Below are 58,058 nucleotides of genomic sequence, written 5' to 3' on the forward strand. Positions count from 1 at the left end.
ATCTAGTTCATATACCCACCACCCCAGAATGTGTCAGAAATAGCATTGATTCACACATAGATTTCGAAGAAGGCGGCATAACAGACTCTCAAATATCACCGGCGTATGATGCTTACATGAAGCTTCCAGACGCTCAGCCTGCTGAACAGAGTCATATAGCTTCAATAGCTGATAAATTATGTTTGATTGAAGCTAGACTCAATCAATACCACCAAGAAGCACAGGTACAAAGGCAACAGTTTACCAAATTCATAAACAAAGTGTGTAGTACATTAGACAACATCTGCTATGTTCTATTTAAACCCAGATTCCTTTTATAGTTTGCAGTGAAATTTCTTAAACCATTGTTTAATGGGACAGAAGTACAAGTCACTCTTTACTAACACACTGTAGATAAGTTTATTGCTGAACGACACAGCTAGCAGTCCCACACACTCTTTAGATTTTTGAAGTTTTGTGTGTGATGGTTTTGCCTCTCACACCTTACCCCTTTCTCCCAGTATCACAACAGTATGACTCCCAAAGTACGACTCAGTAAACAAACAAGGACTCTAAACTCAGAACAGAAAGATACAGTTGAAAGATTAGTGATATCTTTTATGATGCGTAATAAACTACACCCTCTTCTTCTCTGTATTTATGTTGTTTGTGTGCGTGCGTGCGTGCGTGCGTGCGTGCGTGCGTGTGTGTGTGTGTGTGTGTGTGAATGCCTTAGAAGTCAAAGTATACATTAGCCATACTTACAAAAACATTTTTAATTTCATTTAGAACTGAGATTCTAAGTTGTAAGCAGAAATCGTATGCTCAACCAGGAGTATGTTTCCCCACTTTCACAATGCTGAGGCATCAAATCCATGATCCAACAGATGGTTTGTCACATGTGGGCGAGAAGGGCAAGCCAACCCTTACTTACACAACCTCACACACTATAGATTTTTAAAGCTCTTGTGTACAACGGTTTAGCTAAAGATATAACTTCTACTTTTGATAAAGATCACTCCCTCTGCATATTTCTTAAGAAATGAAGTGTCTTTACTGGGATATTTATTGTCAAACTATGCGATTTTCCAAATGTGTGTGGAGTAAAATGTTGTGACCAAGAATCATTCAGGATTAACAACACAAACTGTTTTGATAGCAGAAACAGTCTGTCTTATAGTTCCCATAATTTACCGCTAGTTTTACAAACACATTCTTCTTCATATCGGTTTAATTGGTTTTTTATGAAACTGATTTTTAATTAATAGTACAACCAAGGTCTAACTTTTCCTAGCTCCCCAGTATAAATGCAAGAATTTTGCAGACTTTATTGAAACTGTCACAATTTAACACTCAATGCCATAAACAGAGTTGATCCATGTTTCTATGGACAGTGTTTCATACATCAACAGCTCTGAAAATCACTTTTAAAGTAATGTAGAACATGATCTCTCTCACTCTCAGCGTCTCTAAAAAACCCAGCAAACTGACAATCACCTCTAAACAAGGGGTCAGTTTATAGGCTTTTTGTTTGTTTGTTTGTTTTGTTTTTTATCAGCCGCAACACCATGTAATGCATGGATGTTAGACTCTTTCACCAGACCATGTTGCTAGCCCAACCACCAGGCTCAGGGTCTCTGAACTCTAACCCTGGCTCTGGCTGCCAAATGTGCCTCTGACCCTCTTGTGCCTGTTCACCACCAGACTAAGTTTGTACTCTCACCTACTAACATTATTTTATTACAGGGCAATATTCAGCTAGGTTACTACTTTGACTTTCTTACTTTGAGCACATTTCCGAGCCCATACATTATCAAACTTTTACTTGAGTATTTCTGACACCAGCTATACTTTTACTTAAGTAAAAAAAAAAATGCCTGCACTATCGGTGTAAAGCTGTCTTTAATTCTTTAACAGTTCATGCAACAATTATAAATTAAACCTGCACCACAGCTAACTCTTTTTCATAACCAATAACAGGTGTATTTCTTAGATCTACAGAAACAGCCAAAACACTCTGCTTGTATAATGCCATATTCTCTCCCAGCGTACCCTTGTCTCACAACAGGGTGATTCCCAAAGTACGACTCAATAAACAGAGACTCTAAAACCAGAACAGAAAGATAAAATTGGAAGATCAAAGATTAAGGTTTGTGTTTTTATAGCACAAAGTAAACTGTCCCCTTGTCTTCTAGGCCTTGGCGTGCGTACCTTAGAAGTCAGATTATACGTTAGTCATACTTCCAAAAACATTTTGAATTCCATTTATAACTGTGATGTCAAGCTGATATCAGACATCTTGTGCTCACCAGGAGCATGTATCCCCAACTTCAAAACCTTAAGGTGTCAAATTCACAAACCCAACATGGGCTCATTCAACACAGGGGCCAGAAGTGCATGTCACCCTTTACTGACAAACTGTAAATAAGTTCAATACAGGGCAACGCGGCTAACAGCCTTGGAAACGCTTTACATGAAATAAAACTTTTTAGAAAACCCTTTACAAGAATAAATGTGATGATCTGTTTTACCTGAATCAAATGTATTAGTTTGTTTACTTGAAATAAAATTTATTTTTGAAACCCCGTACATGAAGTAAAAAGTATCATGTTGCAAGTTCTGGCTTTAATATTTCCAGCTGATAAGGAGACGTTTTGCATTTCAAACGCTACATATCCTACCCGCCCTTTAAGATCATCCCACTTCAGGATCACGCCCCACCTTCTGTTATTTTAAAACAAGACCGCCGTCTCATTCCTCCAAAACCTTTTTTTTTTAAATCTCAAAACAGCGAGAAGGATGGACTCTGCACCCCTGCGTCACACTGAGGAGGAGGACAGTTCCTCGGACGGGGGCTCATTAGTACCTGACACGCCCGGTTACTATAGCCCCTTGGAGAAGCAGCAGCAGCAAGCCGTCGAGCTTGACGGTCGGGCGTCTTCTTTATTTATCGATACCGTGAAAACAGCTGTGTATCACCTAGTCAACCTAGTAATCAACAAGTACCTCACTGACAAATGCAACGGCTGCAAGTTTGACCACCCCAGCCAGAGACAGCATGAGTGTCTGCAAGTGTTGGTGGATGACTTTTACGCTGAAAATTATTACAGCATCAGAAAAAGACTCCTCACCCCTCGCTTCATTCCTTCCATTCAACATCTGCTGATTGCCCGCAACATCAAAATGGACGACGTCAAAGTCCGCATGGTGGCGGAAACTCTCTTGCACGAACTGAAATCGGTAAGGAAAGTCTTTGACGCCATCGCCGAGGCATACCACAATCTGGTGGGGTTGGACGTGGTGAAAATCGGGCAGCTACGGTTGGTCACAGAGTGTTACAAAGGAGGCTGCTAATGTTTTCTCTGAAAGACTGATTCTTTCCAAAAAAACAAAAAACTTATTGTACCGTATCTTTCAAACAGCTACCCTGCTTATTTTTTCAAACATGCATCCAGATTTTTTCTTTCTTAAAACATGTAACCTGCATTTACCACATTTTTAAAAGCATGTATAATTTTTCAAACATGTATCCTACATTTAGTGCAATTTTAAAACATGTATCCTGATATGGCCACCCTTCCAAGGCCCTGACAAATTACCCGAATCACTATGGGATAAGGATGGCAGCCACTATATGACCAGCTTCTTAAGATAAGAAACATAAACTTTGTTAACGGTATACCCGAATCTCTTGCTGATGACACCTTTCTGCCTACAGAAAAGAACAATTTGTTAATTATAGACGATGTAATGAACGACGCAGCTGACAATTTAGAAGTACAAAATGTGTTTACAAAGTATGTGCATCATAGAGGAATTTGAGTTGTATATATCTAGTTCAGAATTTGTTTATTCAAGGAAAATCCAGTAGAACCATTTCCTTGAACACTAATTACCTAATATTGTTTAAAAATCCGAGAGATAAATATCAGGTTATGCTTTTAGGTAGGCAAATGTTTCCGGGTAATACTAAATATTTTATAGAAGCGTTTAATGATGCCACATCCACAACATACGGGTATCTTTTAATAGACTATAAAGCTAAGACCCCGGACTATTTAAGACTCAGAACAAATTTACTATCAGACTGTCCGGTTGTTTACATTCCAAAACAAAAATCAGCAAAGAGGTGAAAGGATGTCATCACGCATGCGGAGGAATCTGTCTCTGTTGGAGATGATATACAGGGCTCCTCCTACTCTACGCACTTCACTCTCGGGGTAGCATTTAACACAACCGTGGTGAAAACATCCTGCAAATTCATAAGCTGTATTACTTGTGGGGTCAAAACCGTCCACAAAATACGGTCCAACCCTCTGTTCGCCTCCTCTGAGAGCATGTTTTACCACTTTGTTGGTGGTGTGGGACACATATTGAAGCCATTCAATAGAGACGTTAGAAAACGTCTTGTTCTGCTCAACGTATGCCCCTTCATACGTGAGAGCGAGCGCATCTCTAGGCAGAAACAGCGTTTTATACACACCCATACTAAATGCAGCCAGGGTGGTATACATGAATGGATCAACTTGAGTACAACCCAGTAGCGTGTCACGATAAATGATGCATGCTTTACTCAGGACATCAACATCGTTAACACAGTAACGCCTGAGTTCAGCCTGAAAATCAAAGGGATTCTGTGAGGCAACCTGGTACCATTCCATGAATCGCACCTTATCGCTTTCAGACATGTGCTCATAGCCGTAGAAGGAGGGGTCTGGGTACGGGCCCACATAACGCTCATTATCCCTCGTATTAAACCTGTGTGGGAAATGGCCCTTCTGCAGGTCTTGAAAACCTAAAGCAGAGGGTATTTTGGCAAGGCCCATGGGCAAAAAGCTGAACGAATCAATCCACCGCTGGTCATAGTCCCTGTCATGCATTAAAATCACACGGCTGCCGCTCATTATGACACTAGGTGTTATGCTCTGTCTGACAAAGTACTCAAGGAGTATGTAGTTATCAAAGCCAAATGCATTATGTGCTATGAAAGTGTACCCACGAAACCTTGGGCGTCTGTAATGCTGCACAAACGCCTCCACACACTTTAATGTATTAAATGTGAACTTATTGCCCTTCAGATCAGACGCACACACAAAGTTAGCCTCGTGTTTACCGTTGTGGTACCGCGTCTCAAAATCATATAAAATGTATTTATCGTTAGGCTTCTGTTTTTCAACAGGCTGTATGAAACACTGATGGTCGGAGTCTCCTGCTAATTTAGGTTCGCGGCAGTGCTCGCATCTAGGCTGCGCACATTTGTGTGGCAATTTCTTGGATTCTCTATATGTGGTGCCACAGTGCATGCAATGTTTCATATTATCACAGGGGATCATGTTGTGTTTTAATTCAGGTAATTTGTGTTGTTGGTAACAGTGTTGTGATTTGCAGATGCGGTTACAGTCGCTGCATTTCACTGTGGGTCCCCTGTGATGTTGACAGAGTGTGTAACATGTGTTACATCTATGTTTACAGCTGTGCTGTAATGGTGTATTATATATACTGTAACAGAAATTACACACATAGGATCCCCCCAAAAAAGCGGTCGGGTTTAAAATCAGGTGGTAATGTTGATTATGGAGATACATCATCAACGTGTTAGGGTTTGGCTCTTCATGTGTGTAAAAACATTCCAGGCGTTTACGCCCTTCTGTGTGGTAATAGATTACAATCTTAATGTTGAAGTGCTTCTCAAATTTACCGACATCAGAGAATGATACTTGCTGTGTGTCGCATAGACCTACTTCAGCATGCATCTGTTTAGCTGTAGCAAGTTTTTCATGCTCAGAGGATGATGAGTTTAATGAATGTGCTATGCATAGGGAGAAGCACAAATTGTTGTTTGTGTTGTTTGGTGTGTATAAATGTCTGCCTTTCTTTGAGAGAATCTCATCATAAGGTATGTGCGCCAGTCTTAAGCGAGACCCGCCACTACTGTTCTGAGCTACCGTGACAATAAACTCTAATTCATCATCACCGATAGATTCATCATTACTCTGCATAACTTGTGCAATTTGATCGAGAAACAGCTCCGGATCATACCGATCATCAGTGTTTAAAACAGCCTGAACATCTGAAGCCAGCGAGGGGCCACGCAGGACCACGTTTAGAACACTGCCCTGTTGGGATCCCGCCACAGCTCTGTCTATCACATTGGCTAAGCACTCGCGCACTCGCGCCGGCACTTGTTCTGGATGATCGAGACTTATACCCCTAAAATCAAGGCGTTCACGCAATTCGCGAGCATTAAAATTAGGTATCTCTCTAATGTGTGACTGAGAGCGGCTGCCGGACCCAGACTGCACAACGGGCTCAATAACAACTGCAGTAGCTGCAGCAGAGGTGACCCGGCTAGATTGTGCATCAGACGCAAAATCACCAGCAGCACAAGCTATATGGTTAGCATCAGTAACAGCAACGGCCCGAGCAACACCTGCTGTACTATCACTATTATTAGCAACAATAGCCCCATCAGCAATAGCAGACGTAGGAACAGTCTGACAAGGATGTGTATCGGATGAGGCTGATGCAGGCACCCTATTAAGTCTAGCTATAATATCGTCTAATTTTTTATCTGTTTCTTCAGCCCACTGCATAAAAGTCTCTAAGTCAAAACATCTAACAGGAGTGGAGGTTCCGTTATTATGTTTAAATAATTTATTTGGAGGGTCCATGGTCTGGATTTTAAAAGTCAGGGACTTGAAATTTTGCTGCAGATGTTGTCTAATGTACTACACACTTTGTTTATGAGTCTGGTAAACTGTTGCCTTTGTACCTGTGCTTCTTGGTGGTATTGATTGAGTCTAGCTTCAATCAAACATAATTTATCAGCTATTGAGGCTATATGACTTTGTTCAGCAGGCTGAGCGTCTGGAAACTTCATGTAAGCATCATACGCCGGTGATATTTGAGAGTCTGTTATGCCGCCTTCTTCGAAATCTATGTGTGAATCAACGCTATTTCTGACACATTCTGGGGTGGTGGGTATATGAACTAGATCAAAATCTGACATGCTGTACTCAAAAACATCAGAGAAATCGCGAGGTAGCCACTCACTCGGAGGTGTTGCAGGTTCGCTGATGAAGATCTGTTCTGACTCTCCACTGCTGCACAAAGCTCCAGGTTTTTGTTGTTCTGGGAGGTCGATACTGCTTAAACATTCCAAAAACGTCTGGAATCGTACGGTGTCCTGATCATTATGAGGAGGGGTGCTGTTCTGCAGTCTGTGAAGATAGATAGACATGTGTTAAAACATTTTATACATGTACCCATTTCAAACTGAATAAGCGTGTCTCCCTCTCTATCTCTTTTTATCTAATTTATATATGCCTATGCTTACCTTGTAGTGTGCGTTATTCGGGATGGTCCTGCTCCTCCACACACCCGGTTCTCTGGCGTGGTTCTGTATGTGTAAAACGGTCAGTTTAGAACATTTGTAATTGTTTAAACCCCTTTAAAAAAAAAAAAAATACACAACTATACATCGCGTTGTATACACACCTGATGTAAGGTAGGGCTCTGTGGTCGCGGGGTCTGAATGTTTTCCTGCTCAGTTTGTTAACCCTGGAACAAACAAAAAAGTTATTACATAATTTAAAACAATCGCTAGTTTAAAACATACATACGTTTTAAAATCCAGTAATGCTGTACACACCTTGTGCCTGTTAGAGGACTAGTTCCAGCTGTAAAAGCGCCCGTTTCTAAAGAAAAGGGTCCTGGGCCATTCTCCCGAACTCCTAAAAATTAAGCTTTTGTTTTAGGAAAAAAAAATAGTTTGAATATCCTATAATATGTTAACATAACACTTTTTAAAAATCCAATAATAGGTTTTGTTTTACTTACCGTTTACGATGGCCATGTTATAAAGAACGATGTTAGTGTTGATGATCGCAAAGAAAATGGTGTGCTCTGCAGCGAATCTTGAGGCGTAAATGGCTCAGGGTTTCGGGGTCTGAGCCTGTTTTTTATATAGGGTGGGTGTTTCCAAAAAGAAAAGGTATGTCGCCAATCAATTTAAATGAGACCCTTCAGGGCTTTTGTCTTCTCAAGGAATTACAAAGGAGCCGATACTTCAGACAATAGGCGGGGTCGCCACCCGACTGGTACACCTGCCCCATTTACCTTGTCGAGGAATTACAAAAAGAGCCAATACCGGCCACTTTAAACAATAGGCTGGGCCCTTGTTCGCATGGTACTCTCAACAACTATGTGATACCCGCGGTGTGCTTTTACAATCCTGAACAAATTCAAACAATTAGCCAGCTGTTGAAAAGTTGGAGCGGGTCTGGGCGACTGGTTTTAGAAGTATCACTGTAGCGTTTATTTTCTAAAGGGCTGAATGTTATTTGTGACTATCTCTTGTGTTAAAAACTACTCTGAAACCATGAAACCCCTTACAGAAGAAATGGCCCGTTTGATCCGTTTTTAAATAAATAAAATGCTTGCATCGGTGCAAGGTGTGACACCGGAATCACAAAATGAGTGTATTTAAAAGACGATTAGTTTGAAAAGAGCGATACTGGTTGCTTATAGCATTTATTTTCTAAAGGACTGAATGCTATTTGTGACATTTACTGTGTTAAAAACTAGCTGGCTGGCTTTGTCTCACTCTTAGTTCAACATTCCGAAATCCCGATTTTTAAATAAAATGATCGCATCAACCCTGGAAAGAAACCCCAGTAGATGTGTAAAAACTAGTTAAATTAAAACAAGGGGTTTGATTAAATGAAACGCTTGTGAACATGCTGACATCACCCATTCAGAAGAAATTCCCATTTGTGCCATTTATAAAATAAAATGCATGCCTCACTGCAAGCTGAGACATTGTCAGATTTAGAAAATTAGTGTGATTAAAACACTATTACCAACACTTTTGACTAGAGCACACCCTCTTTGTTAAGGCGCACTGTGAACCAAAACAGCTTCCACTCCGCCAAGAATGAAACAAGAAACAAAGAATTGCTTTTAAGAACACATGCATAACTGAATGTTGCGATACACCTAAGTGATAAAAATAGTTTAATTAAAAACCCTATGGTTTGATTAAATTAAAACCCCGTTAAAAACACATAAACTCATATAACCCCTCTGATCCCCTGTGGTATTTCCACACCTGAACACGCATGCGCACACACACGAAACTGGTCAAACCGGTTTGGTTGGCCGCCATCTTGGACTAGTGCCATCGTATTACTGAACGCGCATGCGCACACGCACGAAACCGGTCAAACCGGTTGTCAAACCGGTTTGGTTGGCCGCCATCTTGGACAGGTGCCATCGTATTACTACTGTCTCTCTATAAATGTCTTTGGTTGTGTTGAGCTGAGGTTTGGAATTAGAACGCAGTAAAATAGCCCTTTAAGACTTAATAGAAAATATTAAGGGGCTACATGTGCACAGAAACCAGAGCGTCCCGGGTTTACTGGCATCATACTGATTATTAATGGGAAGAGGAAGGAAGTGTGATTAGTTTAACAGCTTGACTTCTGTCTTCTACTTACTGAACTGATCACTGAAAAACATTACCGTTAAAAGACAGCACCTTTCTCTATGGTAAGTCGAGGTTCATGTTTTAATGTAGTTATTTGATCTATTTTTTTACAGTAAAATGCAATAACTCAATTTTTTACTGATGTAATTTTCTTTGAAGTAGCAGAGAAAGATGAGAGGAGCAGCCATGAGTGTAACTGCAGCAGCAGTGAGTGGATTTGTTGGACTGCTTCTCACTGTGTCAGGTACTGAATACCTAAATTTTACAACAAAGGCTAAGCGAGTTACATTTACTTTAAAAGTTTACAAATATGATGTTTAAAATTATTGTGTTCATTAAAGAGGGATATTATTGTGCCAATGAACTGGTCTCCACAGATAAAGATTTTCACATATTCAGCATCTCTCATTAGCTTTATAAATACATAGACATGTAGACATAGGACTGTTTGATATAACTTTCTGTGGGTCTGATAGTAGTTTATCTGAAGGATTCAGTGATGAGTGTCTGTACTAAAAAAGGGAACCAAACCTCATAAATTAATTTTCATAACTTTCCATTCTGTATTTAGCTACTTGTAAATGAGCCGTTAGAGACCTACGAATACAGCAACAGGAGCATGAAGCACTTCTGTTTTATGTAAAACTCATCATCAGACTCATTAGAGAGAAGAGAAGTAAAAGATGAACATCTGGGACTCACAAAAACAGCGTTTAGGTTACAAAGTCCTATTTATCTCCTCCTGCAGGCTTGCAGTCTCTTTGTTCACTATAGCTTAATACATGAAGAAATCCCAACTCATGAACATAAAGTGTGACAGTGTGATGAAAAAGAGAGAGCTCTACTTTCATAGTAACACATCTTTTTTGGTTTCCATGTTTTCTTAGAATAAAGAAACCTTATACAAGTGTTTCCATTATTAATGTCACTGTGATTGTGTCTGTAGTGTCTGATGTGCTCTGTGTTACAGCGGTACTGGGTCAGACTGGTTGGTCAGTGACTTACACTTCCACTCACATCTGCGCATTAAAAGGATCAACAGTGGACATAGGCTGCAGCTACAGTTACCTAAACAATAGGAACCGTGGAATCATGGTTCAAGAAAGATTTTGGTTTATTAGAAATGAGTATTATGGGCCAGTGGATTTGAGAACAGACCCAGACTACACAGGGCGGGTTGAGCACCAGTTTCATGAGAAGGACTGCACTCTGAGGATCACAGACCTGAGAGAGAGTGACTCAGCTGAGTACAAGTTCAGATTCATAACAAATCAGCGTGATGGAAGTTATACTGGCTCACCTGGAGTCACTTTGACTGTCACAGGTAAGATTTTCATTGAAAATAAATATTGTGTTTGTCTTTCAGTCACTTGCTTTTAGCCACGTTGCTTACATTCAACCTGCTCTGAAGGTTTGTTTTTCCGTGTTCATTCACTTTGATGGTTTAGTTAAAATGAAGACGATTTGTTCTTTCCTTCCATATTCAGACCTGCAGGTGAAGAGAAGAAAATCATCAGCCCACACAGAGCTGCAGTGTCACAGCAGCTGTGATGTAATTGATCCTCCATCATATGTTTGGTACAAAAATGGACAGAAAATAGAGGAAGAAACATCTCTGCGAGTCTCTGTTGGAGGTGATGACAGCAGCTATTCCTGTGCTGTTAAAGGACATGAGGGTTACCGCTCTGCTGCAGTGTGTGAGTTTACTCCACAGTGTCACTATGAAATGTCATGTAACATGTGAAATAAAATCTTCAATATTAGGGGAAAAAAAATCACAATTTAAAGATTTTCATCTCCTCCAGATGATCCAAAGCTTCCCTCTGTGTCAGTGAGTCCCTCTGCTGAGATAGTGGAGGGCAGTTCAGTGACTCTGACCTGTAGCAGTGATGCTAACCCAGCAGCTAGTTACACCTGGTACAAGGAGGATGGTCAAACACCTCTGAGTAAGGAGTGGTGGCTCTCCTTCAGCTCCATCCAGCCCTCTGACTCTGGACAGTATTACTGTACTGCTGAGAATGACCTGGGGAAGAGGACATCTGAATCCATCTTTATTGATGTGAAATGTGAGTGAATCTGCTTCAGTAATAGGTTTTCTTAAATGCATTCACTACCTTTCAAATGTCCTTAGTCCTTTTGTTTCTTCTATATTTCTCATTCACTCACACTGTGCCTAATAATCTGGCACTGTTTAATCTGTAGGAGGGATCTTATCAACAAATGTCTGTGTTGTTCTAACTTTTCCTGACAGACAACAAAACATTCACCAAGAACACAAAAAAGAAACCATTATTTCTACTTACTACTTACTACTTGTTTTGAAATCTGTCATCAGTGATCTACACATAACACAGGAACAACAACTATAACTATATCACTGGGTGTGAATAACAGAAAAAATAGAATTTAACTGCAATAGATTCATTCTTTAAAAAAAAAAAACAAGACTCCATATTCTAAAATGGTGCTGCACTCAGGTATGCACCACAAGTCATAAAAAAATATATTTTCTTTTATAGAAACGGAAATATAGAGAGAGACTGTTAAAATGATATGGATTTTTGGCTGGAGAGTAGAATTTAAATTTGAAGGAGTCTTCACACAGTACTACATATCCCTACAACTCACATCGGTAAACACACACACACACACACTGATATTTGGTTATCTTGTTAATTTTAATAAATCTTGATATCTCCTCCAGATGCTCCAAAGCCTCCCTCTGTGTCAGTGCGTCCCTCTGGTGAAATCAAGGAGGGCACTTCAGTCACTCTGACCTGTAGCAGTGAAGCTAACCCAGCAGCTACGTATGTCTGGTACAAGATAAATGGAAGAACACCTCTCAGTAAAGAACGGCAGCTCTTCTTCAGCTCCATCCAGCCCTCTGACTCTGGACAGTATTACTGTATAGCTGCTAATACAGTGGGAAGTAGGACATCTGAATATGTTTCTATTAATGTGAAATGTGAGTGGGAATAATTTCATATATTTCACCCATCACACTTCTGTCTTTCATAGTGAGATGTTTTTTTTCTGTCCTTTTAAATATTTTTTAACATGAAGATTAATTTGAGATTGAAATACTAGACTTTCTGATGTTACATTATGTCAATATTTTATCATTTTCCCAAAATACTAAATGATTGTATAAATATATTTTCTTTTCCAGATGCTCCAAAGTTTGTGTCAGTGATGGTGAGCCCTTCTAATGAATTCAGGGAGGGCGGATCATTGACTCTGACCTGTAGCAGTGATGCTAATCCAGCAGCTCAATACTCCTGGTACAAGAAGAATGGACAAAAACCTCTCAGTAATGAACAGCAGCTCTCCTTCAGCTCCATCCAGCCCTCTGACTCTGGAGAGTATTACTGTAGAGCTCAGAACAAAGTGGGGAGGAAGAAATCTGAATATACCTCCATTGATGTCAAATGTAGGTGAACAAGTTTACCGTTTTACTCGATCACTTGCTTGTTTCCGATGCTATCCAATATAGATTTTGGGCCCCATCTCAAGATTTCCAGAATCTTTTGATGATATCATGTACTGCAGATGATCATGTATTGAAAGTCTTCACAATTTTACATTGAGGAACATTTTTCTGAAGTTGTTCCACAATTTACAGATACGATTTTTTGTACCCAACCAAGCCAATTGTTTTTTTACCATTATTCTTTTCTTAAAATGATACTTTTTCCTCAGACATTTGATCTTTTCTCTATGCTCTATTTTGAAACATAACATAAGATTATGAGATTATCAAATCAGTGTCCCCACTGACACTTTAGGTAATAGGGTTATGTAAATATAGTGTAAACATTAAATCGATTGGCTGATGAAGTCATGATGTGGCTGAGAACACATCTCTGCTAGCACCATCCAGATCTCCTCACTGAGAAGCTCCTGTAGCATTAGATTCATTGAGTTGTTTGATTTGATCAATAATTCAACCTTTGAAGGAACTAATAACATGCTTTTGTCTCCCTGTGTTTCCTGCAGATGCTCCAAAGCCTCCCTCTGTGTCAGTGAGTCCGTCTGGTGAAATCACAGAGGGCACTGCAGTGACTCTGACCTGTAGCAGTGATGCTAACCCAGCAGCTACGTATGTCTGGTACAAGAAGAACAGCCAACCACTCAGCAAAAACCCACAGCTCATCTTCAGCTCCATCCAGTCCTCTGACTCTGGACAGTATTACTGTAGAGCTGTGAACAAGCTGGGGTCAAAACTTAAATCCATCACTATTGATGTGAAATGTGAGTGAAACTATGTATAGGCTATAGTAAGTGAAAATATGTATAATATCATCTTTCTTCTCCTCTGTCTATTTCATGATTACAGTCTGCAGTGACATTTATCACAGGTCAGACAGAGGAGAGCACGGCAGTGATTCTGCTGGTGATTTAATAATAATAACTCTTAAAGGAAATTCAAGGCTGCATGAGGTTTTAAAAACATGCATATTGCTCAACTTCTCTTCATTACTGAGAAAGTTTACATTTTAAACTGATGATACTGTAAGAACGTTTTATGCCAAGCTTGAAAAGTGGTTAAAAATGTATGGATAGATGATCTAGCCCTGCGAGAGGTTTAAAAGCTGTTCAGGGTGTATTGACGAGTGTGAGAAAATAGATGATAGTGACAATGACTTAGATGAGAATAACAACATCCAAGCATTGGCAGAAAAACACAAAGTTCCAGAAAAATTCTCAATGAAATGAACCTTTTGAGACTGGACAGAGTGTCACACCTTCATATTCTGCTGGTGTGAATGTTAATAACAGCAAACATGCTCATTTTACTGAAAGAACAGACAGTTGTGGAGTTAACAATAATAAGCTGTCATTTGATCAGCTTATATTGTGTCTGAGGATGTTGAACTCCAGAACTCGACACTTACAGACTTGTTTGATGTGGTCAAAAATTCAAACATTGAGGTTTTTGATTTGGTCAAGTTTTCAGCCTTTGAAGGAAATAATACCATGTATTTATTTCCCTTTGTTTTCTCCTCCAGATGCTCCAAAGCCTCCCTCTGTGTCACTGAGTCCGTCTGGTGAAATCAAGGAGAACATTTCAGTGACTCTGACCTGTAGCAGTGATGCTAACCCAGCAGCTGGTTACACCTGGTACAAGGCAAACAATCGAACACCTCTCAGTACAGATTCACAGCTCTCCTTCAACTCCGTCCAGTCCGCCGACTCTGGAGAGTATTACTGTACAGCTGAGAACAGGCTGGGAGCATCAACACCTAAAAAACTTTCCGTTGATGTGAAATGTGAGTAAAACTGGTTGTTTCTTTAAGCTGATTACTCAGCGTTTGTTAACATTAACAGTCAGCTGCTACAGATCAATGAGCAGCTGCACTGGATGATGTAAAGGATGTATCATTTAGTAGCTCAGACTATGCTGTTAAACTGTGCTATATAAAAGTTCAAATACACAGTTACAAATGTTTTTTCCTCCAGATGCTCCAAAACTTCCCTCTGTGTCAGTGAGTCCCTCTGCTGATATAGTGGAGGGCAGTTCAGTCACTCTGACCTGTAGCAGTGATGCTAACCCAGCAGCTAAATACACCTGGTACAAGGAGGATGAAGACTCACCAAAAGCATCAGGACAGAACTTCACCATCACTGACATCACACCTGAACACAGTGGGAGTTATTCCTGTGTGGCCCAGAACAACAGAGGACATCATTACTCCACCTTACAGCTGACTGTTGCATCAAGTAAGTGAAACCAGAAATGTTGATTAAACACTGAAAGTTATAACTCACCATCTGGACCTGGTGTGCCTTCCATTCAAAGGGCACTGCTCTTGTTAAATTATTTCTGTTTGGGGGAAACTATACTGTTCTCTGTTTGTGTACGTGAGTCATAAGCGACACATGTAGTTGTCTCATGCAGCTTTCTATTTTTAATCAGACTGGGGATTTTTGGTTTGCTTAAGTTTAAGTAATTAAGTGAGATTAAGTTTTATAAAGCCATTGACTTACAGTGGTGATGTCTAAAATTGGGGTCACACCCTTAACTCTAAATGATTTGACCACTTTTCTTTGTTAGGAGCATGGAAACCAACAGTTATATCAGGAGTCTCTGCTATTCTCCTGGCTCTCCTACTCGTCTCTGTCATCCTATGGATCATGTGAGCAGATGCTAAGTGTCATTTATTGTGTAGTTGAGTTTGTAATATCAGTGCACTTAGCACTTTGAACTAACCATTAAAAATGAATTATCCTGACCAGAAAAAAGAGATCCCCCAAGCAACAACAGCCTGAGCCTGGAGAGAGACCGGACACTATTGAACAGGTGAGAGGAGAGAGGAGGTGAACTATGTTGGTACAAAAGAAACAAAAACACATTCTAGCATTAAAGTGCAGCACTCTGTAGGTTCCAACAAAAAAAAGACAAAAAAAAAAGTTCTCTCTACTCTTCTTTGTAGTCAAAGTTAAAGCACTGATTTTAATCTTTTATGAATTGTACATTTCTTATGTCTACAGCTGCAATCTGCAGATGGCGAAGTCGTCTATACTGCTCTCCGCTTTGTCAAACACAAGGCAAATACGGTCCAAGCCAACATCAGACCAGCCCAGGCCAAAAAACACAAGGAAGAAGACGAGAGGGTCGTCTACTCCGCTGTCACTTTCAGAAGTGCTAGTACTTCCCCTAGGTCAGTGGCTTCTCGTGTGTTTACAGAAATAAAACAACTTAATTCAGTCTGTTTTGAGCTTTTTGTGATATCTGTTCAGCAGAATCCAGACCACAACTCCAGAAGATGCAGAGGATCCAGCTGCTCTGTACAGCACAGTCAACAGACTTCCCAGACATGGAAAACCATCTCTCTAGCAGACTTTTTATCCACGGTAATGTTTTAAAATCTTTATGAAGTCCTAAGTATGCATCCAGCACTCCTGAATACAGTTACATCAAAGACAATTTTAAATTTGACTGACCTTTTTGAGTTCTCTCTCCAACTTCTTCACACAGATGTCATAACTAACCTGTATGAAATTGAGCAGCATTGTGTTTAAGGTCATTTCTATCATTTTATGGGCACTTTTCCATTGTCACAAGAATCGCTACTCTTCCTGAGTTATTGGTCAGATATTAATGAAACATATACATGTTACAGTAACTTATTAATAGTGATGACTCTTGATCCAGATGTGCTAATGACATAATTAATAATATTTTCTTGTTTCTTTTGTTTCCCTGTGCTCTGGATTATTTTGGTTTTTACTGTAATTATTCAACACCAAAAATGATTGTAATTTTTTTTCTTTTACCCGTATGTAAAATACTTTCTGTGATGTATTAATACATCACTAACTTCACAATTATTAGCAATAAGGAGCCACTTAATCAAAAATATACTTATAGGTCCCTCTAAATGTATTTCCTAACATTATTTTTGTTTTGTTTTTGGCAGCAAAGAATAAAGCCTCTGTCCCTGCCTCACCCCTCCTTATTTCATGATTTGGTTTGTAAGATTCTAAGATATATTGCAATTCTCTGTACATGGGCCTCCAATTCTGTCTCCTCCAGCGTTTGCAATTAGTTCAAAAATGCCTCAACACACCTCTTAACTGGCACCAGAAGGCATGATCACATCACCCCAGTTGTAGCCAATCTACACTGGCTCCCTGTTAAATACCGTATCGTTTTTAAAATCTTTCTGTATACTTTTAAATTTTTAAATAACCTGGTGCCCAGTTACCTAACAGACCTTCTTGGCGTGTATAACCCCAAGAGAGCACTCAGATCCTCTAACCAACTGCTCTTAGTGCAACAAAGGCCCTGACGAAAGACCAGCTTGGTCCCCAGCTTTTGCAATTGCAGCACCCAAACTCTGGAACAATCTTCCTATCGATGTTCGCATGTCAGATTCCATTCAATCGTTTAAATCACACTTAAAAACTCACCTTTTGAAGCAAATTAGACTTCCACCTGGGCCCTATTTCAGGAAGCCGGTTTAGTGCAAACTCTGAGTAAGTATACCCTGAGTTAACGAAAACTCTGGGTTTTCGGTTTCACAAAGCGAGTTTAGATTAATTCTGAGTGAGTTACTATGACGACACACTCCGTGAAGCTAACCTGCCCCCTAGCAGGTTTACTTCAACTAACCCTGACCTTCTCCGCCTCTTTGTCAGAAACCTGACTGTAGGAAGTGTCAGACATGGCGTGCCCCTTCCTTGAAGAGCCAGTAGATGTTGAAGCCCAAATTCTCCGCAGAGCTCTCCGCCGGGAGAGAGTGATTAGAGCGCGTTCGGACATTTTATCATTTCCTGATGATTTTCTGTGTGAACGTTACCGTTTTTCAGCACAATCTATAATTCATTTGAATAACATCCTCAGGCCTAATATTGCTCATGTGACACATCGCGGACATCCTCTCAGTTCTGTACATATTATTTGTATTACACTTCGGTTTTTTGCAAACGGGAGCTTTCTGTATAATATTGGTGACGCTGAGCACGTTTCCAAGGCTACCGTCTGTCGGGCAGTCAGGAATGTTACAGTTGCACTGAAACGTCTCCTGTACTCGTCTGTGGTGTTCCCCGGTCATAGACCCACAAGATTTATCAAAGAGGGATTCCAAAAAATTGCAGGTATCAGGATGAACAAAACTTAATTCATGATGTGGTGATACTTGAACTACTACTTAAATTTTACATTTATTCCCACGGTTCCCAGGCGTGATTGGCTGTATAGATGGCACTCACATTCCAATCATTGCTCCTTCAGTAAATGAAGGAGACTATGTGAACAGGAAGTCTTTCCACAGCATTAATGTACAGGTACATAGTTCCCTGTAGCATTTCAAACTAACAAATTATTTCATTATAGTAATGGATGCTAATTTGTGTTCTCTGCACTGTGAAGATCATATGTGATGCTGCCAACATTATCACAAATGTGGAAGCCAACTGCTCAGCCTCTGTGAGTGGTGGTGGTGGAGGACCCCCACCTGTTTTTCGGGCCTCCGCTTTTTTTCTGTTGGCTATAACGGGTCACATTTGAGCATACAGAGTAAGCAAATATGTACTTGTAATGTGCTCAGATAATTTCAATAAGTGCTTACAGAGGGGAAATTAATGTAGCCTCTAACTGCAATTGATTTACATCGGACAAACAGACCAAGCACTATGGCTCATAATACAATTACACCTTACCTGTTTGGACTATGTTCTTGTATTTCATTTTTACTTGCTGCCAGGAACGTTTGGGGCCTGTTGGGTTGCACCTGCGCTCACATCACATCACAAAATCAAATGTATAAAATAAAAAATAAAATAAAATAAAATAACGTGTTAAATGGGTGGAAATCCCTAGATCAATGTTTAAATTAACACTCACGCATTGACTCTGTCGGCTATGTTTTGCCATGCATGCTCCCTTTCTTTTGCAGCTGAGGCTGTGTTACTTTTTTTCCGCGGAATTTGCATGTTATCGGCATATGCTGCCATCAGAATTTCGGCCTCAAGCGCTGTAAAATGCATTGACCGCGCCTTCTTTCCCTCCGTCTCCATGGTGACTCGCTTAATCTGTGCTCCACTAATCAGGGCTTTATGTATCCTCGTGCGCGCGCTTAACTTGGGGTTAAAGCAACTCCGCGTTGACTGAACTAATTGTTATCAGCCTTTCTGAAACCGAATATTCCGAGTTGGACAGTTCGGGGTTACTCAACCGTGAGTGTCGTTTTTCACTCTGAGTTTTCTAAACCGGCTTCCTGAAATAGGGCCCTGGTCTGCAGTTGTGCTATGTAACTGTAACTATAACTGTTTTTAATTGTTTTTAACTGTTTTTGTTGCCTTTGTTGTAATCTGCTTTGCTACCTTGTGTGAAGCACTTTGTCCTTTTTAAATGTGCTATACAAATTAAATATTGATTGACTGATTATTGATTGATGTCTCTGTTAAAGGTGAAATCTGGGTTTAAAAAACTGACAGACAGTTGGAAATTAAACTCTGAAATCCATATAAAAGAAACTTCTTGAGTTTCCCAGTATTAGTTATATTACTTCATTTCAGACTGAAAAATAATGTGTTTGTGTTGCTTTAGCCAACATGCATCAGCTATATCCAAAAGTCTACAGAAAAGCCTGCCTCTCTCCGTTTACCTTTGAGCTGCTGTGTACAGATTTGAGCCTTTGTCAAACACTCTGAGTTTATTAATGAATTCTTAGAAAAACAGAGTCAGGTTAGAATTTAATACTGCTTCACCTCACCTTAAAATGCTTCACTGCAGCAGTTTGATCATGAAGGCAATTTTTGAGCTGTCAAAAGAATATATCTGGCTCTCATGCTGAAACACTAGAGAGCAGCAAAATTCAGTTTCTTGAAGTGGAATGGCAGAAAGGATCATAATTTGTTAGACTCCTCTCAGGAACCATGTTTGAAATCATGCTTCAGATTTTCTTTTTTTTATAAAGCTTACATCAGTATCAGGTTGAGTGGGGTCTTCGTCAGGTAATGCTGCTTTGTTAGTCGAGTAGTTATTTTCAACTACACCCATTTTCAGGTTTCATCACTCATTTAATTTAGTGGATTTTAATTATGGCTTTCCTGAAACACCCAAGGAATACGTGTGTTCTTCCAGACTAAAGAATTATTTACTTATTACCAAATCTCTAAACTACTATGGATCAACTCACTGAAATAAAAAAATATAAAAAACAATTTAAAAAACACCATAAAATCCTCAAAAAGCTCAGTCTGTCATAGAAAATGGAATCTGGCCTGAAAACTTTCACATCTTCTCTTGAAATATAATAATAAGATGTCTATGGCATTTCTGTATTATAAATATGTGAACAGTCTACAGTAGTAGTATAGTATACAGTCCACATTTATACCATTCCCCAACTCCCACAAAGGGAGTGGAGCAGTTGTTTTTTGGGGATCCCTTTAGTATAATGGGTTCTCTGTGGTGGAGCCCATATATGTTGCCCACAGGATTACCTTTTGTGGGCCCATAAAGACAAAATCGGTATGGATCCTACATGGGCCCCACTGTCAGTCTATGCAATATAAAGTACTTTGAAAATGCCTTTCCTTGTGATAAATAAAAGTTGTAAAACTGAGAATTTCTCTTTCTCTCTAAAAGTGGCCTTGGTGAGCTGTGGTTTGGCATTAGAACACCACAAATTATTCCCTCAAGACTTTATAGGAAATATTAAGAGTGCTGTATATGGATTGGAAAACCACAGCAGTCCCAGATGTACTGACTTCATTCCCAATAATAACTCGAAGAGGAAGGAAGTGTGCTTGGTCTAATAGCTACAGTTCTGCCTTCTGCTTACTGAACTGATCATATGAGAACATTGTCATTAGAAGACAACATCTTTCTCTATGGTAAGAAGACTTTGTTTACATTCTTATTTTATTGCACAGTGAAATGCACTAACTCAATTCTTTACTGATGTAATTTTCTTTGAAATCACACAGAGAGATGAGAGGAGCAGCCATGAGTGTAACTGCAGCAGCATTGAGTGGATTTATTGTCCTGCTTCTCACTGTGCCAGGTACTGAATACCTAACCTCTACAATGAAGGGCCTTTTCAGATGAAACTAAAAGAGATATATTTAAAAAATTACAAATGCATCACTTCCCATTACCATGCATTCTTTATTGAGTTATATTATTGTTTTGGTAATAAGATTTGGTAAAAATGTTGACATATTCAGCAACTTTCAGTCTTTTAAGAAGGATAGACATGGATAGGACTGTTTGAAATGTGCAGCACAACATCTGGGTCTGGGTCTAGTTTATCCGAAGGAAACTGACTCTGCACGAGAAAAAGAAAAAAAAAAGGAAAAGGAAAAAAAGGAAACAAACCTCATCACTGCATTTTCATAACTTTCTATTCTGTGTTGGTTACTAGCAAATCAGCCCTTAGAGACCAAAAAATACACTATAAAAAGTTTGTAAAAACAACAACAACAAAAAACAACAACCAATAACTGCCACTTGGATACCAAAAATAGTAAAATAAAATAAAGGAAATTTACCATCACATTAAAATCTTTTTCTGCATGAAAATACAGACAATGGTAAATTAAAATGCAGTTGTTTTGCAGGCAACTGCTGTTGAGATTTGGCTTTGCATAAATAAAATTGAAATTAAAATTGAATTCCATTTTAGCTTTGCATTTACATTAAATCTTGCAGATTCTTATAAAAAATTAAATATTAAATTAAAAAACTTGATTTACCTAATAGCATGGTCAAACTGTCTGATAAAATGAATGAGACTTATAATTGCAGAAAAGTACTGTTATTAGTGGGGGTTTTATAATGTAATTTGATGTGAAAAGTCTTTTTTTTTTTATTAATGTAATAAAATAGTGCAATACAATTGGTAATAGAGATTTAGTGACAAAGTGGCATAAAGCCACTGTGGTATAATCCATAAAACCCTGTAACCTGCAGTGGTCTCCCTGTGTAAAGTTAATTTTCATCCTATGTCTCTGCTCATAAAATGAAATACTGTTGAGGTTCGACCTACACCCCTTGTTCAGAACTAAAATACAAAATCTGATTGGTGCTGATTTAACCCTTTCACTTTTTAATATATAAAAAAGTAATTCCAAAAATATTTTGATACTGTTAGTGTTAGACACTTTATTTTAAGTACAAACAATAATTTAAGGAATCTAACATTTACATAACAATCAATAAATATGACGATCTCTTAAGAATAACAAAACAGAATTTACGTTTCTGTTTTTATTACTTTTTATTATTTTTATTATTATTACCAATTTTGGTAATATAAATGCACCACTTGTGAAATGACCATATACCTGTTGACAGTTTAATAAAAGTCGCAGATGTTATGTACTCACTTAAAAAACTGTGCACTCATTTGTAAAAAGTTTCCCCACCATTTTTAAAACTTTAATTACACAACATGTAAAGAAATGAATAAATCCATGTAAACTTACAAAATCTATATTTATTTTACTTTAATTTTTTAGTGTCACTTTAAATCTGTGCACCAAATTTTAAATATGGATTTACAGCAGTAAACTGCATTTAGCTGTTTTACGTTTTCAATAAACATGGAACGTATGCAAAGTTGTAAATTTAGTAATAAATAAATAAATACAAATAAAAATCATGTTTAATTGCAGCCACAGGTTTCTGAGTTTATTTACATTAGGCGTGTTAATGTATTTATATTTTTTACATCTGCATTGTTTACAGTGTACAGCAGCAGCCAGGCATGCAGAACTTCTGTTCTGCATTTTTATGAACTGCTCTGTCAGACTCACAGTCTCATTAGAGAGAAAACAGTATCAGATGAAATGTTTTTGACTAACTTAGGTTAAAAAATCCTATTTGTCAATTAACATTACGTTTACTCTTGTAATTCCTTTGTTCACTACAGCTTAACAATTTAATCATAAATAATAATGCTATTTAAAAAAGGAAGGAACGCTCTGCTTTTATAATAACATGCAAAGCTTTTTTATTATTTATGTTGCTTTTCATGTTAAAGAAAATGTAAACAAATGTTTTCATTATTAATGCAACTGTGATTGTGTCTGTAGTGTCTGATGTGCTCTGTGTTACAGCGGTACTGGGTCAGACTGGTTGGTCAGTGACTTACACTTCCACTCACATCTGCGCATTAAAAGGATCAACAGTGGACATAGGCTGCAGCTACAGTTACCCAAACAATAGGAACCGTGGAATTATGTTTCGGGAAAGATTATGGTTTATTAGAAATGAGTATTATGGGCCAGTGGATTTGAGAACAGACCCAGACTACACAGGGCGGGTTGAGCACCAGTTTCATGAGAAGGACTGCACTCTGAAGATCACAGACCTGAGAGAGAGTGACTCAGCTGAGTACAAGTTCAGATTCATGACAAACCAGTATGGTGGAAGTTATACTGGCTCACCTGGAGTCACTTTGACTGTCACAGGTAAGATTTTCATTGAAAATAAATATTGTGTTTGTCTTTCAGTCACTTGCTTTTAGCCATGTTGCTTACATTCAACCTGCTCTGAAGGTTTGTTTTTCCGTGTTCATTCACTTTGATGGTTTAGTTAAAATGAAGACGATTTGTTCTTTCCTTCCATATTCAGACCTGCAGGTGAAGAGAAGAAAATCATCAGCCCACACAGAGCTGCAGTGTCACAGCAGCTGTGATGTAATTGATCCTCCATCATATGTTTGGTACAAAAATGGACAGAAAATAGAGGAAGAAACATCTCTGCGAGTCTCTGTTGGAGGTGATGACAGCAGCTATTCCTGTGCTGTTAAAGGACATGAGGGTTACCGCTCTGCTGCAGTGTGTGAGTTTACTCCACAGTGTCACTATGAAATGTCATGTAACATGTGAAATAAAACCTTCAATATTAGGGGGAAAAAAATCACAATTTAAAGATTTTCATCTCCTCCAGATGTTCCAAAGCTTCCCTCTGTGTCAGTGAGTCCCTCTGCTGAGATAGTGGAGGGCAGTTCAGTGACTCTGACCTGTAGCAGTGATGCTAACCCAGCAGCTAATTACACCTGGTACAAGGAGGATGGTCAAACACCTCTGAGTAAGGAGTGGTGGCTCTCCTTCAGCTCCATCCAGCCCTCTGACTCTGGACAGTATTACTGTACAGCTGAGAATGACCTGGGGAAGAGGACATCTGAATCTGTTTTAATCGACGTGAAATGTCAGTAAATCAACTTTAATAACATTAATTTCTCTTGAACAGTTTCACTTCCTTCCTTATGTCATTACTTGTTGCATATTTAACATTTCCCTAGTTAAAGTGCAGTGATGTCTAAACTAACTGTAAAATATGTCAATAATTCTTCTGAAGCATTAGGTAACTGTATTTTATGCAAATGTCTATATTGTTTAAACTTTTTTTGACAGCAACAAAAAAGCACCAAGAACACAAAAAACTTTTTACTGTTTATTGACATCACTGTGATGTTCCTGTGTTGTATAATCTGTCATCAGTGATCTACACCTCACATACAGGAATGACGACTACATAACAACATCATTTTACATAATTTTGTAAGGACTCACAATAACCATGATGGGGTCTGCTCATGTATCCCGACAACATACAGACAGCCACAATACTTATATTCAGTGTTCTTATTAACATTAATTGATTTTGATAATATCGCCTGCAGATGCTCCAAAGCCTCCCTCTGTGTCAGTGCGTCCTTCTGGTGAAATCAAAGAGGGCGGATCAGTGACTCTGACCTGTAGCAGTGAAGCTAACCCAGCAGCTACGTTTGTCTGGTACAAGATAAGTGGAAGAACACCTCTTAGTGAAGAACGACAGCTTGTCTTCAGATCCATCCAGCCCTCTGACTCTGGACAGTATTACTGTATAGCTGTTAATAAATTAGGGAGGAGGGCATCTGAATATATTTCTATTGATGGGAAATGTGAGTGGAACAATTTTTATACATTTTTCTCAAATCCACCAAAAACTTCTCTCTATGATAGTGAGATTTTTCTCTTCTTTTCAAGATTGTATTTACTTATTATTTTCTCTTTTTAAAAATGTTATTTTTCTTTTTCATGTACTGCATCAGATGTCATAAGTCTTTGAGTGATGACTAGTAAATCTGCAATCTTATACTGTACCTCTGATGTAAAATTTGATAATAAAACACTAGAGTTCCAGTTGTTAAAATCTTTTTAATTCCACATCATTTGCCCAATGGTGGTTTGTCTCGCAGATGCTCCAAAGTTTGTGTCAGTGATGGTGAGCCCTTCTAATGAATTCAGGGAGGGCGGATCAGTGACTCTGACCTGTAGCAGTGATGCTAATCCAGCAGCTCAATACTCCTGGTACAAGAAGAATGGACAAAAGCCTCTCAGTAGTGAACAGCAGCTCTCCTTCAACTCCATCCAGCCCTCTGACTCTGGAGAGTATTACTGTACAGCTCAGAACAAAGTGGGGAGGAAGAAATCTGAATATACCTCCATTGATGTCAAATGTGGGTGAACAAGTTTCCAAAAATGTATTCATGTATTTTGAAAAAATATTTGTCCTCAAACATCTGCTTTGTTCTTCTCTCTCCACTTCATAATTCATTTCAGCTGCTGTCGATCCCTGAACTGCTCCATTTCTTCTATGTTTATATGCAACATCTTTGTGAAATCGTTTTATGTCTTAATTTTAAAGGATATATTTGCATATATCCTTTAAAATTAAGACATAAAACGATTTCACATGTCAGCCGATCATGATCATTGACTTCCATTTAGTTGTGAAAATGATAAATACTTTCTGTGTTGTTTGATCTGTTTAATAATTCAACCTTTGAAGGAACTAATAAACATGCTGTTGTCTGCCTGTGTTTCCTCCAGATGATCCAAAGCTTCCCTCTGTGTCAGTGAGTCCTTCTGGTGAAATCAAGGAGGGCACTGGAGTGACTCTGACCTGTAGCAGTGATGCTAACCCAGCAGCTCAATACTCCTGGTACAAGAAGAATGGACAAAAACCTCTCAGTAATGAACGGCAGCTCTCCTTCAGCTCCATCCAGTCCTCTGACTCTGGACAGTATTACTGTAGAGCTGTGAACAAGCTGGGGTCAAAACTTAAATCCATCGCTATTGATGTGAAATGTAAGTCAAATAATTTTCACAAAAATGTCTGTAAATATTTCTACATGCTTGTCTATAATATCATTTTTCTTCTGGTCTGTCTGCTTCATGTTTACAGTCAGCTGCTGTTACATTTAGCACAGGTCAGATAGAGCAGAGCGCGGCTGTGACTGGTGATTCAACAGCTGCTAAAAATGAAGGGAAAGTCTAGGATCTATCAAGTTTAAAAACATATATGATCATCTGTTCTCCATCTGTAGATGATCTGTACTGAATGCCAGAAAACTGCATCTGTCAAAGATGAAACATGGTGTCCCCTGGCGGCTGGAACAGTTTCATACCACAGTGCTCTCTCTCTGTTTTACTCACAACACATACTTGAAGACCTGAACTTTACTACATAAAACTGATTTCAGTGTTTTTAACTACAGTAGCTGGTCCAGAAGATCTCCAGTATAAAGCAGTCTTTATTTAGTTTGTGTATTTTTGTTCTTCTCATTTGTTGTTTACATAATCAAACCAAACCCTGATGTATGCCTAGAAATGCAAACTAAAAGAGAAATATGTCACAAAGCCACACATGCTGTTAAGCATATTGTTTTTTCCAAGTAGAAGTAAAATTATCGAAGCTTCTGTAAAACACATCTGTCTGTGGTTTCTAGACAATCTGCAAATCTTTCCTTTACTGACACAGTGATGGTGGAAAGTTTGAACTGGCCTTCATGTTCCCAGAAATGAACTGTAATTTGATCCACTCATTCAGTCACAGTATGTCTGAGGATGACGACATTGCTGCTAACAACATCCAGAACCCTTCACTCCTGTTATTGTACACTTACACAGTTAGTTGATTTGGTCAGAAATTCAAACTACAGTTATTTTCCTGAGTTTTCTCTTCCAGATGCTCCAAAGCCTCCCTCTGTGTCAGTGAGTCCTTCTGGTGAAATCAAGGAGAACGTTTCAGTGACTCTGACCTGTAGCAGTGATGCTAACCCAGCAGCTGCATATGTCTGGTACAAGATGAACAATCAAACACCTGTCAGTACAGATTCACAGCTCTCCTTCAAGTCCATCCAGCCTGCTGACTCTGGAGAGTATTACTGTACAGCTGAGAACAGGCTGGGAACATCAACACCTACAAACATTTCTGTTGATGTGAAATGTGAGTAAAACAGCTTTTTTAGCCTTGTTTTGTTTAGAACATTTTGCCATTTATTCAGATCATAAAGTTACAATGGGACTGAGAACATCTCTCTGATAACACCATCCAAATCTCATTACTGAGAAGCTCCAGTAGCATCAGGTTCATTGAGTTGTTTGATCTGTTTAATAATTCAACCTTTGAAGGAACTAATAACATGCTTTTGTCTCCCTGTGTTTCCTCCAGACAACCCAAAGTCTCCCTCTGTGTCAGTGAGTCCATCTGGTGAAATCACAGAGGGCACTGCAGTGACTCTGACCTGTAGCAGTGATGCTAACCCAGCTGCTACGTATGTCTGGTACAAGAGGAACAGCCAACCACTCAGCAAAAACCCACAGCTCATCTTCAGCTCCATCCAGTCCTCTGACTCTGAAGAGTATTACTGTAGAGCTGTGAACAAGCTGGGGTCAAAACTTAAATCCATCACTATTGATGTGAAATGTAAGTCACACGATTTTCACAAAGACTTTCAACATTCGTCACAGGTCACTTAGTTCAGAGCCTGACTTTGAGCCAGTGATTCAATAACTGTTGATAAATAAAGGGTAATCTAGGCTCCCTGAAGTTTATAATCATGTATATTTCTTATTGTGTGGGGGAACATTCATTTACAGGCTTGTTACACTTAAACTTCTTATCTTTTAAATTGTTCAGGGACTCTAATTCTGAAAGAATCTTAATATTGAACATTTCAATTGAATACTCATATATAGATATTTGCTTGCAGCAAATAGAGGCTGTGTACACTGTTACGTCACCACTAAGAGGTCTAGGGATGTGAGTGTGGGGATCGGTAACAAGTGGGTCCAGAATGGAATGAAAAGGAAACCAGACAGTCAATATATAATATAGCTTTATTACAAATAATCTTGACCAAAAGAGCCAGCAACACCGTTTTATCAATAATGCAAAGAAACAAAGGAAGCAGTTGCAGCAACAAAGGAAAAAACCACCTAACAAATAAAGGAGACACTTCTGGGGCCCACAAGCCCGTCTACTCACTCAACTTAACTCCTCAACACAGGCATGACAGACACACAAAGGACCCTTTCCAACACCTAGAGAACTGGTGTAGAGCCACAGGGGAAAAACCACCACACATACAGTTCATCTCCAGCTTATATAACCTCAGAGAAGTGATTGCTGACTGAGCCCAGGTGGTAAACGAGACCAATGCACAAGAGCTGTGTCCTGGGGAGAGAGAAGAGTGAGAGAGAGACAGAGGGGTGGAGCAAGAGAGGAGGAGGCGGAGAGAGAACACCACCACACCCACACAAGGACAGTTTCAGGAGGATGATCTGATATCCTCGTGTTGGTGTTGTTCCCAGACCATCATGAAAATGTTGTTCCAGGTTCAACATTGCAAGTGACCAATCACATTGTTGTGACGTTATTCTTTTGCGCACCAAGCCATTCGTGCATTTATGAAATTCCAATGTTGCAAGGACAATATCAATTCTGCTTACTGTTTATTAAAGGGTTACGGTTAGGGTTAGGTTTAGGGTCAGGGTCCGTTGATCGGCAGACAGAGGCGGTTTCTCGCAGCTTAAGTACAGTTTTTTGTTTTACGCCGGTTTTACCCGAAGTCGCAAAAGTATGACGTCACAACATTCTGATTGGTCACTTGCAATGTTGATCCTGGAACAACATTTAGTATGATGATCTGGGAACAACACCAACACGAGGATATCAGATCAACCTTGTCAGGAGGCCCTGCTAGGGCCATAACATACACCAAGAAAAGCAAGGTAGAAGACAGAAAGTGATACTTGCACTCGATGGTTATTGCTGACTTAAGTTTCTAAACATGAAAGTATTAAATTGCTGGATCCTGGAATATCCGCAGAATATGCGCAGACAGAAACACTCTGATTGCTCAACAACATCCATGTGCGTGTGTATTCTGGTCTAAAGAAATATGCCAGAAATATGTCTGGCTCTGTTCTAAACACTTTGAGTGATTAACAAGGTCAGTGAAATGCTGCTGTGGGAGAGGGACCCAAAGCACTGGCACTAATAGACTTTAATTTCCACCACGGTTGCAAGGTCATAACACAGCTTTAAAAAAAAATTCCCCTTCAGATACTAGGACCGGACTGAAGATGATTAAAAAAAACAACCAATGTCCAAAGAACAACATTGAAACACCTTCATAAAACCTGGAGAGCACTTTAGAAACATGCAGTAGGTGAAAGTCTGTCCTCTCTTATGCAAAATTCAGATAAGTGATGGGCGGCTCAAAACCTTCGGACAAATATCAGAGTTTAAAGAAATATGAAGCATAAATCTAACAGTTGTAGCCTAACAGAAAAATATAAGACATGTTCATAGTATAAACAAAAGTCTGAACAAGTAACAACCCAGCAAACAAAACTGAAGAATGTTGTTGTAATAGTGGCAGACATAACCTCCACATCTGGTTTTGGATCTTTGAGGAAGACTGAAATTTCTTTAAGTTATTTAATTTAATTTTTAATTTGATCTCTTTATTTGATAAGATTGAAATGCATGAATGAAGAACTATTTGCTGGAAATACTTTTGGCGATTGCAGTCAGTTTGACCATTAAGGCATTTTACACTGCAAAAGTTAAAGACCCTACAAAAGCACTAAGAAAATCACAATAATCCAAGACTATCTTTGAGCAAGCATTTAGGTACTTTTATAGGTGATTATCTAAGTCAAACATTTGTGAAGGAAGTGCCATCTTTCAATGACACTCTGCAATTGAGTGTTCATAGTGGAAAATAGATATGCCCCAAGAGAAGAAGGGGAGAGTCCTAGCAGCTGGCAGCTAGCTGACCTGGCTAAGAGCAGGAAATGCGAAGAGGCTGTATCTGCAGAAGGTTCTGGGTTGAAACTTCCTGGTCAGTCAAAGCCTTTCTGTGAAATCTACATAGATTTGTCAGAGTTCAAAAACCTGCTTGTTAGTTGAACTGTTGATAAAGATGCAGATGTTTGAGTGTAAATTTGTGCTGTGATAGGCTCTGTCTGTATTGCCTGTATCCTGCTTCTTACCCAGTTACATCTGGTCAATAAAACCTCCATTATAAGGCAATCATTATTGTTTTCAGAATTGGATATTTGTTCCAACAGTTTGTTGTTTATCATTAGTAAGGCAAACTCTGATAATATATGTTATGGGAATATCTTCATGTGTTCCTGCTAACACCATCCAGAACTCTTCACTCCTCTCATTGTAAACTTACACAGTTAGTTGATTTGGTCAGAAATTCAAACTGCAGTTACCTCTCTGTGTTTTCTCCTGCAGATGCTCCAAAGCCTCCCTCTGTGTCAGTGAGTCCTTCTGGTGAAATCACAGAGGGCACTTCAGTGACTCTGACCTGTAGCAGTGATGCTAACCCAGCAGCTACGTATGTCTGGTACAAGATGAACAATCAAACACCTGTCAGTACAGATTCACAGCTCTCCTTCAAGTCCATCCAGCCTGCTGACTCTGGAGAGTATTACTGTACAGCTGAGAACAGGCTGGGAACATCAACACCTACAAACATTTCTGTTGATGTGAAATGTGAGTAAAACAGGGCGTCATGGTTGTCAGTGTTTGAGATTTTCAAATCATGATATTCATTTTGATTCACATTGTCTATAGTATTCTATTTAAGATGCTGGGGTAAATAATGTTGTTTGCTAATCAACTAAATGATGTGGCTGAAATTTCATCATTATCTGATCAATAATTCAAACTTTGAAGGAAATTATACGATATTGAATCCCTTTGTTTTCTCCTGCAGATGCTCCAAAGCCTCCCTCTGTCTCAGTGCGTCCCTCTGGTGAAATCAAAGAGGGCACTTCAGTCACTCTGACCTGTAGCAGTGAAGCTAACCCAGCAGCTACGTTTGTCTGGTACAAGACAAATGGAAGGACACCTCTCAGTAAAGAACCACAGCTTGTCTTCAGATCCATCGAGCCCTCTGACTCTGGACAGTATTACTGTATAGCTGCTAATACAGTGGGGACGACATCTGAATATATTTCTATTAATGTGAACTGTGAGTGGAAATAATTTCATATATTTCTCTCAGATCCATCAATAACTTCTCTCTATGACAGTGAGATTTAATCTCCCTTCAGAGGATTAATTTTTTTTTAAAGTTTTTTATATACTGCATAGGTTGTCATAAAACTTCGGCTCATTTCTGTAGTAATTCTACAACTTTATATCTTTGCTAAGAAGAAAATAAATAGATTCAACTACTGCACAAGACTTCGAGCTGTTACAGTGTTTAAATTCCTCATCATTTTAACAAATTACTGATCATTTGCACAACTGTTTTTCACACAGATGCTCCAAAGTTTCTGTCAGTGATGGTGAACCCTTCTAATGAATTCAGGGAGGGCGGATCAGTGACTCTGATCTGTAGCAGTGATGCTAATCCAGCAGCTCAATACTCCTGGTACAAGAAGAATGGTCAAAAACCTCTCAGTAATGAACAGCAGCTCTCCTTCAGCTCCATCCAGCCCTCTGACTCTGGAGAGTATTACTGTACAGCTCAGAACAAAGTGGGGAGGAAGAAATCTGAATATACCTCCATTGATGTCAAATGTGGGTGAACAAGTTTATTTGTTTTAAGAAAAACTTTCTAAAATCCCTTCGTGTATAATTAAAATTGATTAACCTCAAACATTTGCTTTGTTAATCTCTGTCTGTTTCATAATTCATTTCAGCTACTGTCGATCACTGAACTGCTCCATTTATTGCATTTTTATATGCCACATATTCCCTTTGAAATCAATGCACAAAACTATTTCACATATCAGGTAATCATGATCATTGACTTCCATCAAGTAGTGAAATGATAAAAACGTTGTGATTTTTCAAAATGTACCTTTCAGTATATTAACCTTTTACACCTTTTACAGATGTAACTTCTTTAAAAAGGATAAATTCAATTTTCTTCATTAGTTTTTTTCTTGCATGCCAACTTATAAACATTTCAGTGCACATCCACATCTGCTGAATCATGTAAATAGTCCAATTTCATCAAATCTTAAAGTCATAGTGTAGATGGGAACATCTCTCTGATAACACCATCCAAATCTCCTCACTGAGAACTTCTGTAGCATCAGGTTCATTGAGTTGTTTGATCTGTTTAATAATTCAACCTTTGAAGGAACTAATAACATGCTTTTGTCTCCCTGTGTTTCCTCCAGATGATCCAAAGCCTCCCTCTGTGTCAGTGAGTCCATCTGGTGAAATCACAGAGGGCACTGCAGTGACTCTGACCTGTAGCAGTGATGCTAACCCAGCAGCTACGTATGTCTGGTACAAGAGGAACAGCCAACCACTCGGCAAAAACCCACAGCTCATCTTCAGCTCCATCCAGTCCTCTGACTCTGGAGAGTATTACTGTAGAGCTGTGAACAAGCTGGGGTCAACACTTAAATCCATCACTATTGATGTGAAATGTAGGTCAAACAATTTTCATAACAGCATTTTTTTTGTTCTCATAATTTCTTGTTTACAATTAGTGAAGTAAACTGTGATATAAGTTATGGAAATGCCATAAGTCTGCTGTCAGACTCGACAACAAAGACTTCGCAACTTACCAGTCTGAGGACGTTAACATTCGTGCTAACACCATCCAGAACTCTTCTGTCCTGTCTATGTACACTTACACAGTTAGTTGATTTGATCAGAAATTCAAACTGCAGTTACCTCCCTGTGTTTTCTCCTGCAGATGCTCCAAAGCCTCCCTCTGTGTCAGTGAGTCCTTCTGGTGAAATCACAGAGGGCACTTCAGTGACTCTGACCTGTAGCAGTGATGCTAACCCAGCAGCTACGTATGTCTGGTACAAGATGAACAATCAAACACCTGTCAGTACAGATTCACAGCTCTCCTTCAAGTCCATCCAGCCTGCTGACTCTGGAGAGTATTACTGTACAGCTGAGAACAGGCTGGGAACATCAACACCTACAAACATTTCTGTTGATGTGAAATGTGAGTAAAACAGGGCGTCATGGTTGTCAGTGTTTGAGATGTCAGTGTTTTGATTCACATTGTGTATAGTATCCCATTTCAGATATTGTGGTAAATAATGCCATTTATTCATATCATCAATTCAATGAGTCGGCTTAGATTTTGTCTTTGATCTAATCAATAATTTGAGCTTTGATCAAAACAATACCTTGCTATTATTTCCCTTTGCTTTCTTCTGCAGATGCTCCAAAGCCTCCCTCTGTGTCAGTGCGTCCGTCTGGTGAAATCAAAGAGGGCACTTCAGTCACTCTGACCTGTAGCAGTGATGCTAACCCAGCAGCTACGTTTGTCTGGTACAAGACAAATGGAAGGACACCTCTCAGTAAAGAACCACAGCTTGTCTTCAGATCCATCGAGCCCTCTGACTCTGGACAGTATTACTGTATAGCTGCTAATACAGTGGGGACAACATCTGAATATATTTCTATTAAAGTGAACTGTGAGTGGAAAAAATGTCATATATTTCTTTGAAATCCATCAATAACTTCTCTCTGTGATAGTGAGATTTAATCTCCCTTCAGATATTTTTATTTTATTTTATTTTTTATATACTGCATGAGTTGTCATAAAACTTCATTCCTTTAGCAATTCTACAGCCTTAAACTCCTTCTCTGCAGAAAAAAATATGTTTAAATGTTACACTTTTGGCTGTTACATTATGTCAATTTCACAACATTTCAACAATGATGTTTTTTCTCGCAGATGCTCCAAAGTTTGTGTCAGTGATGGTGAGCCCTTCTAATGAATTCAGGGAGGGCGGATCAGTGACTCTGACCTGTAGCAGTGATGCTAATCCAGCAGCTCAATACTCCTGGTACAAGAAGAATGGACAAAAGCCTCTCAGTAGTGAACAGCAGCTCTCCTTCAACTCCATCCAGCCCTCTGACTCTGGAGAGTATTACTGTACAGTTCAGAACAAAGTGGGGAGGAAGAAATCTGAATATACCTCCATTGATGTCAAATGTGAGTACATTTTTTAAGAAAAATGTTTGAAAATTCCCTTCATGTCTCCTCACTGAGAAGCTCCTGTAGCATTAGATTCGTTGAGTTGTTTGATCTGTTTAATAATTCAACTTTTGAAGGAACTAATAAACATGCTGTTGTCTGCCTGTGTTTCCTCCAGATGATCCAAAGCCTCCCTCTGTGTCAGTGAGTCCGTCTGGTGAAATCACAGAGGGCACTGGAGTGACTCTGACCTGTAGCAGTGATGCTAACCCAGCAGCTACGTTTGTCTGGTACAAGAGGAACAGCCAAGCACTCGGCAAAAACCCACAGCTCATCTTCAACTCCATCCAGTCCTCTGACTCTGGAGAGTATTACTGCAGAGCTGTGAACAAGCTGGGGTCAACATTTAAATCCATCACTATTGTTGTGAAATGTAAGTCAAACAATTTTCACAAAAGCAGGTTTCAACATGTCTGTCAGTATTTCTACATATGTTGGTCTATAATATCATCTTTCTTTGGGTCTGCCTGCTTCATGATTGCAGACAACTGCTGTCTCTCCCTGAGCAGAGCAAATTAAGATAAAACGTTATTTTTCTTTTTTGTGTTACATTTTTAGCACACAGTGTTACTGTGCTGTTCTGGTCAGTCAATCAGAAATATGAAAGGTACTTTTCATCTTCATCTTGTCTTCTATTTATGGTTATAAACTTATCACAGGTCACTTAGAGGAGAGCCCGACTTTGACTCTGTGCTGGTGATTCAGTGACTATTGATAAGTAAAACCTCATCTTGGCTCCATGACGTTTAAAAACATAATATGACCTATATTATCTTCCTCACTAAGAAAACAAATTGACATTTAGGACTCTGATAGTAAGATTTCCTCTAAGGTACATTTTTCAATCAAAATTTGTAAAATATATTTTTTAACATTTTCATCCTTTGAGGACTGCAGTTTTCCAGAAAGTTTTCTGTGATTCCTCTTTCTCGAGAAGAAATAAATGTCAGTACTTATGGTGGAATCAGGTTGATACAGTGGTCATCATTGTCGACTTATTATAAGAAGGTTCTGGGCTGAAACTTCCTGGTCAGTCAAAGCCTTTCTGTGAAGTCTGTCCAAAAACCTGCTTGTTAGTTTAACTGGTGATTCAGATGTCAATGTTTCAGTCTGTATTTGTGCCGTGATAGACTTTGCCTGTATCCTGCTTGTCACTCAGTTATGTCTGGTCAATAAAAACTCCAGTATAAGGCAATCATCATTATTTTCAGTATCTGTATTTTTGATCTTGTAATTTCTTGTTTACCATTAGTATGGAAATATCATAATGAGGATGTTGACGTTCCTGCTAACACCATCCAGAACTCTTTACTTGTGTCATTGTACACTTACACAGTTAGTTGATTTGGTCAGAAATTCAAACTACAGTTACCTCCCTGTGTTTTCTCCTCCAGATGCTCCAAAGCCTCCCTCTGTGTCAGTGAGTCCGTCTGGTGAAATCAAAGAGGGCACTTCAGTGACTCTGACCTGTGTCAGTGAAGCTAACCCAGCAGCTACATATGTCTGGTACAAGATGAACAATCAAACATCTGTGAGTACAGATTCACAGCTCTCCTTCAAGTCCATCCAGCCTGCTGACTCTGGAGAGTATTACTGTACAGCTGAGAACAGGCTGGGAACATCAACACCTACAAACATTTCTGTTGATGTGAAATGTGAGTAAAACAGGGCGTTTAGGAAACCTTCAGCTCATGAGTGTCAGTGTTTGAGATTTGCAAATCATTACATTCATTTTGATTCACATTGTCCATAGACCCTTTTTTAGATATTGTGGTAATTTGTTTCATTTTTTCATCAAATCATAATGTGGCTAAGCTTTTGTCTTTAATCTGATCAATAATTCAACCATCACACCCTCCGGTCCCCTTTCTTGAAGATGGGAACCACCACCCCAGTCTGTCAATCCAACCTCCATGCAACATTGTAGAGACGTGTCAACCTGGACAGCCCTGGACAGCATCCAGAGCCTTTAGGAACTCAGGGAAGACTTCATTTACTGCAGGGGCTCTGCCACCGAGGAGTTGTTTAACTGCCTCAGTTATCTTGCCCATAGAGATTGGCGAGTCATCCCCCTCATTCCCAGACTCTGCTTCCTCAACAAAAGACGTGCCAGTGGGATTAAGGAGGTCCTCGAAGTATTCCTTCCACCACCCAACAATTTTCTCAGTTCAAGTCAGCAGCGCTTCACTCAATGCAAGTAGAGCTCTGTGTGTTGAAGATCTCGTGGACTGGGGCCGATGTCCAGCATTCCCAGTGGATCGGTCTGCCAGGACCTCTGCTCCTGGCTGCTGCTGGCACAAAATGCACCCGACCCCTACGGCGTCTCCTGCAGGTGGTGGGCCTGCAGGAGGATGGGCCCATGTCTCTCTTTTGGGCTGTGCCCGGCTCAGCCCTTTGGACTAAGGCCCGGCCACCATACACTCGCCTTTGGGCAGCTTCCCCAGGCCTGGCTCCAGGACGGGGCCCCGGTAACCCTATACTGGGCAGGGTGAACTTCTAAATCGCTCTTTGTCTAGTCCTTCACCAAGGACCATTTTGCCATGGGAGACCCTACCAGGGGGCAGAAGCCCCTGGACAACATAGCCCCTGGGTTCCCTGGGACACATAAACCCCTCTACCACCATAAGGTAGTGATATGCGGAGGGGATCTTTAAAAAAAAGATACAATGCTGTCATTTTTCTTTGCTTTCTCCTGCAGATGGTCCAAAGCCTCCCTCTGTGTCAGTGCGTCCCTCTGGTGAAATCAAAGAGGGCACTTCAGTCACTCTGACCTGTAGCAGTGATGCTAACCCAGCAGCTACGTTTGTCTGGTACAAGACAAATGGAAGGACACCTCTCAGTAAAGAACCACAGCTTGTCTTCAGATCCATCGAGCCCTCTGACTCTGGACAGTATTACTGTATAGCTGCTAATACAGTGGGGACGACATCTGAATATGTTTCTATTAATGTGAACTGTGAGTGGAAATAATTTCATATATTTCTCTCAGATCCATCAATAACTTCTCTCTATGACAGTGAGATTTAATCTCTCTTCAGAAGATTTATTTTTATTTAATTTTTTATATACTGCATCAACTTTCATAAAACTTTGTCACATTTCTATAGTAATTCTACAGCCTTATACCTTTGTTTAGAAGAAAAAAAATAGGGTCAACTACTGTACAAAACTTCAAGCTGTTACACTTTATAAATTCCTCATCATTTTAACAAATTAGTGATAATTTGCACAATTGTTTTTTCTCACAGATGCTCCAAAGTTTGTGTCAGTGATGGTGAGCCCTTCTAATGAATTCAGGGAGGGCGGATCAGTGACTCTGATCTGTAGCAGTGATGCTAATCCAGCAGCTCAATACTCCTGGTACAAGAAGAATGGTCAAAAACCTCTCAGTAATGAACAGCAGCTCTCCTTCAGCTCCATCCAGTCCTCTGACTCTGGAGAGTATTACTGTAGAGCTCAGAACAAAGTGGGGAGGAAGAAATCTGAATATACCTCCATTGATGTCAAATGTGGGTGAACATGTTAGTTTTTTTAAGAACAACTTTTGAAAATTCCCTTCATGTCTAATCAAAATTAATTAACCTCAAACATCTGCTTTGTTAATCTCTGTCTGCTTCATAATTCATTTCAGCTGCTGTCATTATCTTTATATGCTATGCATTCCATCTAAAATTAAGACATAAAACAGTTTCACATGTCAGCTAATCATGATCATTGACTTCCATTTGGTTGCCATGATAAATGATAAATCTAAACAATAAATGTTTTCTCTCATGACACTATGTAAACATTTCAGTGCACATCCACATTTGCTGTATCATGTTCATGGTTTAGACGATCTGACGTTTTTTCCTGGTGCACCACTACCATGAAGTTCAGCCCCAGATCTAAAAACGCTGGGAGTAAAATGTACATAATAACATAATGCATAATTTGAAAGTCTCACAAAGCCATATTTCATTTACAATAGAACATATAAAGAAATCTAAATCTAACTAAAATGAGAAAAACACTCCCTCATTTTAAATTTGATGGCAGGATGTCTCCAAACCTTGGATCATGGCCCTGATTTTTTTTTTGTGTAACGTTTCTTCTTCTTTTAATAATCATAATCATCTGGGAATTGAGGAGACAAGTTGCTGGACTTTTGGAAAGAGACTGTTGTCTCATTCTCTTCTGATGTAGGATTCTAGCTGCTCATTGGTCCTGATGTTATCTTTATTGTATTGCTTTTGTATAATGATGTCTTACAGTTCAATTCAGCACCTGGACTCTTTCACTATCAACTAATAAATTAAGTATGTGGTTTAGCATTACCCTCTAATTGGAACGCCTTTCAACACCCACTGGTAAAAGGCCTTACATCAGTAACTGTGTAGGAGAATGATGTCAAAGCTGTATACACCTGTATATACCTGTATATACCTGTATATGCCTGTATACACCCGTATATACCTGTATATGCCTGTATATACTTGTATACACCCATATATACCTGTATATACCTGTATACACCTGTATATACCTGTATATGCCTGTATACACCCGTATATACCTGTATATACCTGTATACACCCAAATATACCTGTATATGCCTGTATACACCCGTATATACCTGTATATGCCTGTATATACTTGTATACACCCATATATACCTGTATATACCTGTATACACCTGTATATACCTGTATATGCCTGTATACACCCGTATATACCTGTATATACCTGTATACACCCAAATATACCTGTATACACCCGTATATACCTGTATATACCTGTATACACCCAAATATACCTGTATACACCCGTATATACCTGTATATACCTGTATACACCCAAATATACCTGTATATACCCGTATATACCTGTATATACCTGTATACACCCGTATATACCTGTATATACCTGTATATACTCCCTCGAATCTTTCTGCTACTGAAATCCCCATAACTGACCACTTCCTCCTTTCATTTAATCTCACTCTCTGCTGCTCTTCTACCAAGCCAACCCGTCTCATCTCGTTCCGCAACATCAAGAACATTGATATGGACATTCTCACTACCAGTTTGGACAATGTTCAGATTCCGGACTTCTATTCTAATCCTGATGATTTGTTGTTATATTATAATAATTGTCTACGCACGGTCCTTGATTCTCTGGCTCCTGTAAAAACCCACTCTGTTTCCTTCGCTCGCTCTGCTCCCTGGTTTACCTCTGACCTCCGAGCTCTGAAGGCCAGAGCTCGGCAGCTAGAGCGTAAATATAAGAAATCTGGTTTAACTGTTGATTCAGAAATCTATAAATACCATGTACTTCAGTATAAAGACTCCATCAACAAGGCCAAACAAAGCTTCTACTCTGGTATTATCAGTTCTTATGAGGGTAATGCAAGGACTCTGTTTTCAGTTCTCAACAAACTAATTCAACCCCCCAACGCTTTACCACCGCACTTCTATTCCTCTGAAACCTGCAACTCCTTGATGCTGTTCTGGACTACGAAAATCAATAACATCCACCAACAACTCAGATCAAATGTTGTGTCTACGCCCTCTCCAGAACCTTTTCTCCTTTTTGAGCCGTTTTCCCACTTTTCATCTTCCTGATTTATCTGATATTTCTGAGTTCATATGTAAATCAAAGCCTGCCACATGTCATCTTGACCCCATGCCCACGGGGCTTGTGAAATCCTGCCTCTCTTCTTTACTCCCACTCATTTCTGCTATCATTCACTCTTCTCTCACCACCGGTATCATTCCCCCCTTATTGAAGACTGCTCTAGTCACTCCTATACTGAAAAAACCTTCCTTAGATCCTAACAACTTTAACAACCTCCGTTCGATTTCCAATCTACTCTTCATTTCTAAGATACTCGAAAAAGTGGTTGCAGCTCAACTTCATTTACACCTGGTTAATAATAACATCTACGAGAGATTTCAATCTGGTTTTCGCTCATGTCACAGTACCGAAACTGCTCTACTTAAAGTCACTAACGATCTTCTAATCAGAGCTGACTCTGGTCTTCTCACCATTCTCGTCCTTTTAGATCTGAGCTCAGCCTTTGACACCATTTCTCACTCTGTCCTTCTAAGCAGACTTTCCTCTCTCGGCATCTCTGACACACCCCTCGCCTGGTTTCAATCATATCTCCTCAACCATTCCCAGTTTATTCAACTAAGATCATTCGTCTATTCCCCGTCACCTCTGGTGTACCCCAAGGCTCAGTTTTAGGCCCTCTTCTCTTTAGGTACCATCTTCCGCAAATTTGATCTTCAGTTTCACTGTTTTGCTGATGACACCCAGATATATATCTCTTGCAAACCTGATTCCTCCCTCCCACCTTCTTCCCTTACAGAATGTCTATCCAAGTTAAAATCCTGGTTTACCTCTAATTTTCTAAAGCTCAATTAGGATAAAACTAAGATCCTCCTTATTGGCACCAAATCGAACCTTTTGAAGGCAAACCATTTCTCACTCACCATCGATAACTCCACAGTTTTCCCTTCTCCTCAGGTTAAGAGCCTTGGTGTCATCCTAGACAGTTCACTTTCCTATAAATCTCACATCAATAATCTCACCCATTCTGCCTACTTCCATCTACGTAACATTAACAGATTGCTTCCTTCTCTTTCCACCCAGTCTACGTCCATTCTTGTCTTGTTACCTCCCGTACTGACTACTGCAATTCTCTTTTGCATGGTCTCCCCCTGTCAGAGATTTACAGTTAACAAACAGTCAGGTGAATAATCAACACTGAGACACTCGAGATAATTAACGTGCTGCACGGGTGAACTACTCAGAGAGCAATCACACCGAACTGCAGTATTCGTTTATTTTTATAGGTTACATCGTCAATATGCAAATATAATCACATTTCCTGTTACGCAGGTCCTGATGCTGTCTGTGTGTAAGCTGTGTGTGTATGTGTGTGTGTGTGTGTCACAAAGTATGTGTGTTGCAAGTCAATTTCTAAGAATAATATAATGCAAGTCAACTTCTGCGGATATGTATTTCTGTACTGGTCTCGGTAAATGTCAGTGTCACAGGGTCAGCTTCCTGTTTCTACAGAAAACTGTGTCTGGTGAAATATGTATAACATAACTTTTGAAGCATAAGCAAATAAAACAATAAAAACTCCCTAACACCCCCAAAAATCCCTCCATAAGCTTCAACTAGTTCAGAACTCTGCTGCTCGCATTATCACCAGAACCCCCTCCTACCAGCACATCACCCCTGTTCTTCAGGAACTTCACTGGCTCCCTGTGAAATTCCGGATAATTTTCAAACTTCTTCTGCTCACCTTCAAGGCCATTCATAACCTCGCTCCTTCTTACCTTTCTGACCTGTTAACCACCACTTGTTCTGCCCGTTCACTTCGTTCTTCTTCTTCTATCCAGCTTGCTGTACCTTCCTTCCGCCTCACCACCATGGGAAGCAGAGCTTTCAGCTGCTCTGCTCCCAGGCTGTGGAACTCTCTGCCCCCAGAAATAAGAAACATTGGTTCTCTCCCCCAGTTTAAATCCCAACTCAAAACTCATCTGTTCAAATCTGCATATTCACTGTGAATCCACTGTTTGTTAATTTTATCTTGTGCTTTTATTTTATTGTTCTTATTCTGCCATTGTTTTACTAAGTGTTTTATCCTATTGTAAAGTGTCCTTGGGTGACTTGAAAAGCGCTCATAAATAAAATTTATCATTATTATTATTATTATTATTATTATTATTATTATTATTATTATTATTATTATTATTATTATATGCCTGTATACACCTGTATATATATGGCTTCTTCATTACATCATTGAGCTTTAATCTGCACTTGCAAATGGTGCAGTGAACTGTGTTCCTGAGCCCGTGCAGTGATCTAAATGGCAGAATGTTACCTGAATGTCTGGGGGACCAAAGCTCACAGGCATCTAATATGGATTTTTGGCCTCATCCCTTAAGCGGAGGATTTCTCAAAATTCTCAGAATCTTTTGATGATTTGATGTACTGTACACGATGATGTCTTCAAAGTCTTGACAATTTTATATGAAAAAATATTTTTCTGAAATGTTTTCACAGTTTTTAGACACTTTGCAGACATTAGAGGTTAGACGTTTTGCAGATTGGTAAACATCTGGCCAGTTTCTTTTAGGAAATGGGGTTGTTTAAATAGTGTCGTTTGTCTAGATCTGATCATAAAGTGATAATGTGGCTGAGAACATCTCTCTACTAAAGCCATCTACTCACTGAGAAGCCCCTGCATTAGATTCATTGAGGTTTTTGATTTGGTCAATTTTTCAGCCTTTGAAGGAAATAATTCCATGTATTTATTTCCCTTTGTTTCCTCCTCCAGATGCTCCAAAGCCTCCCTCTGTGTCAGTGCGTCCCTCTGGTGAAATCAAGGAGGGCGGATCAGTGACTCTGACCTGCAGCAGTGATGCTAACCCAGCAGCTACGTATGTCTGGTACAAGACAAATGGAAGAACACCTCTTAGTAAAGAACCCGAGCTTGCCTTCAGATCCATCGAGCCCTCTGACTCTGGACAGTATTACTGTATAGCTGGAAATACATTGGGAAGGAAGACATCTGAATATACTTCTATCGATGTGAAATGTGAGTGGAAATAATTTCATTTTTCTCAGATTCAACAATTTTTCTTCTCACTGATCGATTTTATCTCTCTTTAGAGACTTTCATTTGATTTTTGATCATCTGTATCAATTGTCAATAAGGTTTTGCTCACAGTAGTTCAACAAACGTATACCTCTAGTTGATACATTTTGTCAATTCCCCATCATTTGCAAAGACTTCTGACTAATTGTGTTTAAAATGTGAGTCTGCATTTGTCCTGTGAGCGACTAGTGAGGAATTCTTTGGGATTCTGGCATGATCGCGCCACCATGGAGCGATCGTGGCTCAAGAGTTGGCAGTTTGTCTTGTAATCGGAAGATTGGCAGTTTGAGCCCCGGCCCGGACAGTCTCGGTCGTTTTGTCCTTGGGCAAGACACTTCACCCACCTAAAAGTGCTATATAAATGCAATCCATTATTGTTATTCTTTGACATGTCATCATAGCTGGGGTAGGCTCAAACCACCCAAAAATGCAGTAAAGCTTACTGTTTTTTCCAATAAGAAATTATTGAACCAACTCTCCAACATATCTGTCCATGGTTTCAAGATGATGTGCAAACTTTTCTTTTACTGCTACAGAAAAGAGGCAAGTAAAGTGGAAAGTTTGAACTGGCATTCATGTTCACTAAGAAACTATAATTTGATCAGACTGGTCAGTCATAATGTCTCTGTGGACATCAGTATTCCTGCTAAATCCTGCTGGAGTGGCTGTAGCTCAGGTTGGTGATTCAATCCCTTGCTGCTCCAGTCTGCATGGCAAATATCCTTGGGCAAGATACCAATGCCAATTTGCTCCCTGATGCATCCATCAGGGTGTGAATATGTGCATAGAAAAAAGTGTTTGTGTGAATGCGTGAAAGAGTCATGCTGTGTAAAGTACTTTGAGTCCTAGAGTAGACTAACAACATCCATCCTGTCATTTACACTTACAAAGATGTTTGATTTTGTTCAAAAACTACAATTACCTTCCTGTGTTTCCCCCCAGATGCTCCAAAGTCTCCCTCAGTGTGAGTAAATCTGTCTGGTAAACCCAGGAGAACATTTCAGTGACTCTGACCTGTGGCAGTGATGCTAACCCGGTCTGCTGATTCTGGAGAGCATGACTGTGTAGCTGAGAACAAATTTGTGCCGTCAACACCTAAACACGTTTCTATTGATGTGAAACATGAGAGAATCAGGTTGAGAGAAAAATGCTTCATGTTTACTTAATTAACACGTGAGGTGTCAAAATATATACAGAAACTTATTACATACACTCGAATCTCACCACATTCTTATTATATATACAATTATCATTGTATCTGTTATTTTTATTTGTGCTAACACATTATCTGAACTGCTTTTCTGCTCAATTGCACATTAAAAATATATTGTTATATATTTCATTCTTATTAGTTCATCTTGTCCATTCGTCTGTCCACAATTGATAAGAATCACTACTTCTCCTGGAATATTGATCAGATATAACCTATTGATTTTTGCTTTTTCATTCCATTTCTCTGGATTATTGCAATTATCTAATAATTGGAAAACAAATTATTGTTTTAGGTGTTTTTGTATTTACATTTCCTTTAACCCATAGGTTGTGTTTAAAGCTCTCTTTGTGCTCTGCAAATACATTACTGACATCATAATTCAAATTAATACAAAGAAACCAATTAATCAAACATAAAACTGAATCGAGTCACCCTTCTTTATGTTTTGTATTCTGAACTGCAGATATTCATATAAGGAAGACCTTTACGGAGTTCCTTCTGTGATTACATTGAAGCAAAATGTTGTTAGTTTAGAATTAGCGAATATCACCTTTTTTTTCTTTGTCATGTAAAACCACAGTAAAGGGATTCATCTGTCATTTTGCTGAACTTTAGTGTAAATGTACATGTAAAACCTAACCAGCTTCCTCTGACTGCCACTGTCATGTTTTACTGTCATTAAAGGAAAACAAATAAACACAAATTTAGAGGACTTATATCCGAGTAATACTTGATTATCCAATCATCTCTGTGTTATCATATTGTCAGTGTGTGACTGTGGGTAAAAGCATATAAGTGAGCAGAATACAGTGACCTCCTCATGTCTTGGATGGGAGGGACAAAAGGACTGAGGTCAAGAAATAAAATGGGAAATATAAACAGATAAACAGAACTGAAATAAATGTTATAAATTACGCATTAAATAATAGCCTTATTCCAGTGAGTTAATGGTAATGTTGTTATGTTATTGAAAATGTTCTCACATGCAGGTCTTCCAAATGCTGTGCAATCCAGCTGAAACACAACAAATATCTCATTCATGTGAGTCATTGTTGGAGTAGTTTGACTATTCAGTGCATGTGCCACTTTCTTGAAAAAATAACTTAATATCAGTGACAAAGTCAATGTTCCACATGTCCCACCACAGCTTGGGAGGATGGAAAGTATTTTAATAATGATCATTTGTGGGTTAGATGAGTCTGCCACGCTGCAGTTCACCAGGTGTGCACAGACTTTAAAATACAGTCACTGCAGCTCAAGGTTAGTCATGAGTGTGTATACTCAGATTATGTTATGCCCTTTTGCATCAAGTCTGCATCAGCTGTGTTCCCTTTGTTTGGTTATTTGTTGTTCAGTTTTGGTGACCTGTGTGTTTAGTTTTCAGTTTACTCTCCATGTCTGTTTTTATAGTATTAGGTTCAGCTTTGTTCCCCTCATGTTTACTCTTAAGTTTACATTAAGCTGATCCAAAACATTTCAAACTAGAGTACTACAGTTACTAGACCACCTATATTAGCATCTCATCTTTGGCTTCCTGTATTTCTTTCTTTCTTGGATTCAAAATTGTGATTCTATAAATTCTATATCCTGAATGATCAGACCCCATATCTTTTTAAAAGACCTCATAGCACCACATTATTCCAATATTGTATGTAAACATGGGCTCCTCTAGCAAACCAGTTCAAATTTAATAGTTAAGTCAAGAGAAAGGCTGATAAGTAAGTCATAATTTAGTTATAGTTCATCCTTAATTGTACCAAATGTGACTGGAGGGCCCAGTCAGACCAGCTGATTTTCAAAATAAAGGACCCGGTGCAGATTATACACCTTGACTATGAAACACTTCTGGTCTTCTTTAACTGAAAAAATAGTGCGGGGGTTGCAATATCTCGGACATGAGAATACACCACAGACCTGGTGCATTTCAGGGGTCATGCTGTTGTTGCTCTAATCTGACACAGTGACCATCCCTCATTCATCCTCACTTTCCCTTCTCATGCATTTCTGTGGCTCTTTGCTTGCCTTTGTGTTTACTGTTATTTTGTTGTTTCTCTGTCTTCTTCTTTCCTCTCTTTAGAGTGTTTGCACACCTCTAATAATTGAATAATTTATATCAAAATTTAAAAAAAGTAAAATTTGAACAAATCCTAGGTGACTGCAAACTTTTATTAAAATAATAGCATCAGAAATTTTAAAAAGCCAGGTACCAGCAACTCCATCGATGAACTGCTGCTGTGACCATATTTTTATCTTGCCATTTCCCCCAATTAATAACAAAAACACCTTTGGTTAGTAGTGCCATTGTGGCCCTTTGTTCATCATTTTTATGAGCAGAGTTTACAGGTGTAGAAAGTGGTGGAACCTCAGAATCTCATCTCTGCTTTGTGTAGATATGTGTTACTGCTGGCTTCATCAGGTGGTGGCCTCCGGCTGATAAGCTGGAGGAGGTGTCTGGGGAGAAGGAGGCCTGGGTTTTTCTGCTGAGGCTGCTGACCCCACATGCCGACCTCAGATAACTAGAGGAAAATGGATGGATTTATCAGCTTTAGCACCTACACCTTTAGTGCTCCTCCACAGTTATCTTTCTTCTTCATAAACAGTATGATGCGAATCAAAAAATTAAAAATGGTGCTGACACTGTTGGAAAAAGGTGGGGGAACAGAGGGACCGGAGGCGTGTCTCAATGATTACATTCGACCTATGACACAAGGGGGTGGAGCACATGTGATTAAGCTAGCCATTAGATGCATGAGCACACCCCCATACTTCTTGTGCTACTTTTGGTATTAAAACACCACAAAATTAGTTCCTCAGGCTTTAATATAACACATTTAGAGGGCTGTATGTGGTTTTGAAAACAACAGCATTCAGTCCCAGATGTAATGGCTTCATCCTTATTCATGCTTCATGCTGAAAAAATCACATGAAAAAGAAGGAAGTGTGACAGTTTTACTTTTCGGTCTTGTGCTTCCCAACAGGGACATGATTTTTAAAGACTACATCTTTTTCTATGGTAAGTAGAAGTTACTATTTTATATCTTTATTTTTATTGTGTTTTTGCAGACTGGAAAATACAATATTTAAACTCTTTGCTGATACAATTTTCTGTCACGCAGACAGAAGAGAGGAGCAGCCATGAGTGCAACTGTAGCAGCAAGGATTGAATTTGTATTTGTACTGCTTCTCACTGCATCGGGTACTGAATAACTAACTTTTACAATGAAGGAAGCTAAAAGAGTGACATTTGTTTTAAAGTTATAATATGATATTAAAAGTTATAGTGTGTTTATCATGACATTTCCACAGATTATTAAAATGTTCCCACCATCAGCATCTCAGGATGTTTTTATCTCAACATGTCTCTGTTGTGTATGACTGCATAAAAACTGCATTGCTGTTTGAAATAACTCTAAGTGGGTCTGATAGTAGTATATTTGAAGTATTTAGTTACGGTGTCTCTATACTAAAACAAAACAGGAACCAAACATCTTCACTTCAATTTCTTCAATTTCTATTCTCCTTTTGGTTTCTAGTAAAGCAGCTCTCAGAGATCTGCAAACGCAGCAGCACTTCTGTTCTGCATTTTATAAAGTTTACTATGAAACTTATCATCAGTCTCATTGCACAGTAAACTGTTTGAAACACGAGCATTTTAACACACTAACAATAATTAAGATGCACATTAAATCTGAATTTAGGTTAAAATTACAGATGCCTTTCTTAGTCAACACCTTTTCTTTGTTAGAATAGAACAGAATAAAATAGAATAGTCCTTTATTGTCATGGCAACTGTGCATGAATAAAATATAAATAGTAAGACAGCAGGGAGAAATAACAAACAATTATAAATATATACAAAACTACAGAAAAGCACACAGTTGTGTGTACATCAATATAAAACTTAATTATTAAAGTGTTGAACATAAATAATAACATGGCAGTCAAAGTGCATAATAAAATATTAAATTTCATATAGAGAAAGCTTTGTCTCAATGACTTGCATTTCATTTTAAAGACACTTCGTACAAACGTTTCCATTATTAATGTCACTGTGATTGTGTCTGTAGTGTCTGATGTGCTCTGTGTTACAGCGGTACTGGGTCAGAATGGTTGGTCAGTGACTTACACTTCCACTCACATCTGCGCCTTGAAAAAATCAACAGTGGACATAGGCTGCAGCTACAGTTACCCTTCTACAAGACACAATATGAATACTGCAGTTCAAAAAAGACTTTGGTTTATAAAAAACAAGGATGAACCGTTGGATCTGAAAACATACGCGCCGTACTCGCGCCGAGCGGAGTACCGCTTTCATGAGAACGACTGCACTCTGAGGATCACAGACCTGAGAGAGAGAGACTCTGATGAGTACAAGTTCAGATTCGTAACAAATCAGCCTGATGGAAGTTATACTGGTTCACCTGGAGTCACTTTGACTGTCACAGGTAAGATTTTCATTGAAAATTCTACTGTTTTGTTTGGTGGTTTAGTTTAAAATGAGGATTATTTGTTTCTTCCTTACAAATCCAGATTTACAGGTGAAGGTGAGAAGATTGTTAAGCCACACAGAGCTGCAGTGTCACAGCAGCTGTGATGTAATTGATCCTCCATCATATGTTTGGTACAAAAATGGACAGAAAATAGAGGAAGAAACATCTCTGCGAGTCTCTGTTGGAGGTGATGACAGCAGCTATTCCTGTGCTGTTAAAGGACATGAGGGTTACCGCTCTGCTGCAGTGTGTGAGTTTACTCCACAGTGTCACTATAAAAATCCTAAAATCATACAAAACATGTCAAGATTTAAAATAAAAAAAGACCACCTTATGTTTAAAGCCCTCTTTTTAAACTTTCTCTTATCCTCCAGTTTCTCCAAAGCTTTACTATGTGTTAGTGAATCCTTCTGCTGAAGCAGAGGAAGGAACTTCAGTGTCTCTAAACTGTGGCTTTAATGCTAACCCAGCAGCTAATTACAGCTGGTACAAGGGAAACATCCAAACACGTATCAGTGAAGGAACGGTCCTCGACTTTTCGTCTATCCAGCCCTCTGACTCTGGAGAATATTACTGCACAGCTGAGAATGAGCTGGGGAGGAGTGCATCTCAGTCCATCTTTATTAACGTGAAATGTGAGTAAATCAACTTTAATAACAGTTTGCTTGAACCCGTTTACTTTATTCCATCTCTCCTGAGTTGTTTTTCTATCATCAAATATTAAACATTCAATTCATTGAAAGGCGATTGCTGTGTAAACCTACTGTACAACCCATTAATATTTCATCTGAATGATTCAGTTACTGAAGGGTTTCTGGTCAAATGTCTCTATGCTTTATGAAAGCAACAAAACATTTACCATAAGAATTAAAAAAAAAGGAACCAGCTCATTTTGCTTTTTGCTCACATCGGTTTTCTTGTTTCTGTTTCTGGCATGATCTGTCATTAGTGATCTACGCAAAACACATAGAGGCAGCAATGTTTTCACTGCCAAACTGAGCATACACAAAACAAACTACAGAGCTTTTAGTCATAGTTATGCAACATACTGCATTCAATACAACACAAATGTATCTTTGCGTGTTATAAGATTTCCCTTTAATTGCCATCATATTTGAAATCCACAGTGGAATATATCTGCATCACAGAAATCACATTTGTTGACCTGAAAGTTTTTGCATGAGGAACAGATTTAGATTCAAACACCGTGAAGTTGATTCATCCTCATATCTTCTCCTTCAGATGCTCCAAAACCTGTTAATGTGTCAGTGACTCCCTCTGGTGAGATAGTGGAGGGCAATTCAGTAACTCTGACTTGTAGCAGTGATGCTAACCCAGCAGCTAAATACACCTGGTATAAGGGGAATAACAATAAACCTCAAAGTGTAGACACACAGCTTGTCTTCACCTCAATCCAGCGATCAGAGTCTGGACAGTATCGCTGCAGAGCTTACAACAGCGTGGGGGCGACATCTGACACCATCTCTATTCATGTGAAATGTGAGTGAAACTAATTTATACATCAGATGGTCCAGAAATCTCTCTCACTGAGAGCATTACTTCCTCATTATTTCCCTGAAATACTAACAAACTGAATCATTTTCTTTCTCTCAGATCCCCCAAAGTTTGTCTCAGTATCAGTGAGTCCTTCTAATGAAATCAGTGAGGGGAGCTCAGTAACTCTCACTTGTAGCAGTGATGCTAAACCAACAGCTAACCACTTCTGGTACAAGGATGGTGATCAGACACCTCTCATTAATGAACGGCAGCTCTCCATCACCTCCATCCAGTCCTTTGACTCTGGAGAGTATGTCTGTGCAGCTGAGAACCACCTGGGGAGGACGACATCTGAATCCATCTTTATTGTTGTGATATGTAAGTTCTTCACTCACCTTTATGCATAACCATCAAAATCTCCTCACTGAGCAGCTTGTTGAGCAGTCATGGAGTTGATTTAGTGAATAACTCAGTCTTTGCAGGAACTAATACTAACCTCTCTTTTTTTCTCCCTCAGATGCTCCAAAGTCTCTCTCTGTGTTGTTCAGTCCCTCTGGTGAAATCCAGGAGGGCAATTCAGTGAATCTGACCTGTAGCAGTGATGCTAACCCAGCAGCTAACTACACCTGGTACAAGGAGAATAGCCAAACACCTCTCGTTGTAGAACCACAGCTCTCCTTTATCTCCATACAGCCCACTGATTCTGGAGAATATTACTGCCAAGCTGTAAACAAAGTGAATACTTCCACGCCTAAATACATCTCTATCCATGTGGCATGTAAGTCAGACAGTGTTTAAAAGCAACATTCAGCTAGTTATTGTCAATATTTTATCTCATTATGAATTTGCCAATATTATCAGTTTGCAGCTCAAACTGCTTTATAATTACAGTTCAGCAGCTGACCTAAATAAAGTAAATTTATTTTAATATAACATTTTAATAACATTATCATCACTGACTTCAATTTATGATCATACATTTGTCTGGGATGATTCTGTGTTGTGGCGAGGTAGCAGTTCAGTGACTAAGATAGTTTATGTTCTGTTCTGTTAGACACTGCAGGGAGGTTCTGGGTTCGCACCTTTGCCCAGCTTGGACCTTCCTGCAGAGTTTACATGTTTTCCCAGAGTACAATGACACACTTGTTGCATTAACAGGCAATTCTAAATTGAAGGTATGGGTGCATGTGAGGGCTGTACAGCTGTACTCCCTCTCTGATGATGATGTTCTCTTACCCAGTTTGAATTGGGACCATCTCCAGTGGTTAGATAAGCGCTTAAGAATGGCAGATGATAGATGACATTACCCAATCAATGGTTTGCTTGATAGCTGTGTACAAGTCTCATACAGAGATTTGTATTATTGTATTATATCAAGGCAGACCCCATTCATTTTTTTTATAGACACAAGCCACAACCTTAAATATTAAGCAACTTTAAACTAAATTATCATATTAGCTCTCTGTTTACACATAAAACAGCTTGAAAAACACTAGTGTACACTAGTGTAACCATTAGGTTCACAGATTTGTTTGATTTGATCAATAATCAATAATAAACCTTTGCAGAACCTAATAACATGCATATAATCTATGTTCTTTCTCTACCAGATGCTCCAAGGCCTCTCTCTATGTCAGTGAGTCCCTCTGGTGAGATAGTGGAGGGCAATTCAGTAACTCTGACTTGTAGCAGTGATGCTAACCCAGCAGCTAAATACACCTGGTATAAGACGAACAATCAAACCCCTCTCATTAAAGAACCACAGCTCATCTTCAGCTCCATCCAGTCCTCTGACTCTGGGGAATATCACTGTACAGCTGAGAACAAGCTGGGGGTCTCATCGCCAACATACAACATCTCCATTAATGTGACATGTGAGTGAAACAGGCTTATTTCTGTGAAGGTTCTCAGTGATCCAGGTCATCGTAGTCTAAGGAGCTTGGAAAGAAAAGCATCTGGACTTCTTTAAGTTGCTTGAAGACGTTTCACCCCTCATCCAAGAGGCTTCTTCAGTTCTAAGGTCAAAATGTTGGGGAGTCCCAGATTTAGAAAGCAGGGTAGAAAACTTTCACTTGGTGCTTTAAATTATGTTAACATTTGCTTTACTTGGTCTTCCATCAGCTTTGTTGCTTACTCCACTACATGATCAAAAGGGAGTTTCTGTGTGAGCAACATATCACGGGAGTAAGCAATAAAATGATGTCAAATTACTGAATTCATTTTAAAAGTGATTCTATTTTAATGTAATTTTAGTTATTTTATAATATGAAAAAGTCAGATGGAATTGGTGATTTACATACTGATAAATCAAGACAGGTAGACAAACAGGTAGCAAAATACAGCCTTCCAGGGAAGAAATTCTTAATAAAATAAAGCTTTTGTGACCACTTAGTGCAAAGGACAGAGTGTAACACTTTCTCGTGATTTTAATATTTTAATATTTTAATATTCATATTTTAAAATAATATATTTTAATATATGAGTAAAGTTCATAACAGCAGTTACTGAAGCAAGAGGCAACTTTGTACAGCTTACAAAAAAATTAGAAAGACAAAGCGAAACAGAACTAATGACCTGAACAACATCAGCTTTCCTGTTTACTTAACAATCACAATCAGCTCCCAATATTATTGTCATGCATCGTGTGTGGAAAAAGTGGGTTGAAACTGTATTGTTAAAAGTACAGGTCCGCTCTGTGTTCTCCTCCAGATGCTCCAAAGCTTCCCTCTGTGTCAGTGAGTCCCTCTGCTGAGATAGTGGAGGGCAGTTCAGTCACTCTGACCTGTAGCAGTGATGCTAACCCAGCAGCTAATTACACCTGGTACAAGGACGATGAAGAGTCACCTAAAACTTCTGGACAGAACTTTACCATCACTGACTTCAGACCTGAACACAGCGGGAGTTATTACTGTGTTGCACAGAACACCAGAGGGCATCATTACTCCACCTTACAGCTGACTGTTGTATCAAGTAAGTTAAATCTGATTTGTCTCATATCTGATCCTGTAGTTGTGTATTCTATTCATTTGGTTGAGTTTGGTTATGGTTCATTTTAGTTCAGGCTTAGTTATTAGGATTTAAAAGTGCCACCCTAATTCACTTGATCACTTTTTTAGGAGCATGGAAATTAACAGCTGTCATAGTCCCTGCTATTCTTCTGGGTCTTATACTCTTATACTCGGTCATCCTATGGATCATGTGAGTGGAACTTATGTGCCATTTATTGTATTGTCATTTCGCTAAGTTTGTAATTTCTTTAACACTTTCATTTAATCATTATCCCAACTAGAAAAAACAGATCCTCAAAGCAGCAGCAGCCTGAGCCTAGAGAGGAACTGGATACCAGTGAACAGGTGACAGGAAATATTACTTGCTTTAAAGTAAATGCTGCTGCTTCACTTTCTGTAAAAAGTTTCCGGAAGCTTTCTGGAAAACCTTGTGTGGAATAGCTTTTAAGTTCTAAGACGTAAAATAGAACTTATGGTAAAATAAGCTTAGATGACATCTGTAAACACATACAGTGGGGCAAAAAAGTATTTAGTCAGCCACCGATTGTGCAAGTTCCCCCACCTAAAATGATGACAGAGGTCAGTAATTTGCACCAGAGGTACACTTCAACTGTGAGAGACAGAATGTGAAAAAAAAATCCATGAATCCACATGGTAGGATTTGTAAAGAATTTATTCGTAAATTAGGGTGGAAAATAAGTATTTGGTCAATAACAAAAATACAACTCAATACTTTGTAACATAACCTTTGTTGGCAATAACAGAGGTCAAACGTTTACTATAGGTCTTTACCAGGTTTGCACACACAGTAGCTGGTATTTTGGCCCATTCCTCCATGCAGATCTTCTCGAGAGCAGTGATGTTTTGGGGCTGTCGCCGAGCAACACAGACTTTCAACTCCCGCCACAGATTTTCTATGGGGTTGAGGTCTGGAGACTGGCTAGGCCACTCCAGGACTTTCAAATGCTTCTTACGGAGCCACTCCTTTGTTGCCCGGGCGGTGTGTTTTGGATCATTGTCATGTTGGAAGACCCAGCCTCGTTTCATCTTCAAAGTTCTCACTGATGGAAGGAGGTTTTGGCTCAAAATCTCACGATACATGGCCCCATTCATTCTGTCCTTAACACGGATCAGTCGTCCTGTCCCCTTGGCAGAAAAACAGCCCCATAGCATGATGTTTCCACCCCCATGCTTCACAGTAGGTATGGTGTTCTTGGGATGCAACTCAGTATTCTTCTTCCTCCAAACACGACGAGTTGAGTTTATACCAAAAAGTTCTACTTTGGTTTCATCTGACCACATGACATTCTCCCAATCCTCTGCTGTATCATCCATGTGCTCTCTGGCAAACTTCAGACGGGCCTGGACATGCACTGGCTTCAGCAGCGGAACACGTCTGGCACTGCGGGATTTGATTCCCTGCCGTTGTAGTGTGTTACTGATGGTGACCTTTGTTACTTTGGTCCCAGCTCTCTGCAGGTCATTCACCAGGTCCCCCCGTGTGGTTCTGGGATCTTTGCTCACCGTTCTCATGATCATTTTGACCCCACGGGATGAGATCTTGCGTGGAGCCCCAGATCGAGGGAGATTATCAGTGGTCTTGTATGTCTTCCATTTTCTGATGATTGCTCCCACAGTTGATTTTTTCACACCAAGCTGCTTGCCTATTGTAGATTCACTCTTCCCAGTCTGGTGCAGGTCTACAATACTTTTCCTGGTGTCCTTCGAAAGCTCTTTGGTCTTGGCCATGGCGGAGTTTGGAGTCTGACTGTTTGAGGCTGTGGACAGGTGTCTTTTATACAGATGATGAGTTCAAACAGGTGCCATTCATACAGGTAACGAGTGGGGGACAGAAAAGCTTCTTACAGAAGACGTTACAGGTCTGTGAGAGCCAGAGATTTTCCTTGTTTGAGGTGACCAAATACTTATTTTCCACCCTGATTTACGAATAAATTCTTTACAAATCCTACCATGTGGATTCATGGATTTTTTTTTCACATTCTGTCTCTCACAGTTGAAGTGTACCTCTGGTGCAAATTACTGACCTCTGTCATCATTTTAGGTGGGGGAACTTGCACAATCGGTGGCTGACTAAATACTTTTTCGCCCCACTGTATCTGTCCGCTTCCAGAGTGCTTGGTTGTTAGTTTCCATTTTTCATTCCTTCCACTTTCCCACACTGTCAAGCTCATTGCTGACATCACAGGTCTAGTCAAAGTATCTCTCTGGTTGCTTTCTTCAAGCCAATTACCATCCACTCCACGTTTCTTAAAATCTCACTGCTAATCTGTCATTCTCCCTTGCAGACTCCTTCGTGCAACCCACCTCCGCCCCATCTCTGCCTCTCCCATGTTACTCAGAGCTCCAGTCAAGCCTGCATCTTCATCACCACCACCAGCCTCTAGACTCTGGAGGGTCCTGCCTAATTCCTGTCACCGCTGGGAATCTGTTCAGCCTTGACCGGCCATCAGAGTCCAGTCACCAGATTGCTTGAAGGAATTCAGTTCATGAATAAATAGTGTTCAGGTCATCCTAACCATCTCTCCTCATTGACATTCCATTCCCTTTCTCACATTCCAATATAACTCTACAAAATGTGTCAGTCTTGCAACTAATAGACCGCAGACAAGAATAAAAAGCCAAACTCAACTGTCCTGCACAGTTGAGAAAAATATATATGTATATGTAAACACAATATTTTAACACAAATGTGACAATGATTAAACCTCACGGAGAGCACGTCAGGCTCAAACAGTAGTGAGCAAATTTAGAATGAAATCATATCAGAGCATATATATATATATATATATAGATATATAGATATATATTAGGGGTGCAACGATACACAAAATTCACGGTTCGGTTCGGTTCGATAATTTGGTGTCACGGTTTGGTATTTTTTTGATACAAAAAAATGTTCATGCTCTTTTAATTTGTCATTTATTAAAATTATAAATATATATTTTAACTCAAAAGTACAGTTTTTAAATTTAATGTTGCTGAAACAACAAAGTAATAAAAAAAAAAAATCTATCTGATCGAGAAATCACTCATCTTTGGAAAAGAGAGTTTATTACAGAGAAATGGCTCTTTCCAAAATAAAAGCTATACTATACGCTTCTTCTGGGCTATATTCTCAGCAGCATATTAAACATATCAGGTCCCCATAAGGAGAATCATGTGCTAACGGCTGTCTAAATGACTCAGGTAAAGTTTGTAGCATGCGTGCTTGTTGTTTTTGTCTGCTTCCACTTGTCTTTGCACTAGGATGATGTCGACGTAAATGTGCAGTCATATTCGTTGTGTTCCCACTAGTGCTGTCAGCGTTAATCTTGTTAAAATGACGTAACGCCACAGCACGGCAAATCTCCGTTAACGAGCTCCATGCGTGGGGCTGGACGGCCAACACGTTAACGAGCAAACTGTGCTAACGCAGTAGTTCCCATCCATGTAATTGAGCATTGCGTGGCACATCCAACATACTGTTTTACTTTTGTCCATGACGCGCTTACCTTCAGGGTCATACGTCACATGAAGACCAAAATAGTTTCAAAGGCCAGATCTGAATGAGGGTGGGGGAGGTTCAATTTGCCATGTTGCAACGAGCTTAGCTTCTGTCTTGCTAGTTTGTGCTGCGCTCAGTGGATCTGCGCTCGACAGTGCAGCCTAGGCGGAGTAGTCGAACGCAGATCCACTGAGCTCTCAACACAGACAGCATCGTCAGAAGAAAAGTTGATAAAATAAATTAAAGATTTTGTTTTGTTCAATACATATGCGTACCGAACCGAAAGCACTGTATCGAACGGTTCAATATCGATACGAGTATCGTTGCACCCCTAATATATATATATACGGGGTGCAACGATATTCGTATCGATATTGAACCGAAACTAAGTAGCGCAGAGCCGAACCAATCACAGCCGCAGCGTCACGTCGCGTGACTTGTTACGTACAGCACAAGTGCCAAGCCGCACATGTGTATTTGTTTGTGAAGCAGCCAGCCACCGTACTGCCCGGGTAATGGAGGAAATGAGTGTGCCGACTAGAAAAATCAACCGAGCGTGACCGAAGGTTACCGAAGAGAAAACAGATGATGGTTCCAATGCCGGAGAGATTGTCGAACGGAAGAGCCATAGAAGTTCCGTGATGTGAAAGTATTTCGGCAATTTCAAGTCTGACAAAAAACAGAGTAGCGTGCACTGTGTAGGATAAACCGCCCGCAGGGGCGTGCTGGGTGTTTTTATATATATATGTCATTCGGAACCGCTACATCGGTGTCATTCGGAACCGATGTAGCGGTTCCGAATGACAGCAATATCAGGAAGAAGGAACACGAGAAGCTGGAGAAATACCAAGGGCTCAGAGAAGAGCTCGAGAGGATGTGGAGGGTGAAGGTAACGGTGGTCCCCGTGGTAATCGGAGCACTAGGTGCGGTGACTCCCAAGCTAGGCGAGTGGCTCCAGCAGATCCCGGGAACAACATCGGAGATCTCTGTCCAGAAGAGCGCAGTCCTGGGAACAGCTAAGATACTGCGCAGGACCCTCAAGCTCCCAGGCCTCTGGTAGAGGACCCGAGCTTGAAGGATAAACCGCCCGCAGGGGCGTGCTGGGTGTTTTTTTTTATATATATATATATATATATATATATATATATATATATATGTATATATATATATATATATATATATTTTTTTTTTAATATATATATATATATATATATATATATATATATATATATATATATTTGAAACACCCTGCGGGCGGTTTATCCTTCAAGCTCGGGTCTTCTACCAGAGGCCTGGGAGCTTGAGGGTCCTGCGCAGTATCTTAGCTGTTCCCAGGACTGCGCTCTTCTGGACAGAGATCTCCGATGTTATTCCCAGGATCTGCTGGAGCCACTCGCCTAGCTTGGGAGTCACCGTACCTAGTGCTCCGATTACCACGGGG

The 58,058-nt window shown here is 39.5% G+C and overlaps 1 protein-coding gene across 1 annotated transcript; it reads left to right on the forward strand.

Annotated features, from left to right (window-relative positions):
* The first annotated feature begins 9,637 nt into the window (after positions 1-9,637).
* On the forward strand, positions 9,638-56,033 carry LOC146706893 (hemicentin-1-like). The gene is made up of 46 exons (XM_085460712.1): positions 9,638-9,710; positions 10,437-10,790; positions 10,954-11,163; positions 11,272-11,532; positions 12,171-12,431; positions 12,636-12,896; positions 13,463-13,717; positions 14,476-14,736; positions 14,927-15,187; positions 15,522-15,603; positions 15,704-15,767; positions 15,959-16,015; positions 23,039-23,060; positions 23,102-23,392; positions 23,556-23,765; positions 23,874-24,134; positions 24,610-24,810; positions 25,168-25,428; positions 25,802-26,059; positions 26,940-27,200; positions 27,426-27,680; positions 30,510-30,770; positions 30,994-31,251; positions 31,545-31,805; positions 32,414-32,668; positions 32,941-33,201; positions 33,422-33,679; positions 33,943-34,203; positions 34,364-34,618; positions 35,640-35,900; positions 36,944-37,201; positions 37,494-37,754; positions 42,584-42,844; positions 43,847-43,868; positions 46,534-46,588; positions 48,094-48,562; positions 48,648-48,857; positions 48,982-49,242; positions 49,850-50,107; positions 50,222-50,482; positions 50,622-50,882; positions 51,715-51,978; positions 52,814-53,074; positions 53,221-53,302; positions 53,394-53,457; positions 55,419-56,033. The coding sequence occupies exons 1-46, from the start codon at positions 9,638-9,640 to the stop codon at positions 55,515-55,517; spliced, it is 10,098 nt and encodes a 3,365-aa protein (XP_085316838.1). The 3' UTR covers positions 55,518-56,033.
* The last annotated feature ends 2,025 nt before the right edge of the window (positions 56,034-58,058 follow it).

The sequence above is a fragment of the Copadichromis virginalis genome, linkage group LG6 (assembly GCF_057382275.1).
Source record: "Copadichromis virginalis isolate Kocher_CV1m ecotype Utaka linkage group LG6, C_Virginalis_male_GT1.1, whole genome shotgun sequence".
NCBI classification, from domain to species: domain Eukaryota; kingdom Metazoa; phylum Chordata; class Actinopteri; order Cichliformes; family Cichlidae; genus Copadichromis; species Copadichromis virginalis.

Bases quoted from the DNA above. Each gene is read 5' to 3' on its own strand.
- LOC146706893 (XM_085460712.1), top strand. From the start codon at position 9,638: ATGAGAGGAGCAGCCATGAGTGTAACTGCAGCAGCAGTGAGTGGATTT. The intron at 33,202-33,421 runs GTGAGTAAAACA...TTTCTTCTGCAG, and splicing joins CATTTCTGTTGATGTGAAAT to ATGCTCCAAAGCCTCCCTCT. The intron at 53,458-55,418 runs GTGACAGGAAAT...TCTCCCTTGCAG, and splicing joins AACTGGATACCAGTGAACAG to ACTCCTTCGTGCAACCCACC.